General features: G+C 39.9%; 1 protein-coding gene across 2 annotated transcripts; it reads right to left on the bottom strand.

The window, feature by feature from the left end:
* Positions 1 to 10,798: 10,798 nt before the first annotated feature.
* NDP (norrin cystine knot growth factor NDP) lies at positions 10,799 to 43,403 on the bottom strand. Of its 2 annotated transcripts, XM_071213331.1 has the most exons (4): positions 43,254 to 43,346; positions 29,824 to 29,964; positions 27,992 to 28,369; positions 13,546 to 19,020 (listed from the first exon to the last, which is right to left on the bottom strand). In XM_071213331.1, exons 3-4 carry the CDS (start codon positions 28,163 to 28,165, stop codon positions 18,793 to 18,795), a joined length of 402 nt encoding a protein of 133 aa, XP_071069432.1. In that variant the 5' UTR covers positions 28,166 to 28,369; positions 29,824 to 29,964; positions 43,254 to 43,346; the 3' UTR covers positions 13,546 to 18,792. The 2 variants fall into 2 exon arrangements, with proteins under 2 accessions (XP_071069431.1, XP_071069432.1); XM_071213330.1 differs by lacking the exon at positions 29,824 to 29,964 and having other exon boundaries at positions 10,799 to 19,020; positions 43,254 to 43,403.
* Between the last annotated feature and the right edge of the window lie 28,686 nt (positions 43,404 to 72,089).

The raw sequence follows: 72,089 nt of genomic DNA on the forward strand, positions 1-72,089 counted from the left end.
GCTGAGTAGGTTGGAGTCCTGCCGGAGTGGGCTGTTTCGGGGGCTAGCAGGGCAGGAGGTGTCTGGATGTTGATTTGGTGAGGCAGTGACAGAAGAGGTTCTTGCAAGAGGTAGAATTTTGGGTTTCTGACACAGAGGTCAGAAGTTATGGGTGGGACCCTTCCCCCTAGGCTGACAGCTGCGGCGATCGCTGAAAACTGTTGGTTGTGCTGCAATGTTTCCAAATTCGGTGTTTACCAAATGTGTGGCTCCCAGGTCCATGTCCCCTAAAGCCCCATAGGATGCTCCACATACTCACATACCTTAAGTCGGCAATATCCTGGACTTCCCATTCCCAAATCCAGCATGTCCTGAGGTCCATCTGAGGTCCGTGATTAGCCTAGCCCTCCACTTTTTTTTTTTTTGACCTTGGAGGAGCATACCAACTGGCTTGAGGAGAGCCTGGGAAGAAAGGAGAAGTGAATGTGTTGAGAAAGCCCAATTTACCTAAATGCCCAGGGATAGGAAACTTGGTCTGGGACAAAGTGGAGTCAGAAAATCAATTAGCCTTCCCCTAGTACACCGAAGGGGGAGGGACTGTAGGACGTGCTTTCCAAGCTTCCAATAGCATATTTGGGGTTTCTGGTGAGGTGTAGGTGCTCTCTTGCTGGAAATAAAGTTATTGTCTTCTGCGTTGAGTTGGTTCACTAAGGACCCACTTGAATATCCCACTGGACCCCTCATGCAGCTTTCCTACTGCCCTGGGAGAGAGGGAAGTGAGGAATGGAGATAGAGTGAAAGTCAGATCCTGAAGCATTTTATTTAACTGCAAAGAGGATTCCTAGCTTGAAACTTCGGTGGTTTTGTTGTTGTTGTTGTTATTGCCGCATTGTCTTCTGTTTTTTTCCTTCCCCTTTATCCTGGCAAGGCCCTCTTTCTTTTCTTTTCTTTTTTTCTATTTTTTTTCTTGCTTTCTTCCTCCCTCTTTTTTGTCGCCCCCTTTTTTTCTCTTTCTCTTCCTTTCTCTTCTTTTTTATTTTATTTCTTTTTTATATAATAGGTGCTGCAGGGAGTGTTTCACATTTGCTGAGTTTCCTCATCCTCAATTTCCTCTTTACTGTGTGTATTGATTTTGGCCACCAACACTAACCCCTTTCCTCTACATCTTTCTATCCCCCATCATTTATTGTTTCTCTTATATTCCACCTCCCTTTGTTTTTCCCCCAAATTGTCTGACTTTTTATTTCTAATACCTTTGTTCTGCTTCCTGTCTTCTATTCACTCTTTATATTATTGCCTTTCTTTTCTCTTTCCCTCTCTCATGAAAACAATGACCTTTTAATTCATACTATATTCCTCTCATATTCAGTGGACTGTCTCATTATTAAGTACTCTACTTACTGTTATAACTCTACACAGCTTACATGAGTCTAAAATCCATTTTCCTGGATCACACATGGTTCCTCTATTAATATTTATTATCAATACTACTATTACACATTTTCTTTTCTTACTCACTTTGCTTTTCCCTGGCCCTAATATTTTCCTTCAAATTGAACTTAGCCAACAACAAGAAAGTAGAATAAGAAGAACAAAGTGATGAAGAGAAGGCAAAACACATATGCAAAAACAACAACTAATGAAACCCATGATTAGACATAGAAGCCAAGGAACTGATTAAACCCTTCAAGATAAAATGATGAGTAGACAGCAACAAAAAACTACAAACCAAATGAATAATCAGGAAAACATGGCCCAATCCAATGAACAAATTAAAAACCAAGAAAAGGAGCAGAATATCAAACAAGTAATAATTAACCTCTCAAAACATATATTAGTGACCAATTTAATGAAGTAAAGGAAAATATTAAGAATATGAAGAAAACACTTGGAGAGAATACAGAAGAAATCGCAGTCATACACAAAAAATAATGGATATGATGGTGATGAGCAGCACAATTCAAGAAATAAAAAAATACACACTCAACAAATAACAGCAGATTAGAAGAGGCAGAGGAGAGAATTAGTGATGTGGAAGAGAGTACATCTGAAATCAAACAGATAGTAGAACTGATTGATAAAAAGATAGGAAAAATCCAGCAGTGACTGGATTTGCATTGAATGACAATGCAAAACACACAAACATATGCATTATAAGCATCCCAGAAGGAGAAGAGAAGGGAAAGGGGACAGAAAGGATGTTGGAGGAAATAATGGCTGAAAACTTCCCAAATCTACTGAGGGAGATGGATGTACATGTCCAAGAAGCACAATGCACCCCAAATAGCATAAATTCCAACAGGCCTACCCCAAGATATATACTTGTCAAATTATTCAATGCTCAAGACAAAGGGAAAATTAAAAAAGCAGCAAGAGAAAAGAGAACCATGATATACAAGGGAGGCTTCATAAGATTAAGTGCTGATTTCACATCTGAAACCATGGAGGCAAGAAGGCAGTGGTATGACATAGTCAAGGTACTAAAAGAAAAAAAATTCCAACCAAGAATACTCTATCCAGCAAAGCTAGCATTCAAAACTGATGGAGGATTCAAAATATTCACAGATAAAGAGAAACTAAGAGAGTATGCCAACAAGAATCCTGCCCTTCAAGAAATACTAAAGGGAGTTCTGCAGGAAGAAAGAAAAAAACAGGAGAGGCAGAGTGGGAAGAGAGTGCAGGAGCAACTAAAAAGACAAAAAGAGAAGAAAAATAAAAACCAAAATATGACAAACACAAGTCCAAAGAAAATATGGATAATATAAATAATTCCTAGAAAGTAATAATACTGAATGTCAATGGATTAAATTCACCTGTCAAACAATTCAGATTGGAAGATTGGATAAGAAAATATGACCCATCTATATGTTGTCTACAAGAAACACATATTAGACCCAGGGATTCAAGGAGGTTGAAAGTGAATGGCTGGAAAACAATCTTACAAGCAAAACAATAACCAAAACAGGGCAGGAGTAGCTATATTAATATCAAACAAAATAGACTTTAAATGCAAAACAATTGTGAGAGGCAAAGATGGACACTACATATTAGGGAAAGGGTTAATCTTTCAAGAAAAAAAAAACGAACAATCAAAAATACTTATACCCTTAACAAGGGAGCCTCCAAATATATGAGGAAAACACTGGAAAAACTAAGTGAAAGAATAGCTGCCTCTACAATTATAGTAGGGGACTTTAATACACCACTACCAACTTTGGACAGAACATCTCAAAAGAGAATCAATAAAGAAACAAAAAAACTTTGAACAGTATATTAGAGGACCTGGACCTAATACACATATACAGAACATTACGCCTGAACACTCACAATATGCATTTTCCTCAAGGGCACATGGGTCATTCTCCAAGATAGACCATATGCTAGGTCAAAAAGAAAGACTCTGTGAATCAGAAAGATCAAAAACATACAAAATAATTTCTCTGACCACAGTGGAGTGAAGCTGGAAATCTGCAAGGGCCAGAGGCCCAGATTTCACACCAAGATATGGAAATTAAAAAGCAGACTCTTAGAAAAACAGTGGGTAAAGGAGGAAATCTCAAATGAAATTAATAACAACCTTAAAACTAATGAAAATGATAACACAACATACCTAAACATATAGGATGCAGCAAAAGCAGTACTGAGAGGGAAATTTATAGCCATAAATTCATACATCACAAAAGAAGAAAGAGCTAAAATTGAAGAACTAACTGCAAGCTTGGAGGAATTAGTGAAAAAAAAAACAACAAAATAACCCCAAAGGAAGAAGAAAGAAAGAAATAACAAAGATCAGAGCAGAACTAAATGAAATAGAAAATAAGAAAGCACTTGAAAAGATAAACAAAACCAAGAACTGGTTCTTTGAGCTGATCAATAAAATTGACAAACCCTTAGCTAGACTAACAAAGAAAAAAAGAGAGAAGATGCAAATACACAAAATAAGAAATGAGAAAGGCGATATCAACACTGACCCAAAAGAAATAAAGTATATCATAAGAAGATACTTTGAAAAACTATATTCCAACAAAAACAAAAATCTAGAGGAAATGGACAAATTCCTAGAAACACATAAGCAGCCTATATTGACAAAAGAAAAAAACTGACAATCTCAAAAAACCAATCACAAGTAAAGAGATAGAATTAGTTATTAAAAACCTCCCAACTAAGAAGAGCCCTGGGACTGATGGCTTCACAGGTGAATTCTACAAAACATTCCGGAAAGAACTAACATCAATCTTGCTGAAACCCTTTGAAAAACTCAAAACTGAAGGAACATTGCCTAACTCATTCTATGATGTGCACAATACCCTAGTACCAAAGCCAAAGACACCACAAGAAAGGAAAATTACAGACCAATTTCTCTAATGAACCTAGATGCAAAAATCCTCAACAAAATACTTGCTAATCATATTCAACAACACATTAAATTAATTATATACCATGACCAAGTGGGCTTCATTCCTGGTGTGCAAGCATGGCTCAACATAAGAAAATCAATCAATGTAATACACCATATAAACAGATTGAAGGAAAAAAATCACATGATCATATCTATAGATGGAGAAAAAGCATTTGGCAAAATACAGCACACTTTCCTGATAAAAACACAGCAAAAGATTGGAATACAAGGAAATTTTCTGAACGTGACAAAAGGTAAATATTAAAAAACCCACAGTCAATATCATTTATAATGGTCAAATCCTAAAATCTTTCCCGCTAAGATCAGGAACAAGACAAGGATGCCTACTATCACCCCTTCTATTTAACATTGTCTTAGAAGTACTTGCTCAAGCACTGAGGCAAGAACCAGATATAAAAGGCATCAAGATTGGAAAGGAAGAAGTCAAAATTTCATTATTTGCAGATGACATGATCCTATACCTAGAAAACCCTGAGAAGTCTACAAGAAAGCTTCTAGAACACATAAATGAGTTCAGTAAAGTTGCAGGTTATAAGATCATTATGCAAAAATCAGTAGCATTTCTGTATACCAATAATGAGCAATCTCAGGAGGAAATCAAGAAACAAATACCATTTACAATAGTAAATTAAAAAATCAAATACCTAGGAATAAATTTAATTAAAGATCTAAAAGATGTATGTTCAGAAAACCACACAACAGTGTTCAAGGAAATCAAAGAAGACCTAAAGAAGTGGAAGAATATTCCCTGTTCATAGATAGGAAGACTAAATATTATTAAGATGTCTATCCTACCAAAACTGATCTACACATTCAATGCAATCTCAATAAAAATCAACACAGCATTCTTTAAGGAACTAGAAAAACTAGCTATGAAACTTATTTGGAAAGGAAAGAGATCCCAAATAGCCAAAGACATATTGAAAAAGAAAAACGAAATTGGAGGAATCACACTACCTGACTTCAAAACATACTACAAAGCCACAATAGTGAAAACAGCATAGTATTGGCACAAGGATAGACACACTGACCAATGGAACCGAACTGAGAATTCTGATATAGACCGCATATTTACAGTCATATAATATTCAATAAGGCTACCACACCCTCTCAAATGGGAGAGAATGGCCTCTTCAACAAATGGTGCCTGGAGAACTGGATATCCATATGTGAAAGAATGACAGAGGATTACCAACTCATGCCTTATACAAAAATCAAATCAAGATGGATCAAAGACCTAAATATAAGAGCCAAGACCATAAAAACTTTGGAGAGCAATGTAGGGAACCATCTACAGGACCTTGTAATAGGAAATGGCTTCATGAACTTCACACCCAAAGCACAAGAAGCAAAAGAACAAATAGATAAATGGGTCATCCTCAAAATTAAAGTCTTCTGCACCTCAAAGGATTTTATCAAGAAAGTGAAAAGAGAGCCTACACAATGGCAGAAAATATTTGGTAACCATATATCTGATAAGAGACATATCTTGCATATATAAAGAACTCTTATATCCTGAAAATAGAAAGACAATCAACCCATTTAAAAAATGGGAAAAAGGTTTAAGGACACTTCTCCAAAGAAAAAATACAAATGGATAAAAAGCACATGAAAAAATACTCCAAATCTCTAGCTATTAGGGAAATGCAAATCAAATGTCCAATGATATACCATCTTACTCCCATAAGATTTGCAGCTATGAAACAAACAGAAGACTATAAGTGCTGGAGAGGATGTGGAGGAATGGGAACAATCATCCACTGCTGGTAGGAATGCAGAAGGATACAGCCATTCTGGAGGACACTTTGGCAGTTTCTCAAAAAACTACCTATAGATTTGCCCAGGCATTCCACTGCTGGGTATATACCCAGTCAAACTGAAAACAAGGACACAAACCGATATATGCACACCAAAGTTCATAGCAGCATTGTTCGCTATTGCCAAAAGTTGGAATCAACCCAAATGCCCATCAACAGATGAATGGATAAATAAAATGTGGTATATACATACAATGGAATACTACTCAGCTTTAAGGACGAATACACTACAAACAAATGTCATAACATGATGAATCTTGAGAACCTTATGTTGAGTGAAGCAACCCAGGCATTGAAGGACAAATACTACCTGACCTCAATGATATGAAATAAGTAAACCAAGCTGCCTCAGAGAGCTAGAGACCAAATGATAGGCTTAAAGGAATTTGGGACATAGAGGAAGGTTGTGAGCTGACACCTACTGCGTGAAATCTATGATAAGCTGGAGGTAAGTATTTGTACAGGGAAGGGATAAAATGGAGGCATAGGGATACCTTTGGATGGGGCTTTGTGGGCTTGAGGGTTGACTAGGAATGGGAGGATGGGTAATATGGCCCAAGAAATTGAGGGGAGGGTGGGGGAACATATGAACATAGGAGATTATCAGGTATGTGGTTGAGAGTATAATGTTGAGAAAACTTTTTCAAAAAATATAATAAGGAAGGGTACCTGTTTAAGATGCTTAAAGGAACAATCTGACACAGGATAGGCATCTAGGGAGTGTGTGAGTGCTCATTTTGTCATAGTGGGTTATATCATTGGATGGAGACCCATACAGTAAGAGTGAAGTTATACCCACATCCTGGGGAGAACTGACGTTCTCAACTAGAGGGAATTGTATCTCTCAGGAGAAATGGTGGCTCCCAATGCATTAGAGCAGTGGAGCATGTCAAGCCCTCAACATTGTTGCAAGTATCTCTGAATATGGCCCTTCAAGCAATGAAGATTGATTGTCACTGTGGGCCCTGAGGGGAGGGGGAAAGAGGTATTGAATAGATGGGATCAGTGTAACTGTGGGGCAATGGAAGTGTTCCACAAGATTATGCAAGAATGGATATAGGACATGTTAAATTACACCAAAAATGTAAAGGGGCCTATAGGCTAAAATGTAAATCACAACGTAAAACATAAGATAACTAAAAATTTAGAAAATTGTATAGTCTAAAATATAAACCATAATGTAAACCCAAGTGTAACCTTGTTTGAAAGCTATTGTCACAGTATCTGTACATCTGTTGCAGTAAATATAGTATGAACATGTAAAAAGATTATTGCTGGGGAAGGGACAAAGTGTCTGATGTTGGACATGTAGGAGTACCATGTATTGTATATATGAATTACTGTGATCTAAAACTTTTGTGAAGACAAGCTTAATAATTAGGAAAAGAAAAAGAAAAAGAAAGGACATAGACACTGAGGAAGAGATGGAAGAAGTTGCCTTGCCAATGTGCATACAGGGCAACACTTATTGCAGTGATGGAAGGCAAAACATCAAAAACGAAGCTTTTTAGTTTTTTAATTTTTTAATAACCCTATTTATTTTCACTTTAACTTTTCTAAATTAGTAGGTATTTTATATCTAAACTTTAAACCCATCACTATATTCCATTTTACTATTAATGGAACCTGGCAATATATTGGGCTTCATTTTCAAAGAAGTTTTGGACCACAGAGAGGTTCAACAATGGCAGGGGATGAATACTGGTGTGGGATGTTATTGATAGGGGGCACATGGTTGGGAGGGACTTCTCCAGGGCATATATACAGAGTACGTAAAAATATTTGGATATTTTCATAATGGTTAGAGTAAAAATGACTACTGATTGAGTGCAGAGTTCCTAGCCAGGGCAACTTTATCACATTCCTTAATGGAACAGCAACAATCCCCCAAGTGCAACAGCAAAGACCAAAAAAGAAGGATGGTCCAACAATGAGCCCTTGATACTGATGGCTACGATTATGACCCTGTGTGCCTGAAATAAGAACTAGACCTAGAGGAGCAGGGTGCCTAAAACTTACCTCCTGAGAGCCTCTGTGCTGTTCAAATGTGGCTTGTCTGGGAGCCAAACTCAGCATGTAAATGCATTGCCTTCCCCCCAGGGGATGAGCTGAGGGATTACTACCAAGTACCAGCTGATGATGTAACCAGAAAACGACCTTGAGGGAAGGGTCAACTCAAACCAGCAGAATATCTCATCCTACGTATTATATCAGGAGTTAAAAACGCTTTTTGACCTTGAATAAAAGGGAGAAATTGAAAGATCAAATGAGTTTATATGGCTGTGAGTCTCCAAAAAAGAACTGGGAGGTCATCAGAAGGGTCACTCTTATGCACGCCTCAGCAGAGTCCCAGAGACAGCTAAAGTAGATACAACCGCAGGTATTGATTCTTCTGAGTGCTACAGAGACCCACAGGTTCTATGGTCATGGCAGATGGAGTTCAGTTCCATGTTAGCTGGCCCTACTTTGGAGTTTGTGTTCCTGAGTGTGATGGAGTTGAACTCAGATGTGATCTTTGTTCACAAGTCTCCGTTACTTTTACTGGACCTGTGGTTGGTGCAGGGGTTTAGTGTATGCTCAGGGGACCTGAATCTCCGGACTGTCCATGTGATAGCCAGGTCCTGAGCCTCAACAGACCTGCAAATCCTACCCTCAGGTTTAATGAACTTACTCCAGCCAGCTAAAAAGGAGGTGAAGAAGGTCAACCACCACGCCAGGGAGCCAAGAGTGCCTACAATTGCAAGCAGGAGAATTGTATCCAGCATCCATGTGGAATCTAAGCCCCCTCTCGATATAGAGGTGGAGTGGACATAACCATCCCAGGGCCCACAGGATGGAGGAATAGGATATGGATTAGAGTGGACTTACTGATACTCTATTCATGAACTATTGTGATTAGTAATGGAAGTAAATGTAGCATTGATGTGGAGAAAGTGGCCACAGTAGCTGCTGAGGGTAGCGAGTGGGAAGAGGAGATGTGATGTGGGGGTATTTTCAGGACTTAGAGCTGTCCTGGGTGGTACTGCAGGGACAGTTACTGGACATTGTATGTCCTCCCATGGCCCACTGGGTGGACTGGGGGAGAGTGTAAACTATAGTGTGGACCACTGACCATGTGATGCAGCAGTGCTCAGAGATGTATTCACCAAGTGCAATGAATGTCCCATGATGATGGAGGAGGTTGTTGTTGTGGGGGGAGTGGGGTGAGGGGTGTGGGGACCTCATAGTTTTTAATGTAACATTTTAAAAATAATAATAATAATAAAAAATTTTTTAATAAAAAAATAAAATAATCTAATAGGCGTTGTCACTAGTATAAATGTAATTTTAAGGCAGAATACACAAGCCAAAATTAAGCTGTATAATAACAACTAACTCTGATTTATTTCTTCCAGCTTAATACTGTAACCATAAAGAAAAAACTTTATTACAGAATAATATAACAAGAAATCAAAAAGAAATATGGGTAAGAATCACATTCAATATAGCCAACTGTATTTGGCAATTTACAGCTTGTTCAAAATATGAATGTATAGTGGGAATATTAGTTAATATTTATGAGTGTCTACTCAGAGCCATGCATGTTTCTAGGTCTCTGCATATCATGTATTAACTTATTTAATCCTCAGAAGAGTTCCCATCTTACAGATGGGAAATCTGAGGTACAGAGAGGCTGAATAACTTGCTCAAAATTACATGGCTGATCAACAACAGAGCAGGGGTGTGAACTCAGGCAGTATGGTCCCAGAGTTAATGTTCTTTACATATGACAATGTGTGTGGTGAACACAATTAATTGATAGGTAAATGTACATAAACAGTCAGAGAAATCCATAGAACATTGATTTCAACAATAACAGTAAAGAATCCTTTTGATCTTCTCCATGGAAAACTATCAGGCAAGAAGAACCAAGAAAATAGCGCTGGTCAATGTGGGAAGAACTGTTTGGGAAGTCAAGAGACAAAGGATCAAAATCTCTATATAATGAAAGAGTTAGACCAAATGCCCTCCACATTCCTTTCAGACCAGTGATTCTGTTAGTTACTTAGTTCCACAAATAGGATTTAGAATGTCAGCTATTATAGGGAGATTCCTCTTAAAATTTATTTCCATAGCACATATGCATACACAGATGATTTTTATGTATTTTGTGATGATGATGGCAATATTGGTTTTGATGGTAATTTTAAAGATAATGAAGAAAAACTATGGGATACACAAAAATGCCTGAGTGATTAGGAAACAAAACATGCCTTTATATTATCTATAAAGTAGTATTAATATTTACTTCCAAAGACTGTTGGGAGGATTGAACAAGATAAAGCAAAGAAGATACTGAGCAAAATATCTGCCACATTGAAAGTTATAAATCAAGGTTAACAATGATGATGATGATAATGACAAGAATGACAATAACATGCCACAAAAATCAAACTGCTTCTAAAGAGTCACAGCCAACTCTCAACAATTTTCAAATAAAACATTCAAGTTAACATTTGTGTATAATACTAGGACATTGAAGCTATTCAAAATATCACAACTAAATGTGGTAGGGTTTTTTTCTTTTAATAGGAAAAAGGTATTTTTATATATTCAAATTTAATGAAACTGATAATGAGTATTGTACAAAACATTATGAATAATTTCTTAGTTTGGTTTACTAGTTCAAGATCATCAGAATTCAGAGTTTTCAAATAACTCTGCTAATGAGCAAACTTGTACTCTTCAAACACTAATTTTTAGATGTCACCTCATGAATCTGTAAATATATCTTGTTCACTTGAAAATAAATTAGCATTGTGGTAACATTAAAGCATGCATTGTATGGGTATTTTACTTGTTAGTGCTAGAATAGGCACAGACAATACCTTCATTGCTTATTTATGATTACAGTTAAGTTTACAAGTTAGTGTATACAGAAGCAAAATCTATATCTGTGCTTCTCATTTCTGACTGCACATTAGAATTGTTTGCAAAGATTTTTTTTTACAGTACCAATGCCCAACTCCCAACTTATGGGTTTTGATTCGTTTTGTCTAGTATGAGACCCGGGAATGTATAGGCAGTGCTAAGGACTTTTGATCCACACAATATATATACATGTAACTTTAATAAATTACTAACTGCCATGATTAAATTTTTGGTTTAAATTCTAGCTTTCATATGCCTACATTGATGTGTTCCTTCAGGTTGACTGAATTCTCTTACTTTTTTCTACTCCTTATTTCTGTACACCTTGACATTATTTGATTTATCCTTGGTGAGATCTACATCTTAGGCATAAAGACAAACTAGAACAATGGAATCAGATACAGTTCTCAGTAGTAAGGTGATGAGCCACATTATCAAGAATATGCTTAGATCTGTAAAATATTAGAATATCATCCAAATAAGACACAATATACAGTTTAAAATGAGAATAAATGTACAGATTAGTCAAGATTCATAGGTCTCAGTTTGAGAAAAACAGAAACAAGTCTAGCTTATAAATATATATGCAAAATATATATGCAAAAATTATAGGTAACCAATATAAAATTGAATCCAACTAATATACCAAATACAAGCTATGGACTATAGATAGCAGTAATATTATAATGATATTCTTTCATCATTTATAACAAATGTGTCACAACAATGTAAGATGTAGGTGGTGGGGTGATGAATGGGAATCCTGTATAGTATGTAGGATTGTTTTTGTCAACTCACAAATTCTCAAAACAAAAGAAAATTTCAGAGATTCAAATAGCGGGGCTCCTGTGGACACTAGAGATATCCAGAAACTATAAGCAGGGCAGACAGCTTAGGAAATCAACAACCTGTCAGTGGGCCTTATTTTGGAATTTATGCTTCCCAGTGTAACAGAGTTAGAATCATTTGTAGGTTCTCTACACATGGCTCTTCTGCTCTTTTTATTTGAACCTATAATTAGCACTATACTTGGTAAATATATGTCCCAGAGATTTAAATATTTGGTCTGTCCATGTGCCAGTTGAGCCCTGAATTTCAGTAGAGTTGTAGCACTTACTCTCCAGTTCATTGGACTCACCCAGGACAGCTAACATGGAGATGATGACAGACAATACCCATCTGAAGGAACTGCAAGCAAGACAGTTCCATCCATCTGCCCTCATGGGATCTAAGGCCCCTTTCAATTAGGAACAGAGTGGGTACACCATCCCCAAATCCTTAAGATTGGGGAATGAACAATAGACTAAAGTAGATTTATTATTATTCTACTATAGACTTATTCTAGCAATGGAAGAACTCTTATCATTGGTGTAAAGGCAGTGGCAACCAGAGGTTCTGAGGGATGGGAAAGGGAAGAATAGGTGTAATATGGGGGTGTTTTGGGGACACTGGGTTTGTCCTGCACGATATTGCAGTGAAGGATACAGGTCATTGTATATTTTGTCATAACTTACAAAGTTGTATGGGAAAAAGTGTACACTATAATGTAAACTGTAGTCCATGGTTAGTAGCAATGCTTCAATATGGGTTCACCAATTGTAACAAATGTACCACACTAATGAAGGATGTTGTTAATGTGGGAAAGTGTAGAAGAGAGAGGGAGAGGGGCATGTGGAAATCCCTTATAATTTTAATGTAACATTTATGTAAATCTAAATCTTCTTTAAAGATAAAAAAATTAATTATAAAAAAGAGCAGGGATACTAGACAATCTTAAGAATGTTAAAAAGGTTTTAATAAAATTCACCTATTCTCAATAAGTTACCATGCTTAATAAAGGATTGATTTCAGAAATCAAGAGCAAACATCATATTTAATGGTGAACCATTATAAGCATTAGAAGTAAAATCAAGAAATATTTAAATTGCTCAGACTGCTATTATTTGACCATAATAATCTTGTCAATATAAGATAGGATTTAAAATGCATAAGCAAGGCTTTATTTTTCTATACATTTTGGAATGTATATTCTTCAAAATTCACATTAGATTAATATTTTATAAAGGCCTATTGGGTTCAGGCCCTGTATACTTTGGCCAACAAGCTCCTCACATTTTGTGATTGAGAATGGACAGATACCAACACAAAATGATTTGATCGTCCTTTTCTTCTGTCCACATCCTTTAGTAAAAAGAAATTGTCTGGGGAGAGCAAAGGAAACACAGACTTCAGGTCAGAAAATGAACCTTCTGTTTCTTTATCTGTGAAACTTTTGTAATTAACTTACCTCATGAGGATATTTTGAAAACCAAATAAGATAGCATCTGTGAAAGTATTGTTCAAAATGAATATTATTATTAAAAATCATATCCCCTTATTTTAAAATGGAAGCCTTAAGCAAGCACACAGATTATCTGCTTTGTGGATTATCTCCTTATGTCCTCATTGCATTTATTATAGTCATCTCTCACCCTTTCTAGCCTAGGCACATAATAAAGGCAAGGCTAAGACTTTTAAATTTTGATATCTCCAGCATTTAACATGGTATCTGATGCACAGTAGGTGATCATACATACTTATTAAACTATGCATTTAGAAGAAGCAGAAACATAGATTTGAACCCTTAAATACTATGGACCACAATATGAAACTAGACCACTTAGATAAAAAAAAAAGTATGCACTCCTTTCCTTTTCCAGGCCAACAAAATACATAAAAGTCACTGTTGCAGGCTCAATTGTCAAGAGTCAAACACTGAGATGGAATTTGTCATACAGGATATTTTTTAGGGATCAGGACCTGTGGAAGGGGAGGTGAAGGAGTGCAATTGGACAAAAAGAGGAGGGCTGTGGTTCAGGAATGACAAATCTCAGTCAACCCAGTGAAGAGCTCTGGAGTGAGTATTGCCCCTTGGAGTTGTTCTTCATTGGGCCAGAATGACTAGGCCTTTATCTCCCTGCACTGATGGAGTTGGAGATCACTCACTGGATATAAGCATGTCTTCACTCTCCCAGAAGAGCATAGCCTTGGGCAAGAAGGCTTTCTGTCATGCAGGTAGTCCCTGAAAGGGTTGACAGCTCAGGCAACAAATCTTTCTTTGAAGGAGGTTCTGGTAGGTGTATCTCCATGTTCACCAAAGACACTGTATTAGCCAAAAGGGGTGCTGATGCAAAGTACCAGAAATCTGTTGACTTTTATAAAGGGTATTTATGTGGGGTAAAAGCTTACAGTTACAAGGTCCTAAAGAGTCCAACTCAAGGTTACTTCCTTACCAAACTCTGTTGTCATGTGTTGACACAAGATGGTGGGCGACATCTGCGAGGATTCAGCCTTTCTCTTAAGGCTCCGTGGTCCAGCTTCTTCTGATCCCAGTTGTAGGCTGGCATAGGGCTCATCTCTCTTCCTCTGGGGCTCATTTCTTTCTGGGCTCAGTTGCTCTATTCTCTTCACAAGGTCAACTGTAGACTATCAGGCTCATCTCTCTTTCTGGGGCCACAGGATTCTCTGTGTATATTCTCTGTTTTATCAGCCAACCAAGGGGGCTGGGACTCAACCTCAATGCTGAGTTGCACTCTAATGACATGGTTGAATCAAAGCCCTAATCTTAACATAATTTAATCAGACACCTCAGCTGAATCTAATACAGTCAAAGGGTTATCATATCAGAGGATCAGACCAGTTTACAAACATAATCTATATCTCTTTTTGGAATTCATAAATATTATCAAACTGCCACAGTCACCAAGTTTAAAATGTTCTGTCTACCACCTGTGAAGCCAGCATTAATATTTGAGACCACAGAGTGAATTTACTCAATGAGAAATTTAAAATTACATTCACAATCAAATAAAAGAAAATGTCTTTTCTCTCATAAATTTGTGGCACAATATACCAAAACACTTACTTAATACAGTGAAGACGTACAGGAAAATAAAGGGCTCTAGCATCAGTTTGTTGGCATGTGATGTTGGTTCCTTATAAAATGCTGTTCTTCAGCAAGTAGTTCCTGGGTGGTGTCTATTTCTGCACTGGAGGGTTCCAGGCATTACCAAGCAAAGCATTTCCCTTGGGTTATAATGATGCAGTTATGGGCAGAACCTATTTCTCAGACCCAAACCTCTCTGATATTCTAGCTCCCAAAGGGAAAGGGCATGTCTGTCCAGCAAGATGTGTCTGGGTCATGGGTCATGGAGAAGGCAGCTTCAAGAGGATATAGCTTCCCTTTCTGATCCAAGTCTTCCCAACCCCTTCGTCCCCTTGCATTTGGTATTCCATGCTGGTCTGATCTTTTGATCAAGTATGTATATTTCGAGGGGGCCAGAAGAAGTATCTGAAAGTAAATCCATACCATAATTGCTCATCATAATGTGTATGCAACCTGCTTTTGCAAACACATTATAATGTGTTGCATGGATTAACAAGTGTTTGAGTTTAGAAGAAAATCACCCACTATTTCCTCAGAACCAAGAAGAGTTGATTTGTCATTTGAGCCAAGCTTCTGGGGAAATTCAGGAGTTTACATGAATATGACTAAAAGCTGAGATCTCAAGAAAATCAATGTTAATGCTCAAAGCCCTCTATCTTCCACTGCAGTATTAACTCATTATTATCAAATGCATATAAGCAATGATGGTAAGGACAACAGGCTTACCTTCCCCTATTATGGCTTATATTAATAATATAAACTTCTAAGATATAAGCTACTAAGAACATAATATATTTTAATTTCCCTGTTTTCATCCATAGAAAATGTGGAAGATTAGTGAACATTCCTTAGGAATTCCAGGAGTAGTGTTTTTAATTGGTCAATGTTTTCATTCGGTTCTATCTCAATCCTTAGGGGTAGACATTAAAATAAGGCAAAATATGTTTGGTTTTTAAAAGATATAATAAAAATTCCATAGTAACTTAATATCCAATAATGTCTGAATTCTCTTAGTTCCCAGGGCTATTTTTAGGTCTTCAGGGAAAATATAAATGTCTGCCCTCTTTTCTCAGCCTTGGTATGCCCCATTAAACTTTACCCTGTCTCGCCACAGTTTTTTCCAGCTCATTCACCACATACAGTGTCCAAGATCTTAAAAGGAGTGAGGACCCTTTCACTGGTACTGGGGAAGGGAAGGGAAGCAATCCAGGGCTGGGATACAGCAAGCTTGGGCTCTAGTACAAAATCCCAGACTAGCCATGTCTTTGGGAAAGTTCCTGGGTTTCCTGCTTTTCCTGCAGGCCTCCATTTTCTCATGATTTAAGGAGAGAAGAAGATGGATAATTTCTAATGTCGTCTCCCAATGCCACTGTTCTGTGATTCTCTAATGTTGCAAGCCATATTATTTTCATTTCTTTTGAACAATAGCTTTGACAATAGATCATGTAATGGCGATTGAAGGGACTATTATCTATGGCTTCTAGAAAAGTTGTAATTTATGAGTCATATAACATCCCCCAAAGCCCCTAACTAGTAGTAAGGAAATAAAGGTGGGCTTGGGGGCTTATGTTATAGACGCTCAAAGAGAATTGAGTTTTCAAAGCCAGGAAGAGAGATTTTAAGACTAGAAGTATTATTTTTTACTTTCTGATTAGCAACATGAAAGAACAGACATAAATGTGACCAACAATTTGCACTTTTATTATCAGTTATGAATTATAACCATTTAACTTTCAGTATTAAATTTAATCTCTTTCTTTAAGACAAAATTTCTCTTCATGTAATAGTACCAAATACTATCTCTATTTGCCTTCTGAATGGGGAGAATCTCCAATTTAGTGGGCTGGTTGGCTCTGTCATCATGAAGGTTAAGGTCAAGGTCATGATTTAATAGCATTGATTTCATTATGTTCCAAAATCAGAAATACAAATTTAACCCTGCTGGCTCTCTCAAAAATGTGTGAAAACCATGCCAAAGAGTGTGTAAAATCATCAATTCTACAGAAAAAGTAATTCACAGGTTTGCTGTTCTAACAGTGGGGAGTACCATCATCTTGCATCAGGCAGTGCAGCATGGTGTCAAGGTTGCCCTGGAAATTGAGCTGCTGATCTGGGTTAGGGTTAATATGCCTGAAATGGACCTAGTACTATGCTAGCATTATGAATATATTTCCTCCTTGTAATTCCTGTAGCATCATTGACTCTGAAGCACTGGACAGTTGATGGCACAGAAACCATTGTGAACTATTTATCCTTCTGTTTGTTCTTCAGACTTCACTTATGGGTAATTATTCTCTTCTGAGAAAAGTGAAGAGATTGAAAAGTAGGTGAACTTTCTATTTTATTCCATAACTTCTATAGAAACCAGAATGTATCTGATTTCATGTCCATTCAATAGGGTAAATTCTGAAACTAAATGCCAAATTTCATAAGACTCTACCACTCCAAATTCTACCACCTCCCAGTACATTGATTTGAAAAATGCCCCTCAGTATGTTTTTGAGAACCTTATCTCCCCTCTTTTTTACACACCTCCATGCCAAAAGGGATGCTCAAGCACTAGCTACATATATTCTATAGTCCACTTTATGGTTGAGGAGGAAAAAAATGCACAATCAAAATACAGAAGATATTCTCTTTTTATTGCAAATTATAGGAATAACTCAAAATTTGAGCCACAAGGACCAAAAAATATTTGGACCAAATGTTCAGAAGATGAGCCAGGCTACCATTTTGGAAACAAGCTTCCCATGGACAAGTAGATATTAGAGAATGATGCCCATGACATGGCTAAAGCTATAGCACACCCACAAATAGAGTTGTATTTGGTTGTCTAATTTGCATGCATGACTCTAGTGTATTCTTCATGACATTAGTACATATATGCTCTTTTCAAAGTCAGTGTGGAATCCATATTTTATGCAGGTCTTTAAAAGTCTGCTCCCTTACAACACTTTACCATAATTTATCTGAGAGAACCTGTAAGTGACATTCTTTATGCCAACCTTACTCCCCCAAAGTCATGTCTGAACAGTAATCATAGCTGTCAAGAATTCCAGCAGCACATAAGAGAATCTGTTTGTTAGTTACTTGTCAGTTAGCTGGCTGTGAGTACACCTGTCCTAAACATATCCACATGCTTGGTGTCTGGAATCTGAAATTGGTAACCTTTAGCAGCAATTGTAACTTTAGACCAAATGACAAGATCAAGATTGAAAGAGAGACAGAAAGAGAGAGAGAGAGAGAGAGAGAGAGAGAGAGAGAGAGAGAGAGAGAGAGAGAGAGAGAGAGAGAGAGAGAGAGAGAGAGAGAGAGAGAGAGAGATTTATACCCAGAACTATTTGTGCTTTCCTGCTTTCCAGAATGAATTCTTCCCTAATAAGCATCCAGCATTGACAGCCTGACCCACTCTTGTGCAGGTGCCCATTTTTTCTCATTAATGCGGAATCATTGGAAACCCAAACAGCATTCAGAGCCAAGACAGGGAAAAGCTTAAATCTGAAAAGGAACTAAAAGAAATTGTACCAGGGAAAGGTGATGGGAACCAAAATCAAGTTCCCAGAGTATCTCTCTCTGTCAACAAGCATGTAGAATCTTTATTGCTAGAATATGCAAAAATTCCTGTGGGAATCGCTTCATCTTTCTTGCTTTAACTCTCTTCTTGCCAGTCCCTCCCTGGCTGGTTGAAATGCTTTGGCTAGCGGAAGTTGTCCCTTCCAGAAGCTACTCAGCAACAGACCTCAGGAGCTGCACTCCTCGCAGTGACAAGAGAGGATGTACCGGTAGGTGGCGGTGAGTCGCATGCCCCCTGAGCAGCGCAGCCGCAAAGCCTTCAGCTTGGAGGTCTGGGGCCGGCAGCAATAACACGAGGAGCGGAAGGGCTGCTTGAGGACAGTGCTGAAGGACACCAAGGGCTCAGAGCGTGACGCTTGGCTGCAGTGCCCTTCGCACCTGGCCAGGAGCACCATCTGGGGAAAGAAGAGGAGGTAGTTACCCCTCAGGTCTCATGGTATCCTTTGAAAGGCACTAACACTCCAAATAACTGCCTTGCCACTTCCTGCTGGATTAGAGTGGGAGCTCTCAACCATAGTTGCACATTGGAATCACCCAGGGAACAAACAAAACAATCAACATCTAGGCCCCTGCTCACTCCAAATGAATCAAAATTCTTGGGCTTAGGGCTCAAATATCCATATTTTTCAAGTTCCTCAGGTGATTCCGAAATGTACTGAGGATTTAGAATCATTGAATGAGCTGCATCACCATGATGTACAAGTAAAAATCAAAGAACAAAATAAGTTTTTACTGGAGGACAGAGGCCTATTTACTGTCCAAAGCCAATTCCAACAGGGTCAAAACACAGAAAGTCTTTCCAAATTGAAATCAAGGAGTAAATAAAGGAGAACTTATGCAGAAAATTAATTTATTGTGTGTGCAGAATAACTAAATAAAAAGACATGCTTTCTGAGTGTTTTGAGCACTACAACTTGGGGCAAAAGACTGAAGTAGAGACAAGATATGTTTTGGGCCCAAGAACCACCCTTCTGGGCTTATGCACTAAGGGAGTCTGAGATTTGTGCAACTGTATCTTCAGAGACATTTAGGGAAAATGTTAAGATGTACTTATTCTGACCATCTCCGTTCCCAAATGGAGATTGGAATGATAATAACCCTAAAGCTGTAAAAATAGAGGCTGTGTATTCTTTAGAGTGGTTCTTAACCTGTCCTTGGGAAACAGACTCCTTTAAGAATCTGGTGGAAACTACTGAACTTATCCCCAGAAAAATGTATGTAAACTTGCAAGCTATAATTCACATACAGTTTAATGGGTAGAACAGAGACTCATTTATGTATCCCACAAACATTTATTCTATCAGGAATTGCTACCCTGGGAGAGGAAGTCATGGGTGGGATAGAGTGGGGCAACTTGATTCATTATATTATATAATCTATATATTGGGGTAGGGAGGAGTGGAAATTATTGTTTCATGTTCATGTGGGAAGATCCACCTTGGTGCATTTCATATTGAGTGCTGGAGAATAAGTTGCTGTATAATTCTAAGATGAAAAATCAAACTATACACATAAAAGATTAAAAAATACATCTGTATGTATGAAACCTTTGGACAGTTACCTTATATTTTAGAAATTAGCAGTCATTATTAAAGACTCACCAGCTATTATCTCTGACATCATTCTATAGGACATAATTAAACACCCAAGGATTAAAAGAAGGAAATGACCTGCCCTTCTTTCTAAAAGGGGGAAAGATGACTTGTGGTAATTATAGATCGTTAACATCATTATTTGAGAAGATGCTGGGATACATCCAACCATCACTTAGCAACCGCCAAAGGAATATGTGCTACTAGGAAACAACCAGCCTGGCTCTGTGAAGAGTATGCTAGATTAGACCAACTGATTTATTTCTCTGAAAAAATTACAAAGGTAGAGAGAAAATGACAGATGTAGCTAATTAGAGCTTTTTATTCTCTCCCACTTGCTCTTCACATTGATAGGCAAAACAAACATGACCTGAAGCAGATTTTGAGAGATTATATCATAGGTCAGTAGTATGGGCCGTTTCCTGGTTCCCACCCCCATCCCTCTAAAGACAGAGAGAGTCTAAGGTCTTCTCCAGTCCCTTCTCCCACTCCTTCCATTGATACCTCACATTTAAGCATTTTTAAGCATGCTGATCTCTAATCTGGAATAATCTATTTGGGTGGATTAAGCAGTTACTTAAAGAGTCACCCCAAAAACGGAATCAGTCTTGGGTGGCTTTAACAGACCTGTGACAAGAGACTTAATTCAGATGAGGTGGTGCATCATACCCAAATGATACACATACTTAAATGACCAGGCAGTTAGGACTGTCTATAAATTGACCAAGTCAGCAATATAGGGCCCTTTGTAGAAGAGCTGACCTGGTAGTAATTTCATTAAAAGTTTTCAGGATCTCAAGCTCCACCTCCAGCCCACTCTGAAGAACAGGAACGCCAGCAATGAAATCTGGTCCCTCTTCCTTAGGAGCTATATTTTCTGGGCAAGGAGAACACAGAGATACGCAGCATAAATACCTTGAGTGGCTGCCCCTAGCTTTCAGAATAAAATCCAAAGTCCTGAACAGAAACGAAGACCCTCCATGACCTGGGGTCTCTCATATCTTTCTAATCTTACTTACAACAGTTTCCATTACCCACTCCGTGCTCCAATTATGTCCAACTACTTATGAGTCCATGGAACTGCCTGGAATTTTCCAGCCTCTTGCCTTTCCTCGTGTCTTTCCTCTATCAGGAATATTCTTTTCACCTGGCTCTGCTTAAGGTAACCCCATCTGTCCTCTGTGGCCAAATTCAAATGCCCCTCTTTGAAGAAGAGACTATGAAACAATTCTTGAATTCTTAATGTTCTCAGCACACACATGCAAATTCCCTCTCTGGGAGATTCCCTGCTTATAGACTGCATGTCAAAGCTGGAAATTACATAAAAATCTATCTTTTGTGTGTATGTGTTGGAAGGGTAAGCAGGGAGTTTGGAAGATAAGGTCCATAAGTGGGTATGTGTTAAGGAATGGAAAGGACAAATATCTGCTTTCTGGGGTCACTCAATATTCCTCATTTTAGCCTGTCCTGCATCACCTGTGTTTCAGCATTTAATGACCCACTTCTGACTTCTTCCAGACCAGAGCTTCTCTAACCATAATGTGCTTGTGAATTGGCTGGGAATCTTGTTAGATTCTGATTGAGTAGGTCTGAGATGGATTTCGAGATTCTGGATAGTTTACAAGATCCTAGGTGATGTCAGTACTGCTGGACTGAGGTCCACACTGAGTAGCAAGGCTCTGGGCCCATTAAAGTTGAAAGGCACTAGATCAGGGCTTCTTAACAAGGGGGCTATGAGCTGGAATTGAAATTAAAAAAAAAAACATTATTCTTGTGGGGATGTGTTGGTGTGGGTGTGATATATTTATTAAATAATACACAGTGTAGTGTGGACTGAGAAAGGGTCCATGGTTTTCACCTGACTGGCAAAGGGTCCATGGAACAAAAAAGGTTAAGAACCCCTGCTCTAGATGGATCACCAGATAGTGATCATTTAGTTAATAATAACAGTGCAGCTAGCATCTATTGTGTGCTTACCACATGGATTATCTCATTTAATCGTCATAACAATCCTATGAAAAAGGCACTATTGTTATGTGTATTATTATTACAGAGAAGGAACTAAGGCTTAAGTAGCTTGCCCAAACTAACCTATGTGTAAAAGCCAGAGCTGGAACCAACCCCAAGCCTTTCTGAAACCAAACACATGACCCAAACCACTATAGTGCCCTTCCTCCTGATATTAAAATGTTTTTCTGAAGCATGGGCCAACTCACATCCTTCTCTAATCAACATTGACCTGACTCTAACCAAATCATAAGCTAGAGATGTAAAAGATGGACCTTTTCTTTTTTTATGGGCTTCTTGAGACATATCATCACTACCTCCAAGGTTATGCAGAGCAAAATCTTCCAAGAGCCATGACCAACTAAATAATATCTCCTACACTGCCATGACCTTCCCTTCAGCTCCATTCCCCCATGATTTTGTAGACTCCCAGGGACTCCAAGCAATGTGGTCTCAGTCACACACTCTCTCCCTCCTTAAACAATTCATCCTTCAGTGCAATAGGTGTTTGACACCTTTAAACATCAGTTGGCTCCAAGTTTGTGGTTGGTGCTCATTTCTTAAACATGGGTGATGGGACTGTGTTTTACTAACATGGAAGGGCTTCTACTCATTTTGCACTGCTCTTAACCTCTTAATAAAATGCTTCCATACTACTCCATTATCAAATCAGGAAATTTGAATTTCTGGTGACAGAGACAACAACCGCACATGGGGCTCCACCTTTTGAGGAGTGGGTTCAATAGTTGGTTATTGCTCATGAGACCTCTGACTTTCTGTTGACTTCTCACAGCTCAGGAGAGTGACAGGTACATGTTCTCTGCCTTTTGTCCAGTTTTATTTTTGTTATATTGTGTTCCTAAAGCAAGTGGCCTGATGTTAGGAAGCTGGGCGTCTCTCCTTGTATTTCCTTTGTAATCCCCTCAAAATTAGGGGCTCCAGGTGGATGTGAAGACTAGTCCCTTCTAATATGAACAGTGACAGTTGGGTTCAAAGTGCTAAAGTTCAAAGTGCTAGCTCAAGGACAGGCTCATTCATATTCTAATCTAATTTCCAAGTGCTGAGGCTAAGATTGTCCTTTGGCAATCACAATAACAAACAGTAATGACAGTGATTGATAACTTGTATTGACCATTTACAAGGTGCCAGGAACAGTGTTTAGCCCTCCATATACAATTAGGTTCTTAGCAATTTCAAAAGGTAAACTCTCCCCATTTTACGAATGAAGAAATTAAAAGACAAAGGCTAAGTTACAAGCCCAAGTGCCCATAGCTGAATGGGGTAAGGCCAGGATTCTGAATGGAGAAAGACTGATTCCTTAGCCTTCTCTCCTAATGGTGACACTCTACTATTAGGCCATGGGAGTTGGCCTATCAAGCCCTTAGCTTTCATAAGATGCTCAAGCCAGTCATAGGTGTGTTCAAGTCATTCAGGTCATACTGGGAAGGTTGTAGGCATCTGTGATTCCTGGGTCCAGACCAAGGACTGCCTTCTCTGATAATCTATCACAGTTCCTAGAGAATTGTGTCTTTGCTATAATATACAACGACCTTCTGAGAGAAAACCCAAACACAGGTGGTTTTCATCATCCTTTGTTAAAAGACTCCTGCCATCATCAAGGTCGCTTTCCTCTCCTGCTTTGTGGAGCCCTCATGACTTCCGGGGTCAGGCCACTGTTAATGAGGTACCTCCATTAGCATTAGAATAAAGATCTGGCTTTCCCATCTAAAGAACAGAATTTTGGCTATTTTATACCAATTGATCAAGAAACATGTGTTTTGACTTTTTCTCAGCAGTGATCATTGTGCACCCCTTATTTCATGATACCCCTGGAAGCACCTCCTTTCTTCTCAAGAACAAGATTCATCCATGCTTCTTCACCCATTCTTTCCCACACCAGCACCCTTAATAAATGACTGTTCAACTCATTTCAAGGGAACCAGGTCAACCTCTTGAGGGACTCCCCTTTTTTCTCCCACCATATTATGAGTTTTGTGGGCAGCAATAGAACATGGCTTGGGGATCCTAACAGCTTCTTCTCAACTCCAGTGTTCATCCCTTGGCATCCAAGATAACTTTTCCTCTGAAAACTTTCCCTGGCTTTGCCCCCTGAAACCTCCTCCTCCATTGTTGCCACTATTCAGGCTTCCTACCCACTGCTGTGGCCCTAGTTCCATGCCTCTGGCCTGGGGCCACCATCTCCCACTCCTTACCTAACTCAGACTTCAGTTTCTACTTGTGGGTCATGGGTCTGCCCTGCTGGCTCCCTTTCTCAGCCTCATTTCCTGCAAAATCCAACCTGGCCCAGGTTCAGAACTTGCCCACCATTCCCCCTTTCCTCCATTCACCTGGAAAGGGAGATCAGACAGCAGAAACTAATTCTCTTCTTTCTTTTATCCTCCCTCTTAGAACCCAGCATAGTTGCTTACATTTACTTAACTCTTCTGTGCCCGATGACTTCACTGTTTAGCAAGAACTACAATGAGGTTCATTTTCCTAACCCTTTAAGGCTATAGGAGATCCCCAGAGTTACTGAGTTTTCAGTAGTGACCGAAATAGAAAAATGAATCTGAACACCTTCCATTTTATAGCTTTAACATTCAAGATCACAATATCATTTATTAAATATCTATTATATGCCAAACACTGCGCTGAATGCTAACAAATATATTACCAAGGCCTTTAACCATGCCCTAAGGTAGACAACATGAGCTCCATTTTACACAGGAAGAAACTGAGGATCAAAAGAATTCATTAACTTTCCCAAAGTCACACATTTGGCAAGTTGTGAAGCTGGAATGTGAAACCAGACCTCCCTGCTTCAAAACCTGGGATCCCTTAAAAGATTCCCCAGTCAGTCCATTTCCCCTAACCACTGACTTTATATTTTGCCTTATATGCTGTACATCCTTTCCTCACTCAGAATTTCAAGAATACACAGTCTCTCATGAACCTGCTACTCATAAGATCTTTTGTACCCAATCCTAGTAAGTGCCACCAGGCATGTCCTAACTTGTGGCATACCATCCTCTTTGGAGGGTCACTCGGGTCAGTCTCTTCTGTCTGACTCCATCTCAGCCTTTTCCTGAATGCCTAGGAGATGGGCAAACATGCTCCATGGCTGGCCAGCTACAAACTCAGGGTTAGGGTGACCAGTCTCATTGAAAGCTTCCAGGACAGTCTTTTTTACTATTTCTTCTTTCCAGAAAATGTTCTGAACCTGGACCTCCAAATAGTGGCCCCTACATTCTTATTGCATTCCTCTACTATGAATATCTAAATAGTATAAGATGAATGCTATGAGACAGACAATGCCACTCCTGGGCTATATGACATCAAGCAACTTATTTAACACCTCTTCCAGGATTCAATTTTCCTTACCTGTAAAATGGGAATAATTGTATCCACCCAGCATAGGTTTGCTGGCAAGGACGAGATAATACATTATGAGGTATTAGATATTCAAGCAGGTAAACTTGGGTCATATGCTCCCTTTCACCGGTCTTCACAAGATCAGGCACAGGATGAATGTAAGTCAGAAAGCATTACAAGTGACAGCAAATAGTAGGTACATGTCTAGCAAATGCCCCTTGAACATTTTGGCAGTGAAGAAACCAGTCAGAGGATTCTTACCTTTCCATCTACCCTTGTCTGCTCTTTGTAACACCTGTTAGCTATTTTCTAGACACAGGCAAAATATTTTATCCCAATTCTCTAAAGGCAGGCATTTTTATTAAATGAGACCTATGAGAAAGAAGACTATCCTGAGTTTGTGAGAGTTAAGAATTAGAGACTATTTCAAAGTGAAAAACAGTTTTTTTTGTTCCTGGATACATAGAGAAAAATCTATACAGAAAAGATCTGGGCATTTGTTATTGTGCCAGTCATGTTTCATAGCCAAGGAAGAAAGATCTATAATTATAATCACCATTTACATAAAAACTACTGCTATATTTGGGATAGTATGGGATGTTTGAAAACAGATTATGCCCATGAAATCACAAATATTTCTCCTACTATCACAATTATGCACTATTTAACATGACATTCTAGAACAAAGGTAGACTAAAATCTGTTTCTAGGACATGATCAAACACTGTGAGTTTGTTAGGTTAGAGTTAATGTGGTCTCTCCTTTGGCCTTCCTTATACATTTTGCCTCATCTTTCCAGACCATTTTTAAGTTTTTATAGATGCTCCTAGTTATCTGTTTCTTCCTATCATGACATTGATACTTTCTTTGAAATAATTACTTTTTCAAAATAATTCTATTATGGAAGACAACTCAGGAGAGGCATAAATCATCCATGGAATAAGAAACAGTAAATGCTAGTGCTGTCTGTTTTTATCGAGGGATGGGGTGGAGAAGCTAATAATTGTTTCAGTCAGCCTTACTGAGGCCTAAAATTTCTAAGCCATCACAATTGTAAAAATATTTCCCATATTTTTTCTCAATTTGTGTTAGTTTTCTCTTCCTAAGAAGGGGTTGCAGCCTTGCAAAAAGTGAAGTTAACCTATTTACTTCTTTTTTTAGTTCTGAAAGTATAAAGAAGAGCTGGAAAGTTTTTTGTAAGTGGAAAATCTCTATATTTTCCCATATCCGTCAATCTTATTAATATAAAGGCTAAAATGATTTAATTCAAATTCTGATCCACCCCAAACTAAAACAAGTCATCATCATTGAGCTATAATCAGAGAAGTTATGGAAACTTTAAAGGCAAACAGAAGTTGTAATGTTTTGGAAGGGAGGGTAGTGAGATTAACTTATATGGTCTGAATTCCAGTGGTTGGCATTACAAAAAATTATACTGGTAATTTTAAAAATGCTTGCCATATGAGAATGTTTAAGTGGTTCCTAAGACTAAATATGAAAATCTCTAAGGTTGGGCTAAATAAATTCACATTTGCAAAGTGTGGGCAAATTTCATTGATGTGACCCTTTGACAATAGTAAGAACTCTGATTCTGAGCCTATTCCTTCCCTACTATGTGCCTCCCTTTTGGGTGATCCATGTGGCTGGCTCTTCTTGGTGGCCTTTTAAGAATAGTATTCCTTCTTCTACCTTGTCTCAAAATTGAGACATCACTTGCATGATATTTCCTGTGCACAAAACATGCAAACTTATCCAAACAGGAATCATTTGGATAATCGATGTAAAAATGATCCATCATCAAATCACTTTACTCAGGCAGGGCCACAATCATATGTCCTCCAAGTAATTCTACCTGCAGTACATGGAGAAAAGGCTCAGACCACAAAGCCAGTTACCAACTACTTCACCAGGAAACTCTTTGAAGAAACTCCCAAGAATTCTGTTTCATTGCTAAATCATATTCCTTGCCTTCCCTTCCTCTGTATTGTTAGTGGAGGTAAAGGGAATTACAATATTTTGTAGACTCCTTTTTTCTTTCTTGAAAAAAGACACCATCCTTCATAAATGTAACAGCCAGAGATGACAAAGCCCTTCTCTCTTGTTTCTGTAATAATTTTATTGTGAGATCCTTTCAGCCCTTCCTATTGACTTGAGGAACCTGAGTAGAGAAAAGCTGGATGAGATGAGTGTGCACATGGCCAATTAGGCAACTTTCCTGGCAGAAGTGCAAAATATGGTCGAAAACTTTAAAAACATGGTTCTCCAAGAAGCCTCGTGGGAAGCCAAGTAGCTTAGGGTTGGACTATGATCATAGTTTCCCATCCCCTGACAAAGAAATATGGCTTCTCTCCTGTTTCCAGGGATAAGGCTGCCCTCATAGAGACCTCGATCTTACCTTTGAGCTACACTTGTACAATGGATGACTGATAGAATCGACATAGTGGTGCCTCATGCAGCGTCGAGGGTCGGAGTCCATCATGAATGAGCTGTCTGTTTTGCTGTCTGTATCTCCCATTATTGCCAGCAGGGAGAGCATAGAAAAGGATGCAGCTAGTACATGTTTTTTCATTGTTGTAAGGAAAAACTTCTCAAGAATGACAGCAGAGGGAAGCAGAGGACTAAAAACTGGAACTGTCTTCAACTCCTAGGATCTAGTTCCTCTCAAGGAAAGGGCAGGATCTGACTGAAGTTTCCTGGTTATCATTGTCCTTTATATACTGGAATTTTGTCTTACTTTTTGCACTTGCCATCCATCACAGTATCTTCTGCACAGCTGGAATGAAAACAGAAATTATTTTCCCCAGCAGTATTTACCCAGAAACATTAATGGAGCCCAGGAGGTACTGAGTAGCATTTTTCCATGTTGTTTTGAGCGAAGAATATCAGTTTCTGGAGTGTCATTACCATAAACTGCCATCCACTCTACCCATACCCCTCCCCACAGCTTATGCTACATATTTATAACCATTTGGAGTGGACACAGTGGTGTAATGGAAGCACGTGTTGACCCTAATTGCTGAAGTGTATGTTCCTAAGGGCAAGAATAGTTTGAACCCATGGTAAAGATTAAAACTGTGGTTTTGGCCACAGTGTAACTGAATTGGGTAGTCTCATCTTTTTCCCTAGTTAGTGGAGGCTGGAGGGTTTACTCAGCTTCTCTGTAAACTTTCGTGTCAACCTCAGCCTACAGGGCTAGAGAGGAGGTGGTCAACACTGATGTTCACAGGCCATGATGTCCCGTGGGAAGGCACATTTTCCATTTCCAAGTTCATACCCACCTGCCAAGTTGTTCCATTTTTGTTCCCTGGGCTCATCCTGTTTTTGCTTTAAGGCCTGTGCCACCAAGCATCAATGACAAACTGCATCTGAATACACATTATACTAACTGCCTTCCAGTGTGGTTAAGGCAGCACATGTGTATTTGCCAACAGAGTAACACATTTCTGCCCAGCCTTTGTAACCTGAGCACATGGTGCAATTTGAAAAGGTAAGTAGTCATTGGAACAGAGACTAACCATCAAAATGGAATCATCCCATATGGGTTTTCCTGACATTTGCTTTGTTCATTTAGCCATACCTCTTGGACAAAGGAGTGGGTTCCAGAGATCTCCCCAAATCTCCTCATTAAGTCCCAGGCATGGCCAACACAAATGCTTTTGTTTATCACACCAGAAGACAGAGAGTATCAAAAATACTTTCAAACACTTAGGAAAATTGGGGGGGGGGGGGGTGGGAGGACAGGGATGACTTGGCATTATATCCCAAACGAAAGGAACCTGATAATTAAAGTTTCAGAAAATCTTTCAAAGATATTTCAGATAAAAGTTTGATTGGTTTGTTCATAATACAACATTTCTTTTAGCTGCCTACTCATGGACAGTCTGAATAAACGGGGCAAAGTGTTGATATGATTAAGATTAGAAGTTCAAGTCCTTATAAGTCAATTATCTTTGTCTTATTAAAGTGGTCCCATACTCACGTAGCCTCAATGAACTGTCCTGCAAGTGTGCAGCACAGCAGCAGGCCCCAAGAAGAAAGGGGTGTGTGAGATGGGACTGTTTCTGAGCAGAGCATCCCTAACAATGGCAAAATGTTAGTGCATGTGTTTCGGGGAAGTCTGATAAATTTTTGGAAGGGCAGGGACCACATGGACTCTAGTCCTGTTGTTGCCATTAATTATCTGGGGAACCTTGCATAGGTCACTTAAACTGTTCCAGTCTCAGTTACCTCATTTGTAGAAGAAGGGAGTTTGAAGTGTGAAGTTTGAAGGTTGAAGAGATGGAGTCTGCAGTCTCTTCTTGCTCTAAAATGCCAACCATTGTTAGCTGTGGATTCGCTTACCACCATTTCCATATGCAGACGATATTTCTAAAGTTGAGGAGACCATGTTTTTATACAACTTTAAGCCACTTTCCTTTATGTCATGCTAATGAAAAAATTTCATTAAAAGTGATCAAACCTAAGCCCTGAATCAACAAGTGACGCAGAAGAGGTTTTTTTGTCTCCTTTTCAGCTGCAAGTTCTAGGTTTTCCTATGTAAATTACACTGAAACTCACCAAGACCTCAACTCAAAAAGTCAGAGCTTTCTAGAGTTCCATGTTCAGAGGATGCCACATTACTGACATCTTCAAGAGTTTCAATATGACTCTATTCTTCCAAGTGGTTATCTGTCTCTTAGCAAACCTACATTAGTCTCAGAAAGAGAATTTATATATATATATATATATATATATATATAGAGAGAGAGAGAGAGAGAGAGAGAGGGGCGGGGAGGCATAGTTAAATGAACAGAGCAAATTAAAGAGTAACACATATAGCATAATGGTGAAAAAGAAAGCAACAGCAATACCAAAACCCTACATATGTGTGTGTGTTTGTATTTATTGGTATTTGCATTTTCTCCACAAAAATGGAAATATAAATGGCTCTTAAACACAAAAAAGTGCAACCTCACTCATTTAAGAGACATGAAAATTAAAGTACTTTGAGATACTTTTCAACCAATCAGATTTTAAAGATTCCAAAGTTTGTTAATATACCCCATTAGTCAGTGGGAAAACAGGCACCTTATGGAGAAGTACAGTATAAATTGGGACAAACTCTATAGAAATCCATTTAGCAGTATCTATTAAAATTGTAAATGTATATGATTTAGACCTGGCAACTAATTTCTGAGGATTATCCTACATGTGAAATCATTTGAGAACATGCTTCTGTACTACCGCAGTGGTTTTAATAGCATAAAATTGGACACAACACAACTATCCATCAGTAGGGAACTAAGTAAACATATTATTAAACACTCATTCAATGGAATATTACGCAACCATATAAAAAAGGATGTGGAAACTCTGCATACTGATTTGTGCTAAAAGGGAAGAGATAAAAATATGTATTTGTATTTGCATATATTTTCATGAAGAAACTCTGGGAGTAAATTCCAAAACAAACACAATTAGTTACCTGTGGGAGATGGGGGACAGGCCTCAGATAATATCCTTTCACTCTATAACTTTTTGTAGTTTTAGATTTTTCAACCTGTGAATGTATTACAGATTTTAAACTTTCATAAAAATATAGTAATGTCTTCTCTTTTAAAACCTTTGCTTAAGAATAGAAACTAAGTTACTAGCTGTTTAATGTTTGTGCTTGTTTGATTATTTTAATAATCTTATATTTTATTTTTTATAAAGATGGGAAGACATGCTAGTCTCTTCGTAATCTTCCAGGTGGACCATTTAGTTCTTGCACACTACTGCCACCTGGTAACAACATCCTGAATTGCAAGCACAGCTACTTTTTTTCCTTGAAAGTTGAATAAAACAATTTTGCAGGTAAATATTATAAAGTTTATACTGACAAATAGATAGTTGACATTGCACACAATATAACTTTACTACTTGTTTTTCTCTTTAGAGATGATAAGTTGGGCCCAGAAATAAAGTATAAAGAGTAACAAACAAAATCGTGCTTCACCGCTAATAAGAATTAGATTTTCCATTTAAACACACTAAAATATAATGATACTTTTTGTTCACTCTTATATTAAATTCTGAAATGAAAATGCAAGCAACAATGTGAAAATAAGCCACTGGACACACAGAGCCCTCAAAACAGAAAGGTAAGGTTTTTATTGCAATGTAACATTGGGATATTTTGCCTTAAGTATTCAAGTTGAATTAACCAACACATGTTATCTTGAAGAATAAATAAAAAATAAAGCTCAAGAAAAGAGCAATGTTAAGTCAAGAGTGTTTAGGTGAGGCTGTGCATAGGTGAGAATGCAGAGTGACAGCAGAGAGCTTACAAAGAGGAATATCAGGAATGAAGGAAAATTACACCAGGTGAAATCCCTGCTTTATGGCAGCCTAAGGGTATCTCTACCTTGTAGGAGCTTCTGCAAATTTCTCAAAGTTAAATTAATTTCTTTGCTTTAATTTTTTGTCATGTGGCATAAAATCAAATTCTAGTTGTCAAGACTTAGAACCTCAGCCCAGCCAATGATGGATGGAATGAGAGAAATACTCTCTTGCTGAACTCCATAAACTTGTAGCTGCCCCTGGTTCTGGGTATAGTCTCTGAGACATGGACTTGGCCATTGTACACAGCCTACATTCTTACAGCTCCAACGTGGAGCTTCGTCTGGCAGGAGAGGCACGTAGGCTGGCGTGCCCGACTTTGGAGCTACCCTCCAAATGATACCAGTGGAAAAGAACAACTGGAGCCCAGATTTCCCCACCTGTCATCCTCAGCGAAATAATATAGCAGAGCTTACAGAGGGCCCAGCCTCCTGGGTGAGAGATGGTGTTATACCCACAGATCATTTCACTCTTGGGCTGACCTTCTGCCTGGCAGAAGGTAAAGTGCTGGTTTCACACAAGTTATTCCAACAACAGGCTAAGAGAAGTATCATGTGCTAAGAATGGCTTTATTCTTGCCATGCTTGCCTGGCAAGGGAAGACGGTGCTTTGGTATCCATATATGCCCCCTGGGCTGTTTGCTGGACTAATATATGCCAGTATTCCCTCTCATGGCTTCTTTCCAAAAATATTGATTTGACACATATTCACTGAGCACTTATTATGTTCCTCCTTTAGCTCTAAGAGAAAGGAGTCAAGGGTCAGGGGAAAAAGAAGTCCCATCTTAGATGCCTCATCTAGCTCACTTCATCCACAAGAAAAGAGACTTGACCTGTTGTTTTTCTGGATAATTTTCTGGACACACTGATAAACTCCTCTGACATCTAATTTGTCTCCAACATGTATTGCATCATTTCTAAGATCAAATTAGGCATATAAAATATAATAACTTTGGAATGGAGTCAGTGTAACAGAATTATTTGATACTTAATGTAATTAATTTTTAAACTTTTATTGCCTAATGCTATAATTTTTAAAAACAGCAAGATGAGGCATGACTAAGGTAAAGATGGCAGAATATGGAGCCTCTCTCAAAGGAATTTATTAAATAAAGAAATCAAAGATTTAAGTGTGGAAGAAGGCTTGCTACTAGATAACACTTCAAACTAGAATGAGGAAAGCAAGAAATTCTAGGTCTAATTAGAGAGCATGAAGTGCTAAATAGCCCCTTCCCAGGAACTCAAAAAATTTCAAGTGGTCCTAGTCAACTAGATGCCTTGGGGAATAAGTCAGATTCCTCTTCCCAAGGCACTTAATTTATAAGCTGTAAACAGTACATTGGATTTTATAAAGCATCTGTGAGCTCAGTGAATAGTTTTTAATATTGTTCCTATCTGGCAGCACATGAGCAGCAGCCAAGAAGCCAAGCCTGAACTGACCCAGAGGCAGTGGTACCAACTGCTAACCTTGCCAGGCCTCCAGCCTGCCAACCTCAGGCATCTTCAAGTATGCATGCCCTCAAGGTCAGTGAAGAAGGTGTTACTCTTGCCCCTTTCATCTCACTGTGTCTATTCTACAGTTATGGAGGGAAGAGTGGGAGGCAGTGACTGCCCCCATACTGCCACTGTAGGAAAGAGAAGACGGCATCCTTGCAATGAAATAGCAGTCCCCTAGTCTGAGATAGGATTGACTCTGTGTTCTCCCAGTCCACATTACTAGCCAAGTTTGGCTGAGCTCAATGGTGGCGGAGACAGAAGAAGAAGAGAAGTGGGAGAAGCAAAAGGGAAGGAGACATAAAGCCAGGAAAGAAGCAATAAATCTCAATCCTGGAATAAATGAGGGTGCTAAAAGGAGGGCTGGGAATAGAAGTTTCTGGTGATGAGCCAACTGTCAAGTGGCCCCACCTGTGTGTGTGTCCTTGACTTGAATACTTTTACTGTCTGGGGAAGTAGAGGAGTAGGAGGACTCAACCTTGAGACTGACTGAAACTTAATATCCTGATTTTAAGGCATTGTCAGGAAATCCAAATCTCATTTTTACCCAAACTCCCACTTATCTACAGATTTCACTTTTTCTTCCCGAGACCCATATCTAGCCTATGATGTTAGCATATAATTTCCTGGTATTTTGCACTGTATTTTCAAATATATATAATTGTATGTGTGTGTGTATATATACACTATATTGTGTGTATATACACTATATACTTGTGTATATTTATACTATATTTCAATAGAAATATATTTCTATTCCACTGAATTCTGAGTCATAAAGAACTTTGTACTGTTGCCTGATATGCCTGATCTGAGGATCCTCAAACCCTGAGTCCTATCTTCCCATGATTGGTTGTGTGATTTTGAGCAAGTCACTTCCCTTCCCTGGGACTCAGTTTCCTTATCTAAAAAATGAATGGGTTGATCTAAATGCTAAGACTCTACCATTTCTAGCATTCTCTTATCTCTACCCACCCTTCTCAGAGTACAGTATCTGCTCTTGGGCTACATCTTTTCCAAAGCAATCTTTACTCAAGGAATTAATGATTATAAAAAAAGTCCACACAAGTTCTAATGTGGTGCCTGAGCCAACAGTGAAGGGTGAACTATATAAAAATTTGCCCCTTGACAAGGCCATATTGGTGACCTAAAATAAAAATAAGCCTTAATAACCAATTGGCTCAGTGTTTATGACATATAAATGTGGTTCATAAATTAATAATAGGCTGCTAATAAGGAATATTTAATCAGTTTCTATTTCTCAAGTTAAGCTGTCTTAAAATTTGTAGTGTTTCTTCTCAGTCTTCACCAAAGAATAAATGAGGAGAAGAGAAAAACTGGTAAGAGTTAATCATACTAGAATTTGACTATTTTCATTTAATGACATATGTTATGTTCAACCCTCCTTCGCCTGACCTATGAATGAACCTTATTCCTGTACAGAGTTTGAGCCATGGATGTTGATACCCTGGTAGGGACCATCTGTGATGCTCTGGTCCAGGAAATGAGGGAAAGTTTGGTTAGAAGGGTTGTTTTCTTTACTGCAGATGAAGAATTAATAAAATCCTAGTGGTCAAGAGCAAGTCACCCTGCTTGGTAAAGTATCTCTGGAACCTCTCTGCTAGAGAATGTACATTCTTGAAGCCTCGGGCTGTGACTTTGGTCTAAAAAAGTTGTCCATTAGGTATGGCTCTTGAATCCTGTGCTGGACTTTTGTTGGTTTCTGTAGTTTCTATGGACTCATTCTGAGCTCTTAAAGATTGACATAACTAATAGACTTTTAGAACACAAACTTTGCATAAATTAGAAAAGATCAGGTCTGATGTGTCAAGAAGCATGATTTTGTACAAGTCTTTTCCTCCCAGGGTTTGAACTGTTTATGTAAATCTAGCCATCCCATTAAAAGCTTTGACCGATACGCTGATGAGCTATCAGAAAGCGCTTAGGTTTAGGAGATTTGAATCTCTGGACTGATAATATGACATCCAGGCCCAGAGCCTCAACAGACTTCAGCTCCTACACTTTGATTTATTGGACTTACCCCACTCAGCTAACATCGAGTTGAAGAAGGTCAACCACCACACCATGGAGCCTAGAGTGTCTACAACTGAAAGCAGGAGGAGTGCATCCAGTATCCATGTGGAATCTAAGCCCCCACTTGACATAGATGTGCAATGGACACAACCAATCCAATGTCCACAGAGAAAATGTGGAATGGGTGTGGGAAGGGTAGCCATGGTGGCTGCTGGGTTTGGGGAATGGGAGGAAGAGATGAGATGTGGAGGCGTTTTGGGATGAGGAGATGTCCTGGGTGGTGCTTCACGGACAATTACGGGACATTGTAGATCCCCCCAGGGCCCACTGGATTGAACGTGGGAGAGTGTGGGCTATGATATGGACCATTGACTATGGGGTGCAATGATGCTCAGAGATGTACTTACCGGGTGCAATGGATGTGTCACGATGATGGGAGAGAGTGTTGCTGTGGGGGGAGTGGGGGGTGGGGGCGGTGGGGTTGAATGGGACCTCATATTTTTTGAATGTAATTTTTAAAAACAAATAAGTAATTAAAAAGAAATAAATAAATAAAACATACAAAAAAAAAAAAAAAAAGAAAGCACTTAGGGGTAGCCGTAGCCTTTCTGCAGGGCCACAAGTCAACTATAATCCTAAACACAGAGTCCCCTCCACCCTTTCATCAATAGTGAATACAATTAGGAATAGACCAAGCCACAAGAAAAATAACAAAAGAGAAGGAGGAAGAATTATTTTTGGTGTTCAAAATTTGCCCCCGACCTTCATATTCTTTCAAATGACACAATTTCAGAAAGAGAAACTTCTCTTAATTTAACCCACTACCTCCCAGGAAGGGGGTTTTCATGTGAGGAATGAGAACCATTCTATCCCCTTTCCCATTTTGTGTTAGACCCTCTGGAAAGAAAGCAGGAGAATTCTGGGATATACAACCCAAAAGACTCAAGGCCTGACAAAACACATGAACGTATGTTCTTCTTGTGTAAAGGAAAAGGTGACCAGATGTTCTGGGGACCCTTGTGCTGAAGTAATTTGACTCTAGATCTGCTACTGGACTGCTGGCTGTGATGTGGCCTTGGGAGAAGAGAGGTGACCAATGTTAGCTTAGGATACAGGCTCTGTTTTACCCTGGAGCCAAATGAGTATGTTGGCTTTTCTTCAAAGTGTCCAGCAAAGTGTTTCCAAAGCTGCATTTAAATCTCCTCACCAGCTACAACATTTTGGAATGGTGGGTAGTGATCTCACCTAACAGCTGTAGAGCCCTTAGTTAGAAATGGGGCATAAACAATAGGAGCAATTCAGTCTTTCCATTCCCGTTTCAATTTGCCTTTTCTGCCCACCAATGGTGATTTGAGTACTGAATTCAATCCTGTTGTAATCCTCAACACTCCTAGATGCAGACCTGGGTCAAAGGCACAAGGTTAAAATAAAATCTCCTGAACATAAATTTCTCTCCATTGCTTATATTTTGCTAAGAATCCTGAACTTACTGGGTTTTTGCTTTTCTGTTTGTATTTTGCTTTGTTTAAATAGTACACACTATAACTATGTCTTTTGATGGCCAGTTCTCTGGCAAGAATCCAATCCTGACCTTTGGATTTCAAACCTCAAAAGAAAAATTTAAATTCTGAAAAGAAGTAATTTCCATAATTCCGTAATTTGGGGGTGGGGTGGAATCACAGAAATGTATCAGGTCCTAAAATATCCCCTCACCTTTCAGAGAAAAATTGAACTTTGATTAAAGGTTGGGTTTTTTTTTTTAATGTTTTGCACCTGTATTAGAAATACAGGTATCTACAGTTAACACAGAGTTGAGAATGGGGGGATTTTTTCATTTGAGGGGCTGACCTCCCCTTCTAAAGTCAGGTTTAAAGAAAAAGGCAACTTGAAAGTTCAAACTCCTCTTCCTGGGGAGTGGGTGAAATTAAAGTAAGATTCCCCTTCTGAAATTGTGCAGAAAGGTCAGTGGCAGATTTTGAACATCAAAAAATATTTCTTCCTCCTTCTCTTTTGCTCCTTCTCCTGTGGCTGGCATTCTTCCTATTTTTATTCCTTACTGAAGAAAGGATGGAAGGGGACACTGCATTTAGGGTTACTGTTGGTTTGTGGCACTGTAGAAAGGCCACCCCTAAGCATTTTCTGACAGTTCATCATCCTTCTTGAATAGATTAACCTGTTGCCCTCTCATTTTTAAAGGATACTGCAATTGGTTGGATGACAGCTTAAAAGAACAAGTTGGGGTTGAGCCAAGTCTTGGAAGAAAAATTCTTAACTTTTGAGAGAGAGAAATAACAAAAGGAAAAGCTATCCATTACAAATCTTAAAGAACTGGATTTAAAGCTACTAGTCAGTGTTTATGTCCAGATTTTGACATCAGGTTGAAATGGACCCCAATTGGATGAATTCCTGATTAAAAGCACTGGGGATATGCTGCCATCTGCAGTTATCCATTTTCTGAATTTTCCAAATCAGCACTCGTGCTAACAAGAAAATACTTGTTCCAGGCGGTGGACCCCATCTAGAGTGTTAAGTTCCAACTGTCCAAATGGGTCTGAGGGATGTGATTCTCAACTGTCAAGACTGTGAGAACCTCTGAGGAAGGGGGACTGTAAGCATGAATGGTGCCAAGCAAACTACTAGACACGAAAAAAAAACCTTTGCAGATGTGAGGAAAGTTGGCATTAGAAATAACACCATCGGTGCAATCTTCCTCAAAAACTCAAGTGTGTGGGTGTGTGAATTTGCAGCATGCAACCTGGGCAGCCAAACAAGCCCTCATTTCGGTACCAGCCTCCCCCACCCCACTGAAAACACAGGGGCACTTCAGAAGGATTCCCCCTCTTTGTTTTCTCCTGGAATCAAAGCTAGACGTTCATGGTTGCTGACCTGATGGGTAAGGAGTGGGTACTACCAGCTGGAATGTAGCCACTGGCAGGGGCAGACAGGAAAACAGGAATGCTCTTAATGTCCTCCCAAAGAAAACCTTTGATGGACAAAAGAGTAGTTGTATTTTTACCCTCTCCCTTCATGCTGCCAGGCATCTTTAAATAGATCCTCTAGCCTAAGGACTTGTATGGAATAATTCATATTAAAAACCCACAAAGTGGAAAAGAGTAGAGTTCCTTTTTACTCTTTTTTTTTCTTTTCTTCCTTTCCTTCTTTCTTTTCTTTTTCTTGTCAATCTAAGGAAAAGACTTCTTTTAATTCAGCTGTGTTAAACTTTTCCTTTTTAGGTCTTTTAATGCACTTTAGCTAATTCGGAAAAGACTACCAAAGCCCCCAGGAGAAGAAAAAGAATAGGAAGCTTCATTGTAGATTGTACTTTAATACCTATTCATCCCAAGGACGTTAGCAGCATCTTTTAAGGATGCTGCACAGGGGGTTACATGAGGTTTTTAAACGGGGATTTCTAATTGAGAGGTCCACTTACTTCCCTTTGTAGTTCATAAACCAAACTGTTGTTCCGTTGTTAAGAAAAAGGAAGGAAAAAGGAAAGAAGGAAGGAAGGATGGAAGGAAGGATGAAAAGAAGGGAGGAAAGAAGGAAAATCGGAAGGAAGGAAGGAAGGGGGGAGGGAGGGAGGAAGGGAGGAAGGAAGGAAAATCCCTTCCCAACTCTAAAGCTCCATGCATTTTTAGTTGAGCCCAATCCAGGATCTATTTCTCTCCCTCCCTTTGACCAAATGGCTTTCACAAACACATTCAGGCCTGTGCTAGCCAAATTAAAAGCCCCGTCTCTCTTTTTCTCTCTGGGGCTTGAAGGATGTGGGAAGGACAAGGAGAGGGGGCGGGGCGGGACCCGAGGATGCAGGGAACTTTGTGGTAAAGGCACTTGTCTCTCTCCGGCTGCAATACGGAAAATACCCGCATTTCTCTTAATGTAAGCGGAAGTGCACCCAGGCGTTCGATAGCGCTCCCACCCCCTGCCTTTCGCCAGCGATGTACAAAGCACTGTGATGGTATGCTTGTCCCTGCCAACCCGCGTCACTTCAGCCCTTGCTCTTCAGCAGCCAAAAGGGCAGCCGAGCCATGTGGCTGCTCCGCTCTGTAAATGGGTTCAGGCTCGGGTCTAGGAAAAGCCCCCTAATCCTATCGGCCCGGCCAAGCCGGTGCCAAGAATGACATCCTGGGAATACTATGGAGATGGGGAGATCTAGCGGGTTGTGCTCCTCCTCGATGGAGAACGACTCAGGCTGTCTGGAAAATAGGCAGAGTAAAGGGAAAGCTCACAATGTGAGAAACGCAGGTGAAGGGGAAATCGTCAGGGTGGAAGTGGTGGTGAGCAAAAGAAAAGAAAACCCATCCATGGGCCACCCAGGAAGATTCCTGGGAGGGCGGAAAGAGGTGGTGGAGGAAGGGCTTGCAGGAAACAAGTGCCCAGACATGGCACTGCCAGTCTTGCTGGACTCTTTTCTGAATTAGATGATGTGAAAGAAAGAGGGGAAATATATAGCCTGCCAGCTGTTCAAAGGCTTACAACCTTGCTTTTATTGTCCGGGTAAGTTGGTGAGGTGGGGCATCAGAGGAATTCCAAACATACCATCCCAGAGAAATTTTAATATGTTCCAGTGTCATACACAAAGAGGAAATGACAGCTGATCACAGCCAGGGCAGGCCACAGCAATCCTGGCCCTGGAACTCTCCCACCCTCACGCGGCCCTGCTTCCCTCCTCTCCTTTAGCACTTCTCAGTCCTTCCACCTGCCTCTCCATCCCGTCCACTCCCACTGTGAGAGGGCCTGAAGAGGGTAGCATTGACTGTCATGGGGAGAGGTGAGGATGGCCTTGAAGGCCTCTGGCCAAGAAGCTGAGGGCTGGCTAGGGTGAGTCAGGTACCCCAGGCAGTCAGAGGCATTTTAAACCAACCACAGGCGATTATCTGCTCATAAGGACCAAGTCAAGGACCCTGGCAATACTGTCTTCAGGGTTTTTTTTCCCCCAGTAACCTAAGTGTGTCATAAAACATGAGACTGGATTATTTGAAAGCACCACTGCGTGTGGCTCTGAGAGAGACCTAGGTCTTGGGAACAACTTCCGGCAACTCATTCCCAGGGGCCTTTTGAATGTCAGCCAGACCCAGAGGTCACTGGTTTTGATCCCGGGGGTGGGACCAGTAAGTGGTGGGAGATAGTGACAGCATCTTCCTCTCGGCATGTTTCTAATTCAATGATTCATCAAGTGGCCCTGATGTCAGAGGCTGAGTAGGTGACTCACACTCCTCCCTGATAGCAACAGAGTTGGTCCTTTCCAAGGGCTGCTCAAGGGAGCAGAGAAAGGATAAACAAATTTTTGCAGTCTTCTTCTACCCAAACTGGAAAGATCCAGGTTGTGTTAACTGGGCAAGTGATATGTATCCAGTATCTGATGATAAAGACCTAAGGGCCCTTTATCATAAATGGAAGAAAACCCCATTGATAAGTGGAAATCATTTCAAATAAGTTTGGATACCAGCAGATATTTTAAGTGGTTCTTTACAACAGGAAGTTATTGCCCAGTTTACCCACTGGCAAAGCATCTTTCAGTTTCAAAATCTAACTGAAGGCAGCATTACAGACTGGGAATTGGGGTGAGAGACAATGTATTATTCATCTTTGCATCATCCATCAGATCTAGCATGGTGCCAGGCATATAGAAAATGCATAATAAATATTTATTAAAAGAATGATGGAATGGGTAATTATCAAATAATAAGAGCACTTGAATTGTGAGTTCTTAAAGTAAAATTTGCTAGCCACCTTTGGTGGTTATAATTCTGAAAAATTCACCTCATTTTTCAAGGGCCCAGAAAAAAAATGAGTTGGAAATAGTTAAATGTATTGAAAAATGATGTATTTTCCCCTTGGTAGTGTCTTTAGAATTCAAATTAAGATTGAAAATCATAGAGGCACATTTCTATCTGTGGAAGTTAGCTGCTTGGTATACATTCGTCAAGAAGGGCCTCAGCCAGTTCTCTCTTTACCTGGATCAAATATATATTAAAAATATAATGCAAATCATTGCATTTTGTGTTCGAACACTCTCATGTAATGATCCGAATTGTAGTTTAAGACAATTATTTTGATTTGGCCAAATGCTATTGTTAATGACACTTTTTTTAAATCACTGTAAAATTTTGTAGCAATAGAATCCATAGTATCTTTTAAAGGCTCTCTTCAATAATGAATACCTTAAAGTTGTAAATTAACTCATTCAAAAGCCAGCTATTCATTTCAACAATACTTGTTAGGCTAGTAACTAAAAAAAAAAAAAAATCAGAAAAGTTCCCTATAAACCATGTCTCCTCTCCACAATCAATAATGGTCCCTAAGACCTTTAATTTACTTTCAATGCAACATTCTTCAAATAGGAATTGTCAGAAACAAGACTGGTGAGAAGAAAATGAGCAGATATTTGCATTTGGTCTAAACACTCAACTGAGGAACATTTTGCAATCCTGCTGTATTTGGTTGATGCCCATAGTCGATGCATTTTAGGCATCTCTGTGTATTCAAATGCACCTGGTATTTAATGGCATGTGTCGGAGCAATTTGCCAATGCGGGCTCCTTGTAATTAAAATACACTAATATTAAAAACGAAAAGAGGCATGTTTTGCAACAGCTATATCTGTTATTAGTGACAGTTACAAAGAATAGAGAGCGGGACTTCCATCTTGCCAAATAGCTGCCTTTCCCACACCTGAATCTCGGTAGAGATGGGAGCCTGCCTCTTTCATGAAGGTTTATCTGGGCTCGTCCATTACAATCAGCCCCGGTTAGCAGTGTTCTGAGCCATTAACATTCTGTACACAGCGAAACTGCCCCATCCCCCAAGAAAGAGTTATACTCAGGCCTCCTACGGCTCGATTCTTCATTTAAAATGAGAACTTGTATTCAGGAGTTTGAAACCCACCCCCCCCCCAAATATTTTTCAGGTGCTTTTAGGATTCTTCTCTCCAGGACCTGATCCCTGGGCTGGTGGGAGCATCCTTGCAGGGTCATTCTTTGGATGGTGTCGGTAGCGCTGCGGGGACAAGCTGACTACTAAATATAAAATCCTTTGCAATAAGGCAAAAGCAAATAGCATGCATTTCCTTGGACTCTTTGCCCAATCAAAATCATACAGTAAACCATCCTCATCTCTGCCCAGCGCTCCTGAACTTATCTACAGAAGTGGAGTCCTGCACTTTGCGAGAAGAATGCAAAGGAAAAGGATTCTTGCAAAGTGTGACACAGAAAGCTAGAAATAAATGTTGTCTATTGTTTGAAGTAATTCTAAGCACTCCGGCAGAGCCCTGGCAGGAGATCAGCAGCATACATAAGTAGTAATAAAAGTAAACAGTGCGCTTTTAAACTTGCAGGCTCGCCTGCGTTAATAGTGCCCCCATTGTGGTGGGATGAGGGAAAGATAGCTGGGGCTCCACGAATCCATGTCGGAGAAGGCTACTTCTCAGTCCCCTTTCACATGGTCAAGTATAAGAACCATTACAAAGGTACTTTATAACTACGCAGGGAGTTTTAGAAGAAAATCTCTTTAAATCAAACCAGAAGATATTTTTCTAACCTCTCTCTGAGGCTCCCCTGCTCTGTGACAAACTTCAAAACACGTTATTGGAAAAAAAACAAAAACAAACAAACCCCACAATGTTAGCAAACTACAGATTAATGCAAATTAAGTTAATGCAGATGTAAGTAGTATTTAAAAGTTGTCTCTTTGTCTGAGAGAAGGATGAAATGTTCCCTTTGGAAAGAAGTAATTTCCTAGGCAAGCGGTCAGCGCTTGTTTTCCTGCTTACCTTAGGGAAAACGCAGGGCTCCTTTCTTCTCAGACTTTTCTGAGAGCTAGAAAGAGGTCCTGTTACTTCCAAATGCTTTTGTTCTTCTGTCCCTCTGTCACATGGCTTGCCTTTTATATTTGCAACACACAAAAGTTAGGACTGTTGTTTAAGCGACACAGGGAGAGAGAGGGAGGGGGAGAGAGAGAGAGAGAGAGAGAGAAAGAGAGAGAGAGAGAGAGAGAGAGAGAGAGAGAGAGAGAGAGAGAGAGAGAGAGAGAGAGAGAGAGAGAGAGAGAGAGAGAGAGAGAGAGAGAGAATGTCAAATGGAAAAGTGCCATTCCAGTCATATATCAATCAGGCGTGCGGCCGCCGCAGCGCACAAGCAAATGAAAATGCCACGGAAATGTGAGGCGCTCTTTTATCGGGAACTCTCAGCCGCTGCCTACCACTCGGCTCTCTTCCCCGGAGCATCTTATGATGGGAACAGCATAGAAGAAAAAGAACAAGGGAGTTCCCTCGCCCCCCTCCCTTTTTTTGCATTATGGAAATAGTAAGGGTTAATGAATATTCTGAATTTAATTCTTTTGCTAGCTAAAATGTGGCTGCCATAAAGATGTGCAATCCGCAAAAAAGACACAGTTGTGGAAATACAAAGCAGCACTTCGTTTAACAGTTCAGCAACTGATTGTGATGAAGTTGAAATTCTAAGTAACAGAGGGGAAAACTGAGAATCAGAAATATTTCTCAGGCAATGTTGTTGAAGCAAGTGCAAAACGGTTCTCTGTTTTTATCAAGATGTGTGTGGGTGGTGAGAGGTTCTTTCTTTCTGAGTTGTTCATCCATTAAATTATTTTTTAGCAGTATATACATGATTAAATCCACAAAGGCACATTAATAAGCGCCTTCATCTGCAACATTTAGAATAAAAATTGAGGTAGGATTTAGAAACAATGGGAACGTGTGGTCCTGGGCTCCTTGAGAGATGTGAATGTGGGATTAACCAGTAAGGCCAACCCACCACATCTTAATTAGAAGAAAAGTGGCAAAGGTAACTATATGTGTGTGTACTAAATGCCTGCTAGCTGAATAATGTTGTGCTATATGTGTAGGAATACAAAGGGAAATATTGGAAAATGTTTGTCCTTAAAATTAAAACAGAAAACCATCAGCAATTTTTATACGTAATACAAAGATCCATTGAATGATTTATAAATTTCCTGCCAGGTAGACCCAGCCACCAGAAGAGTTTTTTATTTATTAACACTGGTAAGGAATTAAACTGATTTCTAAAAAATGACATTTCATGGAAAAGTAACTGTATCGTAAAACTCAAGAAATTTCTCTCAGAAGCACCATGTAACTGTTAATGCTGGCTCTGTCATGTCCCTGTTGTATCAAATAATTTATTATTCATTAATAAATTGATAATCACATTATCACTTTTTCATAGACCCTTTACTCCAAAGACTCACATCTACAAGAAGTGTCCTAAATTTTTCGTTTTAATTTTAATAAGTCCCTTTTCTTTTCCTCTACCAGGAAAACCCTGTCTACCTTGGACCAGCCAGTCACAAACAGAATCCACTGACAGGATAAAGGTCTAGGTTCAAAACCTTGAAAGAAAACCTGGCACTTGGCTGATGACGATATTGGCTAAATGTCTCAAAAGCAGGAGATCAAAAAGTAAATGGAAATTGGGCCCTAAAAATGGAAATAATCTGAAAGGGGAAATGACTTGTAGCTGAGTAACAGCCATGGAAACAGTCATGAACAATTTTCTGGCTCAATTTTGTGGGTCAGATTTGGAGGGAGGATAAACTCTTTGGCCATCAACACTCTCAAATATCAGAGCTTGATATCCATCCACCTTTTCATTTCTCTTAATAAATAATGTGTGACATTCTCAACATATGTTCACCACTCCACCCTTCCATCTTTCTCCTTTGGTTCTCAGACTCACCGTATCTTCTCTGAAGTAATTTGAAAAGGTGTGGTTCTTCCTGGTCAGAATTTTCCAGCCTTCCACAATCTGCCCTTCAGAAAGAGCACAACAGAAAGTATAAAGATTGCAAACACATTGGCAACTTGGCTGGAGAAGGCAGGCTCTCTCCCAGATGGAACCCCACTGCTTCCTCCAGCCGTTACTCTATCAGGGAGGGCAAAGAATACCATCTGTTGCCCCTTTCAAGACAGAGAAGTTGCCTCTGCCCATTGGGCTTTAAAGGACCCATTTCTAAGCCTGTCAATAGGTATCTGGCAACAGCAACATTTTTCATCACAGTCTTCTTGCTTTTTAGAAAGGTCACTATGCCACCTGTGGTTACTTTACCCATCATCATTTACATTGCTAAGAAAGAATGGCTCCCTTTAACTTTTCATCTTCACAGAAAGGGAGGAAAATACCCCTGCTGTTATTTCTTCTGTACTCTAGGGTGGGAAGAGTTTGGAGAATGAGACTTCTATCAGACTTTTATTTCTGGTCCTATTTTCAGTTTACATCTTTCTTTTTGGTATCTGTAGTGGACATATGCAGGAGACATCAAGTATCTGAACACCCCTGGGGGAATGGATAATCCCAAAGCAGGTAGGAGGTAGGACCTTCCCCCTCTCTGTAGAACCTGAAGGGAGCAGGTGTTTCCTCTCCCCTCCTCAGAGCAACTAGAAAGCCAGCTGTGACCTCGCCTGGCTCACCAGATGTGGCAGCTGGAAGGAGTGGCCAAGGCATGCAGCCATTCTGAGGTTGTTCACTGTTGATAGAACTAGAATGGAGAGACTTGAGGGTGCAGCTGCCATTTTTTGTGGGGCAACCGAGTCCAGTGATGTGACGGTGGGTGTCCTGGGGCACAGAGCCAGTGACAGCATCCTTAGCAGTCTGGTCTTCTGGCTGCATTTATGTTTGCCTCTGTTTTATAAGCCTGGGCCTCCAGCTTTCCTGCTGATCCTATGAACCACCCCCCACCCTTAACACTGCCAAGATTCTGCCAATAAATTCCTTTCTACTTTAATTAGCTAGAGATAGTTTCTGAAGTTGGCAACCAGGAATCATGAACTAAACAATGCAGGCTACTTTAGGCAAACAAACATCATTAAATACAAATGAAAATATAGTTCCCTAGTTACTTTTCCAAACAACAGTTTCAGATTCATTGCCATTCTGCTATAGTCTTGTCTATAACATTTCAAAGGTAGAAAATTCCTATGTGGGTATATAACAAGATCTATGCTTCTTATATATAAGTACTTACCAAGCTACCCACTGAATGACATCATATCTACATGGATACAGATGTGTGTGTGTGTGTGTGTGTGATCCTAATATACCAGCATAGACTATTGGATATAGTTTACAATTATCTATGAGAATACTAATCTTTACTGCTGTTGGGTATTAAATCATGTCCCCTGTAAAGACACATTTAAGTCTTAATCCATATTCCTATAGGTGTGAACCCACTTGTAAATAGGGCATTTGGAGATGTTATAATTAGTCAAAGCATGGACTCATTTGTGAATAGGATCTTCAAAGATCTTACCTAGATGAAGCCAAATTGAATGAGTGTGGGTCTTAATCTGGTGTTACTGGAGTCTTTTTAAGGCAAAGGAAATTCAGACACAATCAGTCAGAAGAAGCCAGAAGTCACAGAAAGACTTAAGAGGAGACCAAGGAGACAGGTCGCCATGTGATGGAGGAGGAGATGTAAGCCAAGGAACCCCAAGGATTGCAGTGAGCCAGCACCAGAATGCTATAAACTCTGTGAGAAAGCTGCATCCTGTCAAGTCCTTGACTTTAGACTTCCAGCTTCCCAATCCATGAGACAACAAATTCCCATTACTTAAGCCAACCCATTGAGTGATATTTATCATAGCAGCTTTAGCACTCTGAGACAACCACTTTCATGATTCTGATAGTATTCATTCATTCAAAAATATCTATTAATAATAATAATAGCAACTATTTAATGGCTGTTTATGCACTACTAGGCTCTGTGCCATAAATTTTATATTCATTATCTCATTCAGAGAGATACAAAATAACCCTGTAAGGTAGATGCCATTATTGGTCCTATTTTACAGATGGAGAAAGTGAGACTCTGGGAAGTCAGGTGATTTGCCTGTGTTTAACACAACAAACAAATGGCACACATGAAATCTGGCTTTCCTGTCTCCAAAGATCACAGTTTAATGGCTATGCCATGCTGTCCCTATTCAACAGAAATTCTCTGAGCAACCCTTTTATGTTAATGCTCTGTTATTTGTGGGAGATACAAATAAAAGTAAGGCATGGTTCTATTTCCCAAGATACTTGTGAAACTGTAAAGAAGAAATATATATTGAAGACACTGCAAGGTAGAATGTAATCAGAGCCACAAGAAAAGCAAAATGTACAATAAGACAGGAGGTGGTGCAAACAGGAGAACTCTATTGGGTCTGGGCTTTGAAGACACAGATTTGGGAACCAGAGGACAAAGGTGAGTTTGTGGAGTTACCCACAGTTGGACATTTTGGCTGAACATAAACATATGCTATGATGATCCAGAAGTATGTAGTGAGCAGAGATGGAGGCATATGAGGTTAAAAAAGAGAGGAGAGTACCAAGGAGTCTGAAACAGAGGTGAGGTTAGATAAATGGAAGCAGAAGACTGACACAGAAGAATAAAGCCAAGTAATAAGGTAGGGATGTGTTTTAGTTTTCTTGGCTGCTCAAGCAAATACCGTGCAATGGGTTGGCTTAAACAATGGAAATTCATTAGCTCACAGTTTTGAGGCTAGGAAAATGTCCAAATCAAGGCATCATCAAGGCAATGTTTTCTTCCCAAAGGCTGGTGTTGACCTGGCTGCTATTGACCCTTGGTCACTGGCTCCAATGTCACATGGGAATGCACATGGTGGCCTCTCCTGGCCGTTCCCTTTTCTTCTGCCTTCTGCTAACCTTCAGCTCTTACTTCCCATGGAGTTCTCTCTCTCTGTTTGAATCTCATTCTGCTTATAAAGGACTCTAGTAATAGGATGAAGACCCATCCTGGGCCACACGTTAACTGAAGTAACCTTATTAAAAGGTCCTACTTACAATGGGTTCACACCCACAAGAATGGATTAAGTTTAAGAACATGTTTTTCTGTAGTATATACACCTCCAAACCATCACTGAGTGCAAACAGAACTTTCATTCAATTGTGCATTCATTCAACTATTCTTTGAGTATCTCCCACATACCAGATGCTGTTCTCATCTGGGGCTTCAGCATTGGATAAGGTAAAATTTCTGTGGTAATGGTGGGCAAGTATGTCAGTAGTGACTATTTACAATGCAGGTAATCAAAAATTTGAATATCACTGGCTAAAAACATAAGGGCATTTATGTTTTTTAACAATAAATCAGGATGTAGGCAGTTCTAGGGTAGGTACAGTGACTCCATGGTATCCTCAAGGACCCAAGGTCCTTCCACTTCTATCATGCTCAGTATGTTGCTTTCTATTCTCCTCAGGCACATTAACTCATGGACTCAAGTCTGCTGGTGGGACTCTAGAAATTACTGCTAACTGAGAAGTCAAGAGGGAAGGAGAAAAGAGAATGCTCTTTGCATATTTCTTTTATCAGTAAGAAAAATATTTCCAAAAGCCCCAAAGATTTCTCCTTACATCCCATTGACTAGAGCATGGTCCCATGCCCACCCCAACAGCAATCTCTGCAAACGGGAACATAATTGTCATGATTTGACCAGCCCAATTTTGATCCATGCCCTACGCCTGAGTACCTAGCAGAATAAACAGTCAGATTCTGTTAGCGATGAATGAGGATGAACGACTGTTGGGTAAATAACCTGTACCAGTAGTATCTGCTGCAGTGACAAGAGACAATATATACACAAAGTGACATCAGGGTGTGACAGATGTTACAAGGAAAATGAAATAGTAATGAGATTGAGAGTAAGTGGGGTAGTATGGGAAGGCAATAAATTAATAGGACGCTGAGTGTTGGTCTCTCTGTAGAGGTGACATTTGAGTTTAAATGATAAGAGCAAGCTTGGTAAGCAGAAGTTTCAGGGTGGCTGAAACAGAGTGAGAGGGACAAGTGAGTGGAGATGTGGCCAGAAATAGAGGCAGGGGCCATATATATCACATAAAGCCTTCTGGACCACTACAGGGAGTTTGGGCAATGTTTGCTATTAGGTGGGAATCCACCGATAGGTTTAAAACAATGATTTGCTTTTTCAGAATGTTATTCTGCTCATATGTAGGGATGGACCACAGACAGATGAGGAGGTGGGAAGGGATAAAGTGTTGAAAGAAAGAGGCTATTGAAGTCGTCTAAGGAAGAGAAAGTGGTACCTTTCATCAAAGTTGAAGTAGTGGAGATGGAGAAAAGTAGACAGATTTAGGATATGTTTGGGAGGTAGAATGTGAAAAAATTTCTTCTAGATTGGATGTGGGGGGTGAGGAAAAGAGAAAAATTAAGGATAATTTCTGAACCATGGTGGACTGAGGGAAGCACAGGTTTGGTCGAGTATAGGACTGTATTCAATAATTCAGTGTGGAACAGGTTCAGTTTGACATTTCTATTAGACATCCAAGTCTAGAGAAGATAATTTAATATACAAGTCTGGATTTCAGGGGCAATTTCAGAGCAGGTGTTGTTAATTTGGAGATTGTAAATCTGAGGAGGATATTTAAAGCTATGTGACTGATTAAGATCACCTAGGGAGAGAATATAGCTAAAGAAGTTAAGCAGAAACAAGATGGAGGCCTGGAGCTCACCTACGTCACCTACGTAGAGTGAGAAAAGAAAAGATCAGAAAAGTAGGAATAATAGTAGAAGAATGGGTTGTCAATTTAAAAACAAATAGTTTTGTTTTTGTTTTTTAAAACAGAAAACTGTTGTCTGAAACTAGAGAAAGGGCACTCAGCTTTGTAGTTCTCTACCTTAGAATTGACTGTAGAGCTCTAAAAACTTTTAACGCCCAGGTTTCACCCTAACTAATTAAAACAATCTCTAGGGGTGGGGACTGTGTATTTGGTATTTATAAAAACTTCTCAGGAGATTTTAAAGTGTAATCTGGATTAAGAATCAGTCTTTAGCCATCATAAATGTATCCAGTCAATGAATTCAATTAATGAATAATTCTATAATGTAAATTTAAGCGAATGACCAACTAGGTATGCGCTGATTTTAGTGGATAATCTTTTTGGCATCTTTTCCACCATTTTATGAACTTCAAAACATTGTGAAGACAATTTTTTTAACAACATACTATACATCTCCTCAAAGACATAAATCAGTGACACCCTTTGGTTTATAAAAAGCCAATGAAAGAAAAATGGCTCTAAAGTTAAGCACCTTTTGAAATTTATTTTAAAAATCACTTTAAGAGCAACATTGTTTCTGTAATAGAAATATTAAGATTTTTATCTTGCCTTTTAAAAAAATAAATCCTTCTGTCCTTGAGTTATTCCAAAAATATAATAAAATTATTTTTTTATTCCAAACTAAAAACGCAAGGATTCAAAGCAGTCCAAACAACATTTGGAGAAAAAACTTGTCTTTAAGGAAGAAATAAATCCTGTAACTACGTGTCTAGTCTTGCTTCACTATGGTTTTAAAATTAGCTTTCCCTTATTTAAGTGAGAAACAGTGTGATGGTTAATTTCATTTTTCTACTTGGCTTGGTTATGGTGTCCAGCTGTTTGGTTAAGCAAACACTGACCTGATTGTTACTGTGAGGGTATTTCATGGACTTAAATCTTTAGTCAGTTGATTGCACCTATGGCTGACTAAATCTAAAAACAACAAGAGAGATGGTCCTCAGCAATGAGAAAAGTCTCCTTATTCAATCAATTGAAAGTCTTAAAGGGAAAACTGAGGATTTCAGTAGTCAGAAAGAAGAATTTCTATCTGTACTTCAGCCATTCAGCTTCTTCTGGGGAATTCATCATCACCTTCACTGGAATTCCTAAGCAATGGCTTCTACTGGAGAATTAAATGTCACCGAAGAGTTCCCCACTGATGATCTGCCCTACAGAACTCAATCAAATGAACCAACAGGATATATATTCTGTTAGTTCTGCTTCTCTGGAGAATCCTGATTAATGCAAACAGAGTTATTAAAACCATCATTACTCTGCCAAACTACCAGGCAGCTCCATTTAGAGGTAAAGACCCCAAAGTCTATTTTCTTTTTTTTTTTTTTTTTTTTTTTTTTTTTTTTAATTTTTTTATTTTTTATTGACTTTGTAATAATATTACATTAAAAATATATATGTGAGGTCCCATTCAACCACCCCCCCACCCCCCCTCTCCCCCCCCCCCCAACAACACTCGTTCCCATCATCATGACACATCCATTGGATTTGGTAAGTACATCTTTGGGCACCTCTGCACCTCATATACATTGGTTCACATCATGGCCCATACTCTCCTCTATTCCATCATGTAGGCCCTGTGAGGATTTACAATGTCCGGTGATTACCTCTGAAGCACCATCCAGGGCAGCTCCATGTCCCGAAGACGCCTCCACCTCTCATCTCTTCCTGCCTTTCCCCATACCCTTTGTCCATTATGTCCACTTTTCCCAATCCAATGCCACCTCTTCTATGTGGACACTGGATTGGTTGTGTCCATTGCACCTTTATGTCAAGAGGAGGCTCAGATTCCACCTGGATGCTGGATGCAATCCTCCCATTTTCAGTTGTAATCACTCTAGGCTCCATGGTGTGGTGGTTGTCCTTCACCTCCATCTTAGCTGAGTGTGGTAAGTCCAATAAATCAGATTGTAGGTGCTGGAGTCTGTTGAGGCTCAGGATCTGGCTATCACATTGTCAGTCCAGAGATTCAAATCCCCTAAATATATCTTAAACCCCAACATTAACTGCACCTCCAGCACATTAGCATGAAAGTCTTATGAAGGGAGATCCCATCTGAGTCCAGATTCATCACACATAAACACCATTTCCAAAGAGGGGCCATCTGCCCTGGTAGTTAACCCCATCGGCCATGACCATAACTCCCATGGGTCTCTTTAGCCCTCAAAGGAACCAATATCTGGGGGTTGTATCTGCTTTATCTGTCTCTCTGACTCTGCTCAGTTGTGCATGAGGGCAAACCTTCTGCCAGCCTCCAGACTCTTTTTTAGAAACTCGTAGCCATATAAACTCATTTCTCCTTTCCATTTCCCCCTTACTTTAGGTCAAACAGCATTTTAAAGTCATGGTATTTTATGTAGACATGGATATTCTGCTGATCCGCATTGAACCTTCCGTATAAGGTCATTTTCCAGTTGCATCATCAGTTGGTAGTTGATAGTGGTCCCTCGTTGCCAGGGAGGCTCATCCCCGGGTGTCATGTCCCACGCTGGGGGGAAGGCATTGCATTTACATGCTGAGTTTGGCTTCGAGACTGGCCACATTTGAGTAACATGAAGGCTGACAGAAGGAAATTCCCAGGCACAAAGTTGCTCTAGGCCTTGTTATTATTTTGGGTTTATCAGCTCACAAGCATAGTCATTACTATCAGGGGCTCACTGTTGAACCCTCACTCCCTCCCGGTCCCCACCACTGTACCTGGGAGACTGTCGCTGCTCCCCTAGGGACCACGACAGAGCACCACTGGCCGGGAACCCAGTACCCCCCCTACTGTGGTTTTTAATTGTTGCCACTATGAGTATATCCAAACATTACCATGCACCCTGGACATATGTTCTGTACAGCTCCCTGTCAGTCATATATCATCTGTCATTGGTATCCCATACCAGTATCCCTCCATTGCCATTGTTGAAACACTCTGTGATCCAGAACTCCCCGAAATTTGAAGCCCAATATAATGTCATGGTCCCTTACTAGGGAATGGCATATAGCGATGAGTTTAAAGGGTAGATAAAGAACTTGGATAAAGTTAGATAAAGAACTTAGATAAAGAATGTTGACTTGAAAAAATTGCACATCCTATTTTTTTTCCCCCCCCCCCCCCCCTAATTATTCAGCTTTTCTTCACAGGAGTCCTAGACCACAGCAATGTATATATATAATATACAGCACTCCCACACATCCACCAGAAAACCTTTTCCCTTCCACAGTGATACTCTTACGCCCTATTCATATCATATTTACTTAAAGTGATGTACAGAGTCTGAGACATTAGCTTTCTAACAAGGTGACATCTGTATTTACATTATGGTGCATACTTTAGGATACACAGTTCTTTACATTTTTAGTTATCCTATGTTTTACATTATGGTTTACATTATCAGTCTGTCATCTCCTATATGTTATGGTGTAATATTACATGTTTTATATCCATCCTTGTGTACTCTCAAGAAACTCCTCTCTTACCCCCCATTTACTTTGGTTCCACACATTTAACGTCCATTTTCCCTTCCACCTTAGTGCCCTCAGTGATAGCCAACCTCCGTTTCCTGAGGAGCCACTTCCAGAGATAGATGGAATAGTGTTCAGGGCCTAACTTGCTCAACTGCCCCAATGCCCTGGGAGCCACCCTTTCTCTCGAGGGATACATTTCCCTCTATTGGATGGCATTAGTCCTCCCCAGGATGTGGGTCCACCCCCACTCTCACTACTTGGGTTTCTACCCCATGGTGTCACCCACTCTGGCAGAATGAGCATTTAGACATTCCCCAGGAGCCCGTCCTGCATCAGACCCTCCCCTCCGAGCATTCTAAACAGGTAACCCTCTTTATTATATTTTGATATGATTTTCTCGGCATTTTACTCTCCACCAACACCTGACCCTCTCCTGGTTCGTATGCTACCCCTCCCTCCCCCCACTTTTGGGCAACGTTACCCACCCGTCCCTCCCCAGCCACCCTCAAACCCGCAAAGCCCCAAGCAAAGGCAACCCCTTGCCCCCCTTTTATCTCTTCTTTGTGTTCATACTTACCACCATCTCGTCTTAAATTCCACCCCTGCAGACATCGGCTCATATCCTTCCTCCACCCTCCGATTTCCTGCAAGCCTATCGTTCAGTCTCTTGCTATCTAGGGCAGCTTGTTTATTTCATATCATTGAGGTCATGTAGTATTTGTCCTTCAATGTCTGGGTTGCTTCACTCAACATAAGGTTCTCGAGATTCATCCATGTTATCACATGTGTTTGTAGTGTGTTTGTTCTTACAGCCGAGTAGTATTCCATTGTGTGTATATACCACATTTTATTGATCCACTCGTCTGTTGATGGGCATTTGGGTTGATTCCAACTTTTGGCAATAGTGAACAATGCTGCTATGAACATTGGTGTACATATATTGGTTTGTGTTCTTGTTTTCAGTTCTGCTGGGTATATTCCCAGCAGTGGTATTGCTGGGTCATATGGCAAATCTATGGCTAGTTTTTTGAGAAACCGCCATACTGTTCTCCAGAATGGTTGGATCCTTCTGCATTCCCACCAGCAGTGGATGAGTGTTCCCCTTCCTTCACATCCTCTCCAGCACTTGTATTCTTCTGTTTTTTTCATAGCTGCCAATCTTATGGGTGTAAGATGGTATCTCATTGTGGTTTTGATTTGCATTTCCCTGATAGCTAGAGATTTGGAACATTTTTTCATGTGCTTTCTTGCCATTTGTATTTCTTCTTCGGAGAAGTGTCTGTTTAAGTCTTTTTCCCATTTTTTAAATGGATTGTTTATCTTTTTATTTTCAAGATGTAGGAGTTCTTTATATATGCAAGTTATAAGTTTCTTATCAGATATATGATTGCCAAATATTTTCTCCCACTGTGTGGGCTCCCTTTTTACTTTCTTGACAAACTCCTTTGAGGTGCAGAAGGCTTTAATTTTGAGGAAGTCCCATTTATCTATTAGTTCTTTTGCTGCTCGTGCTTTTGGTGAGATATTCATAAATCCATTACCTATTACAAGGTCCTGTAGATGTTTCCCTACACTGCTTTCTAAGGTTTTTATGGTCTTGGCTTTTATATTTAGGTCTTTGATCCATCTTGAGTTGATCTTTGTATAAGGTGTGAGATGGTAATCCTCTTTCATTCTTCTACATATGGCTATCCAGTTCTCCAGACACCATTTGTTGAATAGGCCACTCTCTCCCAGTTGAGAGGGTTTGGTGGCTTTATCGAATATTATGTGGTTGTATATGTGAGGTTCTATATCAGAGCTTTCAATTCGATTCCATTGGTCTATATGTCTCTCCTTATGCCAATACCATGCTGTTTTCACCACCGTAGCTTTATAGTATGTTTTGAAGTCAGGTAGTGTGATTCCTCCAATTTCGTTTTTCTTTTTCAGTATGTCTTTGGCTATTCGGGGTCTCTTTCCTTTCCAAATAAATTTCATAGTTAGTTTTTCTAGTTCCTTAAAGAAGGCTGCATTGATTTTTATTGGGATTGCATTGAATGTGTAGATCAATTTTGGTAGGATAGACATCTTAATAATGTTCAGTCTTCCTATCCATGAACAAGGAATAGTCTTCTATTTATTTAGGTCTTCTTTGATTTCCTTGAACAATCTTGTATAGTTCTCAGTGTATAAGTTCTTTACCTCTTTAGTTAAATTTATTCCTAAGTATTTGATTTTTTTATTTACTATTGTGAATGGTATTTGTTTCTTGATTTCCTCCTGATCTTGCTCATTATTGGTGTACAGAAATGCTACTGATTTTTGCGCATTGATCTTATAACCTGCGACTTTACTAAACTCATTTATGAGTTCTAGAATCTTCGTTGTAGATCTCTCAGGGTTTTCTATGTATAGGATCATGTCATCTGCAAATAATGAAATTTTGACTTCTTCCTTTCCAATTTGAATGCCTTTTATTTCTGGTTCTTGCCTCAGTGCTCGAGCAAGTACTTCTAAGACAATGTTAAATAGGAGCGGCGACAGTGGGCATCCTTGTCTTGTTCCTGAGTTTAGAGGGAAGGAGTCTAGGATTTCTCCATTGTAAACAATATTGGCTTTAGGTTTTTCATATATACTCTTTATCATGTTCAAAAAATTTCCTTGTATTCCAATCATTTGGAGTGTTTTTATCAAGAAAGGGTGCTGTATTTTGTCAAATGCTTTTTCTGCATCAATAGATATAATCATGTGATTTTTTTCCTTCAATCTGTTTATATGGTGTATTACGTTGATTGATTTTCTTATGTTGAACCATCCTTGCATACCTGGGATGAATCCCACTTGGTCGTGGTGTATAATTCGTTTAATGTGTTGTTGAATACGATTAGCAAGTATTTTGTTAAGTATTTTTGCGTCTAGGTTCATTAGAGAAATTGGTCTGTAATTTTCCTTTCTTGTGATGTCTTTGTTTGGCTTTGGTACTAGGGTAATGTTGGCATCATAGAAGGAGTTGGGTAATGTTCTTTCTGTTTCGATGGTTTGGAATAGTTTCAGCAGGATTGGTGTCAGTTCTTTCCGGAATGTTTTATAGAATTCACCTGTGAAGCCATCTGGCCCTGGGCTCTTCTTAGTTGGGAGATTTTTAATAACTGATTCTATCTCTCTGCTTGTGATTGGTTTGTTAAGATCATCAATTTCTTCTTTTGTCAATATGGGCTGTTTATGTGTTTCTAGGAATTTGTCCATTTCCTCTAGATTGTCATTTTTGTTGGAATATAGTTTTTCAAAATATCCTCTTATGATAGTCTTTATTTCTGTGGGGTCAGTGGTGATATCGCCTTTCTCATTTCTTATTTTGTGTATTTGCATCTTCTCTCTTTTTTTCTTTGTTAGTGTTGCTAAAGGTTTGTCAATTTTGTTAATCTTCTCAAAAAACCAGCTCTTGGTCTTGTTTATCTGTTCAAGTGCTTTCTTATTTTCTATTTCATTTAGTTCTGCTCTTATCTTTGTTATTTCCTTCCTTCTTCTTCCTGTTGGGTTACTTTGTTGTTGTTTTTCTAATTCCTTCAAATGTGCAGTTAGTTCTTCAATTTTTGCTCTTTCTTCTTTTTTGATATATGAATTTATGGCTATAAACTTCCCTCTCAGTACTGCTTTTGCTGCATCCCATAAATTTTGGTATGTTGTGTTATCATTATCATTTGTTTCAAGGTAGTCATTGATTTCTTTTGAGATTTCCTCTTTGACCCACTGTTTTTCTAAGAGTGTGTTGTTTAATTTCCAAATCGTGGTGTGAAATCTGGGCTTCTTTCCCTTGCAAATCTCCAGCTTGACTCCACTGTGGTCAGAGATAATGTTTTGTATGATTTCAATCTTTCTGAATTCGTTCAGCCTTTCTTTGTGGCCTAGCATATGATCTATCTTGGAGAATGATCCATGTGCGCTTGAGAAAAATGTATATCCTGCTGTGTTTGGGTGTAGCGATCTATATATGTCTATTAGATCGAGCTCCTCTAATATACTATTCAGATGTTTTGTGTCTTTGGTGATTCTCTTTTGAGATGTTCTGTCCAGAATTGATAGTGGTGTATTAAAATCCCCCACTATAATTGTAGATGTATCTATTCTTTCACTTAGTTTTTCCAGCGTTTGCCTGACGTATTTAGAGGCACCCTTGTTAGGGGCATAGATATTTATGATTGTTCGATCTTCTTGACAGATTTTCCCTTTGACTAAAATGTAGTATCCTTCTTTGTCTCTCACAATTGTTTCACATTTAAAGTCTATTTTGTCTGATATTAATATAGCTACTCCTGCCTTTTTTTGGTTATTGTTAGCTTGTATGATTGTTTTCCAGCCTTTCACTTTCAATCTCCATGCGTCTCTGGGTCTAAGATGTGTCTCTTGTAGACAGCATATGGATGGGTCATATTTCCTTATCCAGTGTCCCAGTCTGAATCTTTTGATAGGTGAGTTTAATCCATTGACATTCAGTGTTATTACTATCAAGGAATTATTTGTGTTAGCCATATTTTGATTGGATTTGTGTTTGTCATATTTTGTTTGTATATTTTTTTTTGTCTTTTTTGTTGTTGTTGTTGGTCTTATACTCTCCTCCAACTTTGCCTTTCCTGTTTTTTCCTTTCTTCCTGCAGAACTCCCTTTAGAATTTCTTGAAGGGGAGGTTTCTTGTTGGTATACTCTTTCAGTTTCTGTTTGTCTGCGAATATTTTGAACTCTCCATCATGTTTGAATGCTAGTTTAGCTGGGTAGAGTATTCTTGGTTGGAAATTTTTTTCCTTTAGTACCTTGACTATATCATACCACTGTCTTCTTGCCTCCATGGTTTCAGAAGAGAAATCAGCACTTAATCTAATTGAGCTTCCCTTGTATGTGATGGTTTTCTTTTCTCTTGCTGCTTTTAGGATCTTCTCTTTGTCTTGAGCATTGGATAATTTGACAAGTATATGTCTTGGGGTGGGCCTGTTGGGGTTTATGACTTGTGGAGTGCGCTGTGCTTCTTGGATATGTACATCTGTCTCTTTCAGTAGATTTGGGAAGTTTTCAGTCATTATTTCCTGCAACACTCTTTCTGACCCCTTTCCCTTCTCTTCACCTTCTGGAATGCCTATAATACGTATGTTTGAACGTTTTGCATTGTCATTCAGGTCCCTAAATCCTAATTGGATTTTTTCTATCTTCTTATTGACCCCTTCTACTATCTGTTTGATTTCTGATGTACTGTCTTCCACATCACTAATTCTCTGCTCTGTCTCTTCTAGTCTGCTGATATTTGCTGCAAGTGTATTTTTGATTTCTTGAACTGTGGTGTTCATTCCCATCATATCTGTTATGTTTTTGCGTATGTCTGCAATTTCCCCTCCAAGTGATGTCTTCATGTTGTTAACCTCTTTCATTACTGCATCAAATTTGTCAGTGATAAATGTTCTGAGATCTTTCATTGCTTGTGCCAAGTTTTGCTCCCCTTCGTGATTATTGGTTTGTTGATTGGATTCCGCCATGTTTTCCTGATTATTGGTTTGGTTCGTAGATTTTTGTTGCTTTCTGGTCATCTCTTTATTTTGACGAATTTAATCAGTTCCTTAGCTTCTTTGTCTGCTCTTGGAGGGTAATTAGTTGTTATTTTTGCACAGGTGTTATATCTTCTCTTTGTCACTTTTTTCTTCTTATTCTAGTTACTTGTTGTTGGTTAAGTTCACTTTAGAGGAAAGTATTAGTGTTGGGGAAAGGCAATTGTGTAAGCAAGGGAAAAGTGTAAAGTTGTATTGGTGATGTATGTTAATAAAGCAGGAATATGAGATCTGGAAGGATGGAGGTTAGATTCATGTAGATTGTATAGAGTTATAGCTGTAGGTAGAGTACCTTTTATGAAGTTGATGACTGAATTTGGGAGGAATATGGTATGAACTACACAGCTATTGTTTTCATGAGAGAGGGAAAAAGAAAAGAAAGGTAATAGTTTCAAGAGTGGATAATAGACAGAAAACAGAACAAAGGTATTAGAAATTAAGAGTTAGACACTTTGTGGATCAAAGAATGGGAGGTGGGGGGTGGAATATAGGAGAGACAGTAGATGATAGTGGATATCAAGATGCAGGGGAAGGGGGATAGTGTAGGTAGCCTAAATCAGTTCACACAGAAATGAGGCAGTGGAGGATGGGAAAACCCAGCAAATGTGAGGTGTTCCCTGTAGCACCTATTGTATACTTGAATTAAGGTAAAAATAAGTGGAAGATGAGGGACAAGAGGGAAAGAGAAAACCGAAAAAAAAACAAAAACAAAAAAAAAAAAAACAAACTAATTATAATAGAGAAAAAAGAAAGGCAAGAAGAAAGGAAGAAAAAAAAAGAGGATGGGCAAACGGTGGGGAACGGATAGGGAGAAGAGAGATACAGGTACACACGTGTCACAATTGCAACACTATCTAAAACAACAACTTCCCCCCGCTTTGCCCTAAAACCCCCCCGTCTGTCTGCCCAAATGGGTCTGCAAGCACCTCCCTTCCCACAAACCCCCAATAGGCCGCCCAGGGCCCACGAACTCCCCAGTACTGCAGATGCTCAAAAAAAAAAAAAAAATTTAAGTAAAATTAAAAAAAAAACAAACAAACAAACAAACAAACAAACAAACAAACAAAAAAAAAAACAAAAAAAAACAGAAACCCCTCCGCAGGCCCGGCTCCGCCCGCCGCGGAGGCTTGGACCGGCTCTGCCCGGCTCCTCACGCCGCCTTGGCCTGGCCTGGCTCCGCCCAGCTCCACTCGCTACAGCGGCCCAGCCGGCTCCGGCATCCACCTCCCGCCACCGCGGCCTGGACCGGCCCTGCCCGGCTCCGTACCCGCCGCGGCCTGACCCGGGCCCACCCGGCTCCAAACGCTACCGCGGCCCGCAGCCGGGGCCTGAACCAGCCCCGCCCGGCTCCAAGCGCTACCGTGGCCCGCAGCCGGGGCCTGCACCGGCCCCGCCCGGCTCCAAGCGCTACCGCGGCCCGCAGCCGGGGCCTGCACCGGCCCCGCCCGGCTCCAAGCGCTACCGCGGCCCGCAGCGGGGGCCTGCACCGGCCCCGCCCGGCTCCAAGCGCTACCGCGGCCCGCAGCGGGGGCCTGCACCGGCTCCGCCCGGCTCCAAGCGCTACCGCGGCCCGCAGCCGGGGCCTGCACCGTCCCCGCCCGGCTCCAAGCGCTACCGCGGCCCGCAGCCGGGGCCTGCACCGGCCCCGCCCGGCTCCAAGCGCTACCTCGGCCCGCAGCCGGGGCCTGCACCGGCCCCGCCCGGCTCCAAGCGCTACCGCGGCCCGCAGCCGGGGCCTGCACCGGCCCCGCCCGGCTCCAAGCGCTACCTCGGCCCGCAGCCGGGGCCTGCACCGGCCCCGCCCGGCTCCAAGCGCTACCGCGGCCCGCTGCGGGGGCCTGCACCGGCCCCGCCCGGCTCCAAGCGCTACCGCGGCCCGCAGCCGGGGCCTGCACCGGCCCCGCCCGGCTCCAAGCGCTACAGCGGCCCGCAGCGGGGGCCTGCACCGGCCCCGCCCGGCTCCAAGCGCTACCGCGGCCCGCAGCCGGGGCCTGCACCGGCCCCGCCCGGCTCCAAGCGCTACCTCGGCCCGCAGCCGGGGCCTGCACCGGCCCCGCCCGGCTCCAAGCGCTACCGCGGCCCGCAGCGGGGGCCTGCACCGGCCCCGCCCGGCTCCAAGCGCTACCGCGGCCCGCAGCCGGGGCCTGCACCGGCCCCGCCCGGCTCCAAACGCTACCGCGGCCCGGCCCGGCCTGGCTCAGCCCCACCGAGCGGGGCTAGATGCCTCGTCTCCGCCTACCCAAGAAGGGAATCCTCTGCAGGTAGCTGGGATCTCCGTGTATATTTCACAGACGAATCCTCTCTGTTACCTTCCCTCCAAATCGATGTCCAGACACCTCCGGACCAGCAAAAATCCCCCAAAGTCTATTTTCTTTCAAAATTATTCCTCTCCCCACAGAACCCCTCAATATTTGACACAAATAAGCAACTCTTTCTTCAAATTCTTTTTCCCTGTAGCCTTGTTTTATTATAGGAGCCACTCCTACCCTACCTTGGCTTATAGTAGTCTATACTCTTCCTTCATGGCCTCAGTTCTCTTCTCACACATTGCTGAGCCCCCTGAGTGATTTATCTAGTCCATGTTTCAGATGTCACCTCCATGTCAATTTCCATTCTCAGCCTACTTTCTGAACTTCACATAGAAGTCTCCATTTAAAACTCTCATTGCCATCTCTCATCAGGTACCAAGTAAAACGGATTAACTTCTCCTTTAACATTGCTCTATGTTTTGTACTCTTTAACTCAATTATACTACAGTTGTCTCAGCCTAGGAACTCATTAGCTGTGTGCCTATGTGAAAGTTGTTAACTTCTTACAGCCTCAGTTATTTCACCTGTTTAATGGGTAAAGAAAACCAATTTAAGAGTCTCTGTGTGAAGGTTATTTCAGACATTGAACTGCCACCGTTTTTCAATGTAAAACAAAGCTCCCTGTTGTTGTTAGTCAAGGCCCTACTGAAGGACACCTAAGGAAATGGTAAACTCAGTCCTGGTTATAAATAGGCCCAAGGTCTTTGACTTCAAGATTATGATGCCTTTAATATATCCTCAGTCTAGGAAGTAATAACCTTCTCCATAGAAGAGGACAGAACTGTTTCGGCCATGTTTGAACTTCAATTTCATATGTTCTTGCTATAAAATAATAGGCTCTACTGTCAAATCTTATTTTCTCAAGTTATTGAATTTCACAGTATTGAGAAATAATCACTTCCTTTAGTGTAAAATGTGACATGCACTTCGAAATGTATTTTTAATTAAGTTTGAATGTCTCAGGGATCATGTACAAATTACCTTCACTAGTACTTCAACAAACTTGTGTTAGGTCAGTTTTAATCCTACTTAAGGTCAATTTCACATAGAAAGAATTATTTTAAGAGTTTGTACTGACAGTTTATTATTAATGTATACTTTTGAAACAATGAATAGTGATTGACTGGGTATTCAAAGAAAGGTTATATTTCTTTTTTATTCTTTTTTTTCTTCTTTGCTTTCTTTTAAATGTTACATTAAAAAAATTTGAGGTCCCCATACACACCCCACCCCACCCACCTCACCCCTCCCACATCAACACCCTCTTCCATCATTGTGAAGCAACCCAGGCATTGAAGGACAAATACTATATGACCTCTCTGATATGAAATAAGTAAACCAAGCTGGGTCAGGTTATATTTCTTGATCTCCCACCAAAAAATTGAATATAGCTAATCATATTTGATACTTCTTTATTTTTCCTGAGATTTTTGTCACTTACTGGAAAGTTTGCCCTAAAGTTTATAACTTTTTCAATTAAAACTAGATTTCTTAGTGTATACTCAGGAGACCTGAATCTCTGGACAGTCCATGTGATGGCCAGGCCCTGGGCCTCATCAAACTTGTGGCTCCTACCCTCTAGTTTGTTCGACTTACCCTGGCCAACTGACAGGGAGCTGAAGAGGGTCAACCACCACACCAGGGAGCTGAAAGTGCCTACATCTGTAAGGAGAATTGCATCCATCATCCATGTGGAATCTAAGGCCCTTCTTGATGTAGAGGGGGACTGGATATAACCATCCCAGGGTCCACAGGATGGAGGAATAGAGTATGGATTAGAGTGGACTTACTGGTGTTCTGCTGGGGAACTACTGTGATTAGTAAGGGAAGAAATGGTAGCATTGATGTGGAGAGGGTGGCCATGGTAGCTGCTGATGGTAGGGAGAAGGAAGAAGAGATATGGTGTGGGGGTATTTTCAAGATTTGGAGTTGTCCTGGGTGGTGCTGCAGGAATGGATGCTGGATGTTTTGTGTCCTGCCGTGACCCACTGGGTGGACTGGGGGAGAGTGTGGACTACAATGTGGACCACTGTCCATGTGGTGCAGTGGTGCTCCAGAATGTATTCTCCAGATGTAGTGGATGTACCGTGATGATGGAAGAGGTTGTTGATGTGGGAGGGGTGGGGTGGGTGGGATGGGGGGTATATGGGAACCTCATATCTTTTGAATGTAACATTAAAAAAAAATAAAGAATAAAAAAAGAAAAGTAACAAAATAAAGTAAAAACACATATTTTGTGGTTTGGGTCAAGAAATGAAATAGGCTTAGGGGTATTCCATAGTTGTTCTGTGTGATGAATAATAAAGGCAGCTTCATTTTATCCATTCATTTATCCAATCTGTATTTATTAAGCAGCTATTAAGTGTAGAAAACCCTGCCTTTCCTTACCAAATTGTTGAATAATTATCTTTTCAGAAGTGTTCTCTGATTGTCCAAGAAATCTGAGAAATTATTTTTAGACTTTTTTTTCAGTCCCTCTTATTGATTTTTTTCAACAAATAATTCAAGAGCACCTACTATGTGCCAAGCACCATTTTAGGCCTTGGGAATAGAGAAGCCAATAAGACAGACCAGGTCCCAGCTCTCATGAGGCTAACATTCCATTAAAGACACAGATAACAAACTCATAAACAATATATAACATACTTCCAGGTAATGATACATGCAATGAAGAAAATTCAAAAGGATAAAGGGGTACACAGTGAAGGGGAATGCTATTAGATTGGGAATGCACCCAGGAGGAAGTGGTATTTGAACAGAGATGTGCATGGAATGGGGAAAGAACTTATCAGGCAGAAGGAACAGCTTTGGGGGAGAAAGCTTGGCATGTTCAAGATCAAGAAAGGAGGCCACTATGGCTGGAGAAGAGGAAACAAAAACAAGAGGTGAAGAAAGCAAGAAAGGGCCCAATCACATGGAGCCTTGTAGCTGTGGTAAGTAATTCAGAGTTTCTTAAAATGTGATGGGAAGATGCTGGAGAGTTTTGAACTAGAGGGTGACATGATCTGATTCATGGAAGACCCTGGGCGTTTTGTGAAAATAGGCAGTCTGGTTAGGAGGCTACTCAAGTGAAAGGTGACTGGATTCTGAATATATTTTGAAAGTAGAGCTCATGCAGAACTTGCTGATGGATGAATTTATGGTTTGGGGGAAGAGGAAGAATTGGGAGGGACACCAAGGATTTTGGCATGAGTAACTGATTGAATATTGTTCCCATTTAATTGAAATAGGGAAGATTCGAAAATGAATATAGTGGGTGTGGGGGCCAGGATCATGAGTCCTGATTTAGACATAATGGGAGACCTATTGCATAATATGAACAAATGACATGATAGCACACAGATCAGACCTGCTGGAATAGAGTTCTTTGAGAAAAACTCATGGGGATGAGACCAGAACATTGCCCTTCACACTGGGATATCAGATGTTGGGGAGGGACTTGGCATTTGGGATGTGGGACTTTTAAGCTGAATGATTAGGAAAGAACCAGCTTCTTTCCTGATATGATCAGAGGCCAGTATATGACAGCAACATAGTTCAGTAGAACCATGCTCTATCCCTAGCGTACCAATTCATCACTTAGTGTGCTATAACAGGATATGATAACAATATGATACAGCAGAACCTTGTTCCATCCTTATCCTGCCAGCTTTTCTTCTGGTATTATGAAAGTAAAGGGAGGGAGGATCCAAGCCACGTGTTACAGCTATGATACAGAAAACTAACAATAGGATGTTCTACATGGGTGCTCATTATTAGAGAAGCATCAGCCCCTATCTGGGCATGCTCAGGGGGCCGAGAGCCAAGCCCGGCCAAGTGGACTACCGGGATTGATTGCCTAGAGTACTGGCCTTAGTTTCTGTAGAGATATACAGGGAGCCGATTCCCTCTCTTTAGGACAAATTAATACTTCTTAGTAAAAATTTGGAATAAGTTGGTAGTGGTAGAGGTGGTGAAATATGGTTGGATTCTGGAAATATTCTAAGTGTAGATTTCCTAAAGAATTTGCTGATGGATAGAATGTGTGATTTGAGGGGAAAGAGAAGGATCAAGGAGGATGTGTAAGTTTTTATCTTGAACAACTGATTTAATTATTTTGCCATTGATAGAAATAAGGAAAATTGAAGAGAGTGTGGTAGTGATGGAGGTGAAATCACATTGTGCTTGAATGTTCCTTCTTTTCTTGGTATTGTTTGCCTATACCAAGAAAAGAAGGAACATTCAAACACAATGTAATCTCAAAATAATACCTGTGATCTACCATGTAAGGCGGGCCCGAGATAGACCGAAAATGTCACGATATGAGGCAATGGGTAAATATTTCTACCGACATAGACACAAACTATGACAAAGACAAAAATATTAAAAATATGCCTTTTTTCCCTACTCCTCTGAGGAGATTCTCCAGATAGCTCAATAGAAAACTGACAGAATTCCATACTTCACCCCCTCCTTCAGAGCTTTTTGAGCAAGATTTGTTTTTCTTTTGAACACAACATTTAATCCTATCTTTAAAGGGCTATATTTTATTCTTCCAAACTGAAGAACTATTAAATTATTAGACATTCCCTTCACATTATATATGAGTATTTTCTGCCTCAAGTCTAGATTTCTCAGACCAATGTTTCATTTGTGGAATAATTGATGCTTCAGACATGATTATTCCACTATGGATAACTGTTATGTTCTTTATTACTCTGAGGAGAAATCATCAAGGAAATTTGAAAATGTCATTGACCTTTCCTTAGCTTTTGGCTTTCCTTAGCTTAGTTGTGGGCTAAACTAAATGATCTAGACATAGAATCATGATTAGTAATGCTTAATCAGGAACTGAAAGAGTCTTGGGTAGTAGGAATGGCACAATAAAAAAAAATGTGCTGCAATATAAAATAGAGAATCTTTAGGTCCCTCTTTGTTTTATTTTATTTTCTCCCCCTCCCCCACCAAAAAAAATAACACACACAAAAAAGCTGTATTTTTTCCTCATTATAAAACCATTAAAATTTAATAGATTGGATTCTAAAGTTTGTCAGGAACGATATATGTGTGAGAATAGCTATGAAATTTCTGGGGAAAAACAATGACCAATGAAGGGCATGGCAAAAATATTTTTGTTCACTCAATATCCATGTGCTCCCTCACATTTCTTAGCCCCCTTGTGGCTGATGGGATCATGAAACTAGCTCTGACCAACGGGCAGAAAAGTTCTCTCTTCTCTATCAAAGCATTTAAGATCCTGTGCACAAACTCTCCAGCTCTCTCTTCCCATGCTTTGGTGACCTGAAAGCCATATATTGAGATAGTGGTATTACCTCTTGGAAGTAGCCTGTATTTCAGAGTCTCTGCATAGGTGACAACTGACCTGGAGAGTCACCATTCTACGTTGGAATTTCTGTATGAAATAAGTCTTTGTTCCATTAAGTGACAGAGATTTGGGGGATTGTGTTTTAACAGAGCATTATCTATACTGACTACAAAGGGAAACCTTTCCCAGTAGATACCAGTAAACAGATCAATGAAATACAAAGGGTTCATAAATAGATCTATGTATATTTGGAAGCTTAGTATATGACAATGATGTCTTAAATCAATAGGGAAAGATGAATTACTGATACATGTCTCAGTTAACAAATTAACCCAAAACTTAGAGTCTCAAAACAACAATCACCTATTATCTTTCATGGATTCTGTTGGTCAAGAATACTGGCAGGGCACAGAGGAAACATCTTATCTCTGCTCTATGAAGTCTGGGGTCCCATCTGGGGCAGTTCAAAGCCTGGGGGATGGAATTATCTGAAGATCTATACATTCACATGTCTGAGATTGATGCTGGCCATTGGCTAAGGGCCTACCTGGGAGAACCAGAGAAAGCCTATTGTCTTTTATGATCTAACCCTAGAAGTCACACAATGTCAATTCTGTTGATTAAGGCAGTTACAAAGGTCTACTCAGGTTCAAAGGAGAGAACATAGACCCTACCTCTCAATGGAGAAGTGTGAATGTCTTATTGTAAGAAGAGCATGATGGATGGGATATAAATACATACATACACAGACATACACACATACATATATATATATATTTATTATTAGTTAGCCGAAGGGGTGCTGATGCAAAGTACCAGAAATCTGTTGGCTTTTATAAAGGGTATTTATTTGTGGTAGAAGCTTACAGTCACCAGGCCATAAAGTGTAAGTGTAAGTTACTTCCCTCACCAAAGTCTGTTGCCATGTGTCAGAGCAAGATGGCTGCCAATCTCTGTGAGGGTTCAGCCTCCCTCGTCCTCCTAAGACTCTGGTGGTCCCAGCTTCTTCTGGCCTCAGCTATAAGCTGGGATAAATCTCTCTTCCAAGGCTCGTTTCTCTCTGGGCTCACCTGCTCTGTTCTCTCCATAAGGTCAGCTGTAGATTATCAGGTGAACAGCTCATCTCTCTTCTTGGGGCCTCTGCTGTGTCTAATGGAGTCTTCTCTCTTTCCTCATTTATCTGTTTCTCTGTGTATTTAGTTCCCGGGGCTTCAGCATCAAAAACTCTACTGTCTCCTCTGCCATGTTGTTTTCTCTGTGAGTCTCCACCTACCAAGGGTGCAGGAATAAACATCTCAACGTCCTACTGACATGGTCCAATCAAAGCCTTAATCATAATTTAATCAAGTGAAAGTGAAACCTCTGAAGTTAATGCAATCTAATACACCCAAAGGAACAGACCAATTTACAAACATAATCCAATATCTATTTTTGGAATTCATAAACAATATCAAACTGCTACATATATACATATATACACAAATATATATACATATACCCACACATATCTGTGTAGCCATCTTTGAAAAAAACAGTCCTCCACAGTGCAAATGAATAATTTGTTTATTAATGATTTGATACCACTTTTGAATAAGCTGAATGGATACTGAGCTACCATAGGGCTGAGAATATTAACTATTTTCTTATGTACAGATATTAAGGTTTGAGAAGATTGTTGAAACTCTAGGTGATAAGAGGTAGAGATAACCTTTCCTAAAACTAAAGACATCCTTTCTGACAGATATTCCTCAAATTATAAACTAGTATATAGATTAAAATCTCCATATAAATTACTTCATTTAGTTATCTTGTACTATTGGGAATAACTTAGTTTTCATCCAGACTAAAGATATTTTTTCTTATATTATACAGAGTAGAGTTTCAGGCTTTTCTTTCCTATGTGTCTATGCACTGTAGTACATGAAAAACACTATTTTAGGAAAATCTCAGCCTCATTCATAGCTTTCCCCTGTCTTAATGTGACAGTGTGAAGCTTTTTGTGGCTCCCAGAAAAGATCATCTTCTTGAAGCTAACCCATTCCTGTGGGTGTGGGACCCTTTGATTGGATTAGATTCAGTTGGGGGCCTTTGATGGGAGTACTTCAGTGAGGCATGGTCCAGGGTAGGTTGCAGTCCTCTTGCTGGAGTGCTTTTTAAAGGGAAGACTGAAAACAGAGACAAACAGAAAAAGTGGCAGAGACAGAGAAAAACGCCGAGAGGCTGAGAGAGAGGTTCTGCAGGCTGGAAACTGAAATTGGCTTTTCACAGAGGCTCAGAAAGAGGCCCCTAAGAGGCTCAAAGGAAGTCCAGAGGAGAGGAGAGAGACAAGCAGACACTGCCATGTGCCTGATCGCCTACAACTGAGCTAGGGGAGAAAGTAAACACAGGAGAAAACAGGGACCCAAACAAACAAAAGCCTCCATGTGCCTTGCCAAGTGGTGGGGGTCCAACATCACCAGCAGCCAACTTTTGGGGAGACAGCATATCTGATGATACCTTAATTTGGACACTTTCATGGCCCCAGAACTGTAAATTTTTAATCTAATAAATTACCATTATAAAAGCCAACACATTTCTAGTACAGTGCTCACAGCAGCCTTTAGCAAACTAAAACACTCACCTTGAAGCAAAGGTGATAGGACTTCCTTTTCAGGCATGTATCCTTTTTGGGTGGCTCCTTACGTTTAACAAAAGCATGTCATTCCTATGTCCAGGTGATCGTCTACAAAAGTATTCTTGTCAGCATAGAAGGGCTGACTTCCATAACTCATCAGAGTTCAGTCTTGAATTTTCCATTGTTCTATTTTTAATTTTTTAAAAGCTTTATTTATTATTTATTTCCCCCACCCCCTCCCCCCACCTGATGTTTTTGCTGTCTGTGTCCATTCGCTATTCGATCTTCTGTATCTGTTTCTCTTTTTGTCTTCTCTTCTGGTCTTTCTCCTCTAGGATTCACCAGGATTTGATCCTGGGGACCTCTGATATGGAGAAAGGTTCCCTGTCAATTGCACCACCTCAGTTCCTGGTCTCTGCTGCACTTCACCTTGATGCTCCCCTTCATCTCTCTTGTTGCGTCATCATCTTGCTGTGTGACTCACTTGTGCAGGCACTGGCTCACTGTACAGGCACTTGATTTGCTGCGCAGGCACTTGGCTTACCAAATGGGCACTGGCTAACCATGTGGGCACTCATGCAGGCACTCAGCTTACCACGCGGACCTCGCACAGGCACTGGGCTCACTACATGGGCACTGGCTAGCTGCACAAGTGCTCTTTTCTCTTCTTCTTTTTCACCAGGAGGCCCCAGGGGTTGAACCCAGGTCCTCCCATATAGTAGGTGGAGGCCTTATCACTTGAGCCACATCCACTTCCCCCTATTTTTAATTTAATGATTGCCTGAAATAAATAATGTATAGGGAAAATCACTTGAAAGATATAGAATCTTCTCTGCAGCAGACACACAAATCAGTACAAAATCTGAGTTGTAATTTATCCTCCAGAGTTTCCTACACAGGATCAGGCTGAGTACCTTGCTTGGCTTCTCCTCTTCCTCTATCCTACTTCCCCCACTGTCTTAGAAGTTTCTCCTGGAAGCATTTTTAAAATAAATCACATATACATGAATCCTCAACTTAGGGTCTGGTTCTGGAGAACATGAGCTAAGATACATCCATTTCTTTAGATATTCTAATATCTTTCTCTGAATTATAGTAGATCATTAGAAAACAAACATATTAAATAGGCTACTGAGTATAGAAACAAAACTCCTAAGCATAATATTGGCAAAATGGATCCAGCGCAGAAATAAAAGAATAATACATTACAACGAAAAAGTTTCTACCAGGAGTGCAAGGATTATTTATTACTTAAAAATCTACTAATTTAATTCATCACATTAAGGGAGAAAAGCCAGAATTTCAATAGATGCTCCAAATTAATTAAATAGATGATCAAGTTAAATAGCCTTTCATTATAAATATAGAGAGATAAGGTAAATTGGGACTGAAAGAAAACTTCCTAAACATGATAAACTGTATATATTGCAAACTAAGTATCTATGTCATTCTGAGCTTTTCAACTGAAGACAGGAATAAGATAAAGATACTTAAAATCACTACTCTTTTTTCATTTTTTATAAGTTCTATGCAACACAGTAAAATAAGAAAATTAATAAGAGGTATAAATACTGTAATGGGGACAAAATTAAAACCATTTTCAAATGATTTCATTTAACCTACCTTGAAATCTCAAGAAAAGCATTGTAGAAAATGTTAGAACTACTAGCAATGGTCTCATTACAATACAAATATACAATTATCAATAACTTTCCTATGTTAAATAATAAACACTATTTCAATTACAAAATCATTGAACAACAAAATACTTTTAAAAACTTAACAACAAAGTGCAATACTATATAAAGAAAACTAAAAAATATTTTTAAAAGTTTAAAATAGAGAAAGACGTCTTATTTCTAGATAGAAAAACCCAGTTGTTAAAGTGTTAATTCTTCCCAATTTGTATTATAAATTTAAGACATTTCTAATCTTATCCAATGCCAAGTGAACATTTTTGCAACTTGACAAAGTGCTTCTAAAGTTTATCAAGAGAAATGAACATTCAAGAAAATTTTAAAAATAAAAACGAGACAAGACCTGAAACCAAACATTGAAATATATATAAATATGGTACTGGTGCAGGAGTCGATAAAATGCAACCAAAATAGAAAGTCCAGAACAAATACACAGGAATGTTTTAGAATTTAGCATTTGAAAGCTATAGCATTTAAAATCATATATATTGGCGGTGGACTTGGCCCAGTGGTTAGGGCGTCTGTCTACCACATGGGAGGTCCGTGGTTCAAACCCTGGGCCTCCTTGCCCATGTGGAGCTGGCCCATGTGCAGTGCTGATGCGCACAAGGAGTGCCGTGCCACGCAGGGGTGTCCCCCATGTAGGGGAGCCCCACACACAAGGAATGCGCCCCATAAGGAGAGCCGCCCAGTGGGAAAGAAAGTGCAGCCTGCCCAGGAATGGCACCGCCCACACGGAGAGCTGACACAAGATGATGCAACAGAAAGAAACACAGATTCCCGTACTGCTGACGACAACAGAAGTGGACAAAGAAGATGCAGCAAATAGACACAGAACAGACAACCGTTGGGGGGGGGGGAGGGGAGAGAAATAAATAAAGAAATAAATCTTTTAAAAAATTATATATATTTTGTAATTTAACCAAATATTTGTTGAAAAATTAAGTTAACTTCATTATATTCCAGAATAAATTTCAGCTGGACTAAAAATATTAATTTTTAAGGAAAAAACATAAACATTCCAGAAGAGAACATAGATAAACATTT

This window comes from Dasypus novemcinctus, chromosome X (genome assembly GCF_030445035.2).
Source record: "Dasypus novemcinctus isolate mDasNov1 chromosome X, mDasNov1.1.hap2, whole genome shotgun sequence".
NCBI classification, from domain to species: Eukaryota; Metazoa; Chordata; class Mammalia; order Cingulata; family Dasypodidae; genus Dasypus; species Dasypus novemcinctus.

What these genes read in the sequence shown, in the direction of transcription:
- NDP (XM_071213330.1), bottom strand. Translation starts at nt 28,165, where the DNA reads ATGAAAAAACATGTACTAGCTGCATCCTTTTCTATGCTCTCCCTGCTG. An exon ending in TGTACAAGTGTAGCTCAAAG is followed by an intron (nt 19,021 to 27,991) that starts GTAAGATCGAGG and finishes TTCTTTCCCCAG; the next exon opens with ATGGTGCTCCTGGCCAGGTG.